At 34.2% G+C, this 71,365-nt stretch overlaps 8 protein-coding genes and 1 pseudogene across 10 annotated transcripts; 6 read left to right on the forward strand and 3 right to left on the reverse strand.

The window, feature by feature from the left end:
- Positions 1-11,895: 11,895 nt before the first annotated feature.
- Positions 11,896-14,091, forward strand: LOC18609738 (Auxin efflux carrier family protein). 2 transcript variants are annotated; one of them, XM_007045008.3, is made up of 2 exons: positions 11,896-12,165; positions 12,458-14,091. In XM_007045008.3, the coding sequence occupies exon 2, from the start codon at positions 12,517-12,519 to the stop codon at positions 13,867-13,869; it is 1,353 nt and encodes a 450-aa protein (XP_007045070.1). In that variant the 5' UTR covers positions 11,896-12,165; positions 12,458-12,516; the 3' UTR covers positions 13,870-14,091. The 2 variants fall into 2 exon arrangements, with proteins under 2 accessions (XP_007045070.1, XP_088660134.1); XM_088804008.1 differs by having other exon boundaries at positions 11,908-12,165; positions 12,467-14,091.
- A 1,141-nt stretch (positions 14,092-15,232) lies between these two features.
- Positions 15,233-15,867, reverse strand: LOC18609739 (uncharacterized). Its single transcript, XM_007045009.3, has one exon. The coding sequence runs from the start codon at positions 15,759-15,761 to the stop codon at positions 15,306-15,308; it is 456 nt and encodes a 151-aa protein (XP_007045071.1). The 5' UTR covers positions 15,762-15,867; the 3' UTR covers positions 15,233-15,305.
- A 2,511-nt stretch (positions 15,868-18,378) lies between these two features.
- Positions 18,379-18,998, reverse strand: LOC18609740 (uncharacterized). Its single transcript, XM_007045010.3, has one exon. It carries the CDS (start codon positions 18,957-18,959, stop codon positions 18,513-18,515), a length of 447 nt encoding a protein of 148 aa, XP_007045072.2. The 5' UTR covers positions 18,960-18,998; the 3' UTR covers positions 18,379-18,512.
- A 2,835-nt stretch (positions 18,999-21,833) lies between these two features.
- Positions 21,834-29,676, reverse strand: ABCG7 (ABC-2 type transporter family protein). Of its 2 annotated transcripts, XM_007045011.3 has the most exons (12): positions 29,291-29,675; positions 28,913-29,103; positions 28,671-28,821; positions 28,228-28,360; positions 26,681-26,882; positions 25,588-25,864; positions 24,970-25,101; positions 24,205-24,425; positions 23,283-23,495; positions 23,087-23,171; positions 22,180-22,456; positions 21,834-22,108 (listed from the first exon to the last, which is right to left on the reverse strand). In XM_007045011.3, exons 1-12 carry the CDS (start codon positions 29,564-29,566, stop codon positions 22,098-22,100), a joined length of 2,169 nt encoding a protein of 722 aa, XP_007045073.2. In that variant the 5' UTR covers positions 29,567-29,675; the 3' UTR covers positions 21,834-22,097. The 2 variants fall into 2 exon arrangements, with proteins under 2 accessions (XP_007045073.2, XP_088659772.1); XM_088803646.1 differs by lacking the exon at positions 21,834-22,108 and having other exon boundaries at positions 22,172-22,456; positions 29,291-29,676.
- An 823-nt stretch (positions 29,677-30,499) lies between these two features.
- On the forward strand, positions 30,500-31,216 carry LOC18609742 (single-stranded DNA-binding protein, mitochondrial pseudogene; annotated as a pseudogene).
- Positions 31,217-35,026: 3,810 nt separating this feature from the next.
- On the forward strand, positions 35,027-39,771 carry LOC18609743 (Core-2/I-branching beta-1,6-N-acetylglucosaminyltransferase family protein). Its single transcript, XM_018116240.2, has 4 exons — positions 35,027-36,017; positions 38,458-38,533; positions 38,623-38,738; positions 38,851-39,771. The coding sequence occupies exons 1-4, from the start codon at positions 35,534-35,536 to the stop codon at positions 39,363-39,365; spliced, it is 1,191 nt and encodes a 396-aa protein (XP_017971729.1). The 5' UTR covers positions 35,027-35,533; the 3' UTR covers positions 39,366-39,771.
- Positions 39,772-40,234: 463 nt separating this feature from the next.
- Positions 40,235-42,404, forward strand: LOC18609744 (Tetratricopeptide repeat (TPR)-like superfamily protein). Its single transcript, XM_007045017.3, has one exon. It carries the CDS (start codon positions 40,472-40,474, stop codon positions 42,107-42,109), a length of 1,638 nt encoding a protein of 545 aa, XP_007045079.2. The 5' UTR covers positions 40,235-40,471; the 3' UTR covers positions 42,110-42,404.
- Positions 42,405-42,503: 99 nt separating this feature from the next.
- Positions 42,504-44,950, forward strand: LOC18609745 (putative fasciclin-like arabinogalactan protein 20). The gene is made up of 2 exons (XM_007045018.3): positions 42,504-42,610; positions 43,185-44,950. The coding sequence occupies exon 2, from the start codon at positions 43,732-43,734 to the stop codon at positions 44,794-44,796; it is 1,065 nt and encodes a 354-aa protein (XP_007045080.2). The 5' UTR covers positions 42,504-42,610; positions 43,185-43,731; the 3' UTR covers positions 44,797-44,950.
- A 7,780-nt stretch (positions 44,951-52,730) lies between these two features.
- Positions 52,731-54,668, forward strand: HIPP20 (Heavy metal transport/detoxification superfamily protein). The gene is made up of 3 exons (XM_007045019.3): positions 52,731-52,924; positions 53,121-53,196; positions 54,176-54,668. The coding sequence occupies exons 1-3, from the start codon at positions 52,841-52,843 to the stop codon at positions 54,466-54,468; spliced, it is 453 nt and encodes a 150-aa protein (XP_007045081.2). The 5' UTR covers positions 52,731-52,840; the 3' UTR covers positions 54,469-54,668.
- The last annotated feature ends 16,697 nt before the right edge of the window (positions 54,669-71,365 follow it).

The following is a 71,365-nucleotide window of genomic DNA, read 5'->3' on the forward strand; positions in this document are numbered from 1 at the left end:
GTCTGATTTGGCTCCAAATTGCTCCATTTCATTTCTAATACCTCAATTCACCAAACATTATTCAAAAAATACCAATTTCAGCATAAAAACCTTCCCATTTCTTGATAGAAAAATTTGACCATTACAATGCACTAACACCGTGATTTTTCCTACTCAATTTTCTCACCATTATTCATCATTTTCTAAGCCATTTCTCTTGAAATAATAACAATCCATCACCCACACACATCAAGGAAGATTCAGCCAATGAAGATTCATGGGGAAAATGGATTCTTTTCTTGTGATTTTGCTTCTAAATATGCTAAACTAACTAAAAACACTAACATATCTTAAAATCAATTCAATCCAATATCTTTCTCTCTCCTTATCCATTTTGACTAGCCATGAATTCATCATGAAAACATGTAATTTAACCATGGAAATTAAGGGAAAATGCATGGGTTAGGTAAATCACTAGCAAAATCAAAGAAATTTTACCTTTACTTGATCAAATCCTTGAATTCCAACACTTTCTCTTTGATTTTTCCCACCTAGGGTTTGTTCTTCCTTGGTTTCTCTTCTCTTCTGATTTGGCTGATCACTATGGGAGATATGGGTTGATTTTTTGCCTTTTTATAAAGAAATAATAAAATAATAAAGCATGACACATGGTATTTCCTTATTGGTTCAAATTTTAAATATTTGACTTTTAATTCTTTAATTCTCCACCACACATTTCTCATGTTTATCCATTTCCATGATGAATAAAATCCCTTAGTCTTGACAAGTGTCGGGGGTGAAAATTTACCGATTTACCCATGAGGTGGCAAAATTACCATTTCGCCCCTATATTCCAAATTATATCGAAAAATAAAATTTTTCACTTATAAACCTCAAATCATACTCCAATACTCAAATTATACTCCAATAAGTCAAATGGGGCCAAAAAAATATTTTCTAAAAATTTTCATTTTGTCCCCAGATAGAAAATGACCATTTTACCCCTAAATAGTAAAAATATTAGTTTAACTCCTAATTGATCCTTGAACTTTAAATCAAAATTTTAAATCATTCATGGACTGTGAAACTCTTAATTTTACCTTAAAATTCCTATTTGAACTAGTTCAAGACTTAATCGACTTAATGGTACCATTAGGGGCAATATCGTCTTTTAACGATTTTTTGAATTTCCTAAATATGCAAACATTCTATTGAACATGTAAATGACGTCGTAATTATTTTATAGAACAGGGTTTGATACAAATATCTTAATGTGCTATATCAACTTGGTCATGATTAAAATTATCACAAGATGTTTAATTTTCAATGATGCTTGATAAAATTTAAGACATACAACAGGTACGTGACCAATGATCTTTCATGCCACATTAACAATAATACGTTTTCTATATCCCTTTTATTCTTTTCATTATTTATCCACTTCTGGTGGGTTACAAGTATTCATCCACTTCTTGATGGATTATCCACTTCTAGTGGGTTAGTGGGTCAAGGTATCCATCTACATTTTGTGGTAAAATTATCCATCCATTTCTAATGGCAAAATTATCCTTAGATTCTGATGGTAAAATTATCCATCAACTTCTAGTAGTAAAACTATTTCAGAATTAAAATAGTGATAGTGTAAATTATTATAACGACCTCTTCCATATTCATAATCATAATTATTAAATGATGTGACATTCATTTCAGGAAATGAATGGATTTTTTATTATGACCATAATTATTAAATGATGTCGTATTCACTTCAAGGAATAGACAGATTTATAATTTTTTATTAGTATCTCGTTTGTCACATTTACTTTAGGGAATGGACATTCATGGTTTTTCATTAATAGCTATATAATAACAAATTCACTTTCCAATCAAGAGACAAAATATAATATATACAGTATGACAGTAAAATTCATATTAAGGTTGATTTTAAGATAATGGAAATGCTAAAGAAATATCAAGTCACTTACCTGATTTTCTAAAATAAAAAATCAAAACCCAATCATTGAAATCCTTTTGAAGCTTGAAGATAATGAAAACATAATAATTCTAAAACTTGAGAGATCAGAGAATCGTACTGATAACGTGTTATGAAAGAAATCTTAAAAGAATAACTGTAGAAAAATATAAATGAAAATATTTAGAGGGAAAGAAAGTAATTAGCGAGAGTAAGAAAATCTTATTCAAATATATATTTACAAATGAAGTGAAAGGGTCTATTTATAAGCTAATAATCCCTTATCTAAATTGAATTTACAAGATGAAAATAACACTTAAGGATTAGATGAATTAAATCTTAATTCAATCTAATTTATATCAAATCTAGATATAGATAACATAAATGGATATTCACAAAAATATTCATAACAATTTTAACATTGTTGATTTTTAGAAAGAAAATGTTCTATGTGCTTTACTTGACCAAAGCTTTTGTTATTGAAAAGAAAAATGTTTTCGAGGTCTAACATATTTTTATGGAAATCAAATTTGACAAAAATATTTTCAAGATGGAGTTGGAAAGAAAGTCCAAGTAAATTTAAAAGTAAAAATATTTGTTTTGAACTTAGAAAAAGTCCTAAGTGCAACTTTTGAAGACGTTGAAGAGAGAATCGATCCCTCATTGTAGAATCAATCGCCCATTAAGCAGGACCTCTTGGAAACTCAGTCAAGCTCCAAAGGATTGATTCCCCCATTTAAGGGATCAATCCCCTGAAGGGTTTTCAACAATAATAAAAAATTTTCATCTTCTAACCATTAGTTTCTATCTCCGCTCAACTCCAATGGTTCCAAAAGCTATTTCAGTTATAAAAATAGCATTCCAACACATTTAGAAAGTGAGAGGTCAGGCTTAACAGATGATACACTCAATACTCTCAAGAATTCAAGAGAAGCTAGAAAATTTAGTGCTTCAAACTCCAACTTGTATTTAATTTTGGAAAATTTTCTTTGTACTTATTAGGCAAACATCCAACATTTAAGAGGTATTTTAGTTTGCAAGATCATTTGTAAAAACCTTATAGCGTAAGGTAAGACATCCTCTTGAAAATTTTTAGGAGGTTTTTGTAAAAACCCATTTTGAGATTTACAGGTTATACCTTAACTTTAAAAATTAGTAAAAAAAAAAAAAAGGGGGTTATATTAAACTTTGAAAAGATATTTGTAAAGCTTAACAAAATTAGCAGACTGAACTCCCTGGCAAGGAAAGCTTAGGGAGGAGGATGCAGGTGAATTGAGGAAGGACTAAATCCTTTCTTTCTCTATTTAGTTTTGAGTTCATTTGTGCTTAAATTTTTGTATATGTTTCTTATATTATCATTTTTCTCCTTAATATTTATTCAACTTTAAATTTGAAAAAAATTAATGTCAATTCATTTCACCTCACTTTTGGATTGTTATTTACATTCAAGTTAACAATTGATATCAAAAGTTTGAACTCTATTTTGTAAGTGTAAAAACTTAATTTTTTTGAATTGAAGAAAAGAGATTCAAACTTTACTTTTTAAGCAAAGAGATCATGTACCAACCAATAAACTAAATGTTCAAGTGCTATAAGTGTAACAACTTTGAAATTATACTATGCTTCTAATTTTTATACTACTTTTGGTGAAGGGCAATCCATCACAATAGCCTCCTATATATGTTTGATAGTTCAAATTGAACTCACGGGAGGATAAGAATGAAAACTTTTATTATGGTTCAAGACATAAAAACATGGTAGATTCTTACTAAAGGACTCGATGTTCTATCAAATGACAAAGAATGGGATAACAAGAACTTGAAGCTCATTGAAGCAAAATTTGCAAGGCCGGCCTTTAATAAGGGTATGTGGGATAAGTTAGAAAACTTGTACGGGGAAACAAGCAAAGTCACTTGGTTGAACAAAATCCTTGCGGAAGTCACTGTCACAGGCGTATAGAGATGATGAATCATGTAAAGGGCAATCCTCAAACCAACGTGAATCATTGCTTGTAGCTATTGAGGAACCCAAGGTAACATCTTCTCAAGCCCAATTTAGTATGTATACATTATAATGTGCATTTGAAAAATTAGCAATTGAGTTTGAAAATATGAATTTGAAATACAAGAAAATTAACTTAGTAACAAGAAATTGAGGGGAAAAAAGGATTGTACTAGCAAGGAGAATTATACCTCAAAGAGAGTCTAGACCATAAAACATATAGAAAAACTGAAACAAAGTACTTAGTCCTAAAATTAACTTAAATATAAAGTTGTCACCATTGCTCTGTCCGGTTAAATTGTGAGTAAATCATTTATTTAGTCATTTAAGTTTTCTAAACTTTAATTCTTTTTAACTATTTAAATTTAAAAAATAAATTTTTGATCACCAATGTGATATAAGTAGTACATTCTTGATCACTCTGTTGTTAAATACTAGTAACTTTCCATTTTCAAATTCCATATCATCTTCTTTTCTACGGATGGCCAAATGCAATAATCACTTGTGCTGTGATGTTTATGTGTCACAAATTGATGATGTGATGTGGTGCAAAATGATGACATGCAATGTCATAATGGAAATTTGTTAGTATTTAACTACAAGCAATAAAAAATTATATAATTTATAATTTTATATTAAAGAAAATGTCGATGAGGTTTTTAGACAATGTCTCGAGGACACGTCAACAAGAAAGTATTGCAGGTAAAAAAAAGTAATCAAGTTTTTCTCGTGGAATCATCAAAGAAGAGCTATTATGGGATTTGGCCTTAGACAGACTGCATCATCAATAGCTTGTATGGGTGGTGGGCCACCATTGATAAGATTTGTCAAATTAAATTTTAGTTTATATAATATTAAGGATCAAAACACTATATTTTAAAATAAGGGAATCAAAACAAAAGATGTTGAGAATTCAGAAAACTGTACAAGTAATTTACTTTCAAAATTTTGACACAAATAATTCATCAACTTTATTTGACATTATATATCAAGTTCATATATCTATATTTTACGTGCAAATGCTCAATAATTCTTCTTTCACAATAGTATCTTCTTTTAACAATTAATTTTTAGATTAGCTTACAAGATTACGGCAAAAAAAGCACTTACAAAGTTTACTAATCATCATTCATCTAACTTTTTGTAATCAACTTAAATTGAAAAATTATCTAGCTCGTAATTATAACCAAGTGTCCAAGAGCCTAGCTACCTATTTAAGCTTAAAGCTACAGCCCAATTCAACCCAACATGATTAGTTTATGTTATTAGCTTATATAAATACTTTATTTTTACTTAATCTTAATCTTAATATATATTTTAAAAACTAAAAAATTAATAAAAAAAATATTTTATTTCTAATAATAAACGGATTCGACCTAGTTCGGATCTTATAAAAAGGCAACCCAGTAGACCGTCCTGGGTTCTGCCCGTGGACTTCTCTGGTTATAATACTGGAAAATGTTGATAACTTGTTTAACAAATAAAAAGCAAGAGAAGAAAGATCCTTCATGGTTAAAAGAGGCAAAGGCAACTGTATATAAAAAGTGAAATGAGAAATGACTAGACAGGGTACTAGGGTTTACAGGAGAGATTCCTGATTTATAAATTCTGTCACGTATAGTCCTAGCGATTGTAAGCTGTAACTGTGAGTGAGAGAGATTACAAGTCTTCAGTACAATCAATGGCTCCAAAAAACAAGCTACAGGCGTACAGAGTCTGCCAATTTTTTTTTTAAATCAGGAGAGAACTTCCATTAATCAATGAGGAATTAAACGGTTCCTCAAGCAAGAACAAAAGCAACGTCCAGAAGGCTGAAAAAGGATGATGTGCCCTTAAACAAAAACCAGCATATCTTCCAATAACACCATGAAGGCATCAAAAAGAGACCCATCAGAGTCTGCCAAATTAAGGTACACTTCTGCATAACATCGATTTAACATAGCATGCCTCCCAATTTTCAAATAGAGAAATCTTACTGCTTTTTTTTTAACTCGGTTTACTGTGACTTTGAACAGGGAACAATATTGTTAGTAAGAGACTTGGTTTGGTTGGGTAAAATTCTAACCGTCCAACCGACTTTTGATACAGTTTGCCAATTATAGTTGGAAGCCAACAAGCTTGGTTCTCTTAAGAGCCAACTCCTTCGAGCAATATTCTTTTGCAATCGTTCACTTATTAGACGTACATACATGCTTCATATATCTTCTTCAATCAAAAAAATTTAAATAAAATAAATAAAAAGACAAGCTTCTTAAGTCTTAACATAAGCATGTTATACATGTTATATGTCATATTTGCATTTTTTTTTAATAATTGGAGAAAGAATGATTTAAAGTTTTTTTTAAGTAAAAGATCGTGTACTAAATAATTAATCAAATGTTCGAATGCATGTTTCATATTTGCATTTCCTTTTTGGATATTTCAAGACATTTAATGCACTTTTTTCTAATAAGAAACACTTGACATTGTCTTACATATATTCAAAAGAAAGTTTTGATTATATCATACGGGTGTCAACTAATTAAGCTAACAAAACACTTTAAAGATCATACCAAACCAGCTGGAGTTCTTTTTTTTAATCAAAGAGATAAGCTAGTAATTGAGGGAAGAGAAGATATATAACCTCTAAGCTATGAGAAAGATCCACTTAGCATGAACATATTATGGCTTAATGTGTGCTCAAAAGGAGCTAATCCAATAGTTTGATGCCCCCGAGTAATATGTTATACTTTTTTTTGTTCAAAATTAATGTCCACACTCACTTTCTTTTTATCTTATTACAATATTATGAGTAATTAAGATTTTAAAAACTAAGTTTTTAAAAATCTTAATCCCAAAATTTTTAATTTTACGTGATATCAATATAATTATAATAAAATAATGTAAAATAAACATTTTAAGGGAAAAAAATAATATGATACTAGGCCTTAGTTGGACTGTAATTCCTGTTTATTCAACTCCAACTAATTATTCCATGGATTACAGAAAAAAAAAAAAGAAAAAGATCAGCATGCATGATGTGTTGATGTATAAAGTCGGTGATGGCCTTAAATTTGATCCGTGCATGGTTATGAGTTCAAAATGCAATGAAATCAATCCGCTGTAATAATGAGATTCTTGGCCTCCTAAAGTAGATCGGGACGATAGAAAGGAAGACAAAGGTAGATGGAAGAGGTGGCTGTCTAGGACAAATGGGATTGGGATGGAGTGAGCGGAAAAGCTTTGCATCTACAGTAGTTGCCATTAGATGCATACAGCTGTATGACAAGATATTCAGCAGAGTACGACAATTTTTGGGTTGTCTACATCGAGCAGAAAGGCTTAAAAATACTAGGATAATATTCAAACCACACATTATATGATAATATGCATGACCCTGCCCTCAATCTACCTCTCAGCCTGCCCTTAGATTTCGATGTCGAGACACCCCATCCGTCCATTCATTTCTACTTTTTAATCTGCTTTCCTCTCCCATCCTCGTACCTACCATTTACTCTATGTCTAAGCAAGTCACATGTGATTCAGCAGGGGGCTTTTCAGCTTACTTTGGGAAATGGTACAGAAGATTGTTTCTGTTGTTGCATGAACAGAGTTCTCTACTTCTCTTTTTTCTCTCCTATATAAGAGTTGCTTAGTCCCTCTTTTTTGCATCAAAAAATTGAGTTGTGGAGTGTTCCTAATTGCAAGCTTGTCTTTGCGTGATGGTCAAATAATTGAAGCCCTAGCTAGGCAGCCCTTTGCCTCTCCTATCAAAGCTTTCGAAAACCCTATGAGCTCCCTTTGCACCAATAAAGTCAATAACCTTAATCAGTCCATTTTTGGCTCACTCTGCTTTCTCTCTCTCACAAGATTCTTAGATATATAGGAGAGGGGGAGGCCGGCACCTGATGGATAAATGTCCATATATTATATATCTATCTATATTAATATACTATGAATGTTGAGTGTCTGTGATATAGTATATTCTTGTGAGGGTTATGGATGAAGGAGCTCTCTTCAGTCCAGTCCGAGGCAGTTGAGGGCTGGTACTTGGCTGCTGACTCGTTGGTTCAAAAGCTCATCAAAGAATGCGCAGGAAAATATGATGTGTTTCTGATCCAACGATGCAGGAGCTGCGTTCAGTTCTAGCTGTCACGTCTTGGACTGAAGGGAGCTCCCTCTTATTAATTCCACATAATTATTTTAATTCTGATCTGATTAAGCTATGTTAACCCTAGCTACTATTCTTGCATTTTGCTGTAGGTTGTTGCAGAAAAGGCTTACATAAAAATCCGGGGAAGATCAGTCACGTATAGCACACTTCCATGCCTGTTGGAGGCAGCTTACTTTTCTGGGTTTGATCTGTTGCCCTTGGTACAGATCACGAAACCTTAAAGCTAAATGGCGCGTGGAATTTCGCCAAGTCTTTTGTATGAAATTATGAAAGTCTCTCCAAGGTTCTTTTCAAACTTTTTGCCTTTAATAATAATTTGTTGTCTTTTTTATGTGAGAATTTTAATTTTTAATCTAATAATTAATTAAGATAAAAATTAAAGATCTATAAAAAAAAACTATCTTACTAACGATTTAAGTGTCTTGCTTTTAATTGGATTCACACTTTTTTTTTTCAGATTTTAAAACTGTTTGTAACAGGGGTGGCTCTTAGGTAAAGCCATGTAAGGGTTTTTAGACAATAGTGGAGTTAAGATTTTAGGTTTGAGAGGACGAAAATAAAAAATTTAATATTTGAAAGATGAAATTATAAAATTTTTAAAAAATAAAAATAAAATTTTAAAATAAAATAAAAAATATATAATTTTTTAAAATTTTGGGATGAGGCCCTTAGTCCTTTCCTTTAAGGGCTTTAGACTTCAAATTTGAAAAGATTCTATAATTTTATAATAATAATATAATTAATTATATTAAAATACATATAAAAATTAAGATAATTAATAAATATGTATTTAAAGATTTTCAATAGTTATTTTTTATATATATATAATATTAATTTTTTTTTAATTTATAATATGAACTTTTGAATTTCTCTTTCCTCATGAATATACGGGAAGTTTGTTACGTTATTATCTTCGTAAAGTTGTGAGTTTCATTTAGAATTTATTACTTCTTATATATATTAGATCAAGCAATTTTTTCAATCTAAAGTATATTTGAATAATTTAAGATATATGAAAGTATTTTTAGTTTTTTATTTAGTGGTAAAAAGTTGAAGTCATTAGACGATAATAGTTTGAAAAAATATTACTTTAATCTTGAATATTCTTTAAAATATAACAACTATTCTAATATTAATAGTTTATATTTATTTTTAAAGTCAAAAATTTTAAAAGAAATTATACAAATAAAAGATAAGAGTTCAATCGACAGACTTAATTGTATAAGAAAAGTTGATTCTTTTCCAAATGCATATATTGCTTTTAAAATATGTTAACAGTTTTAGTAAATATTATTTCAGAAGAAATAAGTTTTTCAAACTAAATTAGTAAAATCTTATTTAAAATTAACGATGTCTTAAGAAATATTAAATGAATTGATTATATTATTAATTGAAAAAGAAATATTAGAATAACTTGATTATAAAAATTTAATTAAAAATTTTTCATCATAAAAGACTAGAACAATAAAATTTTAATATTTTTTTTAAATTTCAATAAAAAAGAACTCATTTAAATATTTCATTATAAGTCTTTAAAATTATTAAGTAGCCCTTGGTTTCAAGAGAAATAAGTTTTTGAAAACTAAAATTAATAGAATCTTATTTAAAATTAACGATGTCTTAAAAAAGATTAAATGAATTAGTTATATTATCAATTAAAAAATAAATATTAAAAGAACTTGATTATAAAAATTTAATTAAAACTTTTATATCTCAAAAGACTAAAACAATAAACTTTTTTAAATTTTAATAAAAAATACCTTATTAAAATATTTCGTTTTAAGTTTTTAAAATTATTGAGTCGTCCTTGGTTTTTAAATAATTGTTATGAGCAACTATGTAGTAATCTTTACCTAAAATAAGATGTACAAATTCTAAAACCTATTCATATAAGATATATAATAGTTATAAAAAAATATGAGTGCAATTATTAGAAATTTCTCCATAACTATAAGTCCAAATTTATTTCATCTCATTATTAATATTTTTACTTAGACATTTTTAATCTAAGATTTATTTGAAATTCTTATATTAATTAACAAACTTTATTTACTTATTAATTATGATAACATTTATCAACACATTGCAATTGAATTTTGTAAGGAAGAGAAGTATAAGCAAAAGTTTTTTATTATTATAATATTTATTAATTAGTTCTTTTACCATACCTTATTCGTCATGAATTTTATAAATAAATAATTTTCACTCTCAAGTCTAAACCATATACTACTAATTTTTTAATCTTATCGAGCTTTGAAAAACATTTTTCTTTACAATAGTTATTTATCTAGTATTATATAAATAATATAATTCTAAAATATATTGAGTCCATTTCTCATTTCATTGTCCTTGTATTAATGAGCAACATCTTTATCATTTACAACCTCTTCATCAGTAAAAGATCATATTCTGAAATTACTGACTTCATTTGATAAATATCATATTAACAAAGTCATTTAATCGAAAGTTTAATTGTCCTTACACTATGCATCGAGATTCTTCTGACAGTACAAGTTCAGTGAGAGTCACAATAATTTTTTTTTTGAAAAGCAAAGAGTCACGGTAATTTTCACCCACTTTAAATAGTTGGTGGAGAAATTTACTTTTTAAAAATTATTTTGGTTCTACTAATATCTTAAAAAAGTTAAAATACTCTTTTAGAAATATCATTTCTGCTTGCAAAAACATTTTATTCACTAGAATTATAGAAGTAATTAAAACCCATTTTTAAGTATCTAAGGAATAAGCATCTATCAAATTTTAAATGCTGTATATTAAGAACTTTTCTTGTTATGATTTATATATATGGGGTTTTAAATTGATTTTTTGGGATTTTAAACCTTGATTCTAACGAACCAACCAGACAACAGATCTGAAATCCAATTGATTCTTTTAGAATAATCAATCCAAATGGTCTCATCACACTATCAGCGAACGGTACAAAATTGGTTAGCAATATATATATATATATAATATTTATGAATAATGACTACTAGTATCTCATGTTGAATATTCATTTTATTTTTCAAACATGGCTATCAAAATTTTTTGATTTGTGCTTAAAAAGGTAAGAATATGAGTATATTCTAAAAAAAATTATTTTTATTTGATAAACGGAAAAAATCCAACTTGAATTCAACATTAAAAAGTTAAGTACTGAATTTTTAATTTTAAGTATTGAATTTATGATATAAAAATTGTTGGTATGTTATTGAAAACTAAATGTTAAATAGATTAAGTATTTTATATTGATAAAAGTTAATAAGGAAAAAATAAATTGTTAAAAAGAAAGAATTTAGAATTAATGCAATTAAATAATAATTTTTTCTTACAATAATACATTACCTAGCTAAAAATTATTTAAGATTATCAATACTTTTTTATGGAAAATCTTCTATATATTAAGTGACTTCTAAAATAAATTCTTGTACCTGTTGAAAAATAAATAAATCATTAAAAATTTTAATAGCAAAGATTTATCGAAAATATTCATCAATGTCATAAAAATTGTTTGCTAATATGAAAATACATAAAACAAAATTTGCCATGAACTTGTTCTTTTAATTTGATTAGAGGGAGGGTTCTAATAGAATTTATGAAGTAAAAAAATATACGCAATATATTAATTATTAAATTAAATATGGGAATACCAAAAAAAAAAAAACTACAAACAATAACGGGAATGTCTTGCGACAAAAAAAAAACAATACTATTAAACTTAGGAACAGATACGGGAACGTTTTGAAGTCTGTTGTCGATATTGATAGCCTGGAATGGCCGAATTGGAAATGGACAGTAGAAATGCTGAAAATGAAGGGTACTAAAGGGAAAAAAAGAGTCCCAAAATTTTCCACCATAAAAAGAGAGTCCTATTAATTTGTTTGAATTAACAAAAAAAAGTTGGGTGGTTTCTTGCTTTTTTTAAATTGATCCACTTATCAGGCGATATCTGATTCATGCTTCTACATCTCTAAACTCGAAAGTTCTTCCGTGAATCTTTGGTTCTCTCTTGTATTTTCTTCTCTTCAGCTGTTACTTCTTTCTCGACGTATTTTCCTGATTCGTAAGTTTTCGCTCTAACCCGCTCTTTGTCTTTGATACCCTTTTCTGCGTTCTCATTGATTTAGCTGGAGCAGGAATTTTTGTTTAATCTTTTCAGCTTTTTATCCATTTTCTTTGATTTCATTTAATTTCTTGCTGCTGGGTATTTTTGAAGTTATGGTTATTGATAAGTTTGTGAGATTCTGTGGTACTATAATGAATCCATGTTTTACAATTGACAACTTTATCCAATGGGTTTTGGAGAATGTGTCGGATTTCACTATTTTTGTTGTGTAATTCTTGTTCTTTTGTAGGGTTTGCAGGAAGAAATTGAAAATTTGGTGTTTAATATTCTAAGGACTTGGAAAGAAAGATGATTCGTTATTTAGCTGAAATTGCTAAAAATAATATGAAGTCTAGCGGTGAAGATTTGTTGAGTGCAGTGCCTTTGATGAAACTTCTGTCTCTTACAGTCATAGGATTGGTTCTTGCACATCCCAAAACGCAAATCATTCCGAGAGCTACATTTAAGCTCCTAAGCAAGCTTGTTTTCGCCCTATTCTTGCCCTGCCTAATATTTACCCAACTGGGTGAAAGCATTACGCTTGATAGCATTGCTCAGTGGTGGTTCATTCCGGTCAATGTATTAATCAGTACTTTTATTGGTTGCTTGCTTGGGTTCTTGGTGGTTATTATATGTCGCCCGCCACCTCAGTTCAAGAGATTTACCATTATCATGACTGCCTTTGGCAATACTGGAAACCTTCTTATTGCTATTGTTGGATCTGTATGTCACACTTCTAATTCCCCTTTTGGACGCCATTGCCACTCGAGAGGTGTGTCCTATGTCTCTTTTGCACAGTGGGTTGCTGTAATTCTTGTCTACACCCTTGTTTATCACATGATGGAGCCACCGTTGGAGTTCTATGAGGTCGTCGAAGAAGGGACTGAAATTGAGGAACAGAGGCCGCTTAATGATATCAGCAGGCCTCTTCTTGTAGAAGCTGAATGGCCAGGCATTGAAGAAACAGAGACCGAACATTCTAAGACACCATTCATTGCCAGGGTTTTTAACAGCATCTCAAGTCGTTCACTAACCACTTTTCCCGACCTTGATACCAATGTAGAGACTAGTGGTAGCAGTCCTATGTCCATTCGGTGCTTGGCTGAACCTAGAGTAGTGAGGAAGATCAGAATTGTTGCTGAACAAACTCCAATACAGCACATACTTCAGCCCCCTACAATTGCATCTCTGTTAGCTATCATTGTTGGTATGGTGCCTCAATTAAAAGCCTTTGTCTTTGGAAATGATGCTCCCCTATCTTTCCTCACAGACAGCTTGGAGATTTTAGCTGGTGCAATGGTGCCTTCTGTGATGCTCATTCTTGGGGGTATGTTAGCTGAGGGTCCAAATGAGTCCAAGCTTGGACTCCGAACCACTGTTGGCATAATGGTGGCAAGGCTATTGGTGCTACCTTTGCTGGGAATAGGGGTCGTGACACTTGCTAGTAAAATGAACTTTCTTGTCCCTGGTGATGCAATGTACAGATTTGTGCTTTTGTTGCAATACACTACACCAAGTGCCATTTTGTTGGGAGCTATTGCTAGCTTGAGGAATTATGCAGTTAGTGAGGCTTCAGCACTTCTCTTCTGGCAGCATGTGTTTGCCCTATTTTCTTTGTCTCTGTATATTGTTGTTTACTTTAAATTGCTGCCAAATATGTAGCTTGAGAGATTTGCCTAATGCCTTTGGCACATTAGAATCTTGCTGTGTGATTGTTTAGCAAGCGGGTGCCATCACAATGCAGCAGTCGCCATCCCATTAAATAAGATGGACTCGTTTGTTTGTTAGATGCGCGTTACTGGATACTGGCGATGTGATGAATGCAGTTGATTTTCCTTGTATTCTTCGTAATACCAGAGCAAACTATTTGTTGTTTTCTGTCAATGGTTGGATGGTTTAACCATATCTCCCAAATTTTTTGTAATCTGTTTTGGAACAATAGCATTTAGAGAATGATTGCTATGACCATCATTAAAAAGGTTGAAAGGGCTTCAAGGACACTTCTTTTCACCCTGTTATTTTATATTGATCTATATAAAAATTCATATTGAGAATTTAATAATTATTTATAGAAAATAGCAAAAATTTAAAAAAAGCATAAATATTAATTAGGTATAATGTATTAAAAAGTCTTTAAATTATTTTAAAAAATTTAAATAAATTTTTATTCTAATTTTAAATTTGAAAATAACAATCCCCCTACATAATAAATAAACAAAAACAATCACCAATATGAAAAAGTAAATTTGCATAATAAGAAATCATAATATAAGAATTTCAAAAAAAAAGAGAAATCATAACATAAAAATTGCTAATAGATACAATATTTCAAAGTTTTGGGTGAAGGGCCTATCTATTAAAATGACGTTAAGGATTCAATTTTTTAAGAATCTGTAAAATTGGGAATTATTATTTAGATAATTAAATTAGATTAGATTAATATTTTTTTAATATAAATAGTATTTTAAAATTTAAGTATTTGACTCATTAATTAATGTATATTCTTACTTAAAAAATAAAATTTAAATTCTCGTTCTTTCAATTTAAAAATAAATAAATAGTATTTCATTGGAAGTCACCAAATATTCATTTTCATTAGTCAAAAATTTAATTGGCATTCGTGTTTTTATATAATAACCTGCGCAGTCATCCATTAAATTTTGTCAAACATGTCTCACCTTTTTTTACAACACTTTCTAACCGCCTGCCATTTGTTACACACGCGGCGCACGCAATACTTCTATCCTCCCTCGGTTACTAATTAAAGGCAATTATCTCATACAATCATTGGGACCAAAAATTAGTTCCATCAAATAATGGAGAAGTCACATAAGCAACTTAAATATAAAATTGAATTAATTTGGTTTAACTCTAACAAGCTCAATATCAAAAGCATAAGCACAGTTTTTGGGCAAATATATATATATAATAAATTTATATACTCAAAATATAATTAACCAAAATTTATGAATTACTGGCATACTTTAAAAATCAGATCCCAAAACTAAAAATAAGTCAAAAAAAATAAAAACCCAAATAGTTTATTGTTCTGTATGAATTTTCTATGTATTTACAAACGAGATAGATCATCACTTTTCTTACATCATATGGATCCCAGCTACAAGAACCCCCTTAGTTATTTCCATGACATGGAAAAACATCACAGCCGCAGATGTTGGCACACTTAACACTATCAAAGCCAGCATCCCCAGAGCCAAGCTTGGCCTCGTATTCATCAACTGGGTTTGCAAAACACCCATAGCATCACATATTATCGAATCATAACTCGTGTAATAACGTTTCTCCCACTCCATCCAATTCGCCGGCGGCTCGTAGTTCCGCTCGATCATCTTCAGCTCGTGTAACCTTTTCCGGAGAACAATCATGTTTTCATCAACAAGACGTCCGCTACAATTTTGGTCGTGCGCCTCTCTTCTCATGGCGAATGTCTTCATCGAGATCGCCTTTCTCTGACGATGATTTCGAAGGCAGGTTCTTGAGCTGCGAAAAGGGTTGAAGGAAAGAGAGGATGAACATAGAGACGTTGATTCCATTGCTTTCTGAAGCAAAGAAAATTTTGAAGGATAATATTTGAATGCTGCGTCGATGGAAATGGGGTAGTACTGAGTCTGGCACTATATTTATAGTTTGATAGGCTGAATAAAATATGGTTGTGGCCTTGTAGGACATGTGACTCAGGCGATACCTTAGACGACAAGGGGTGGAGAAACCGTGTCTGTTAACAGCACATCTACAGTTTTTTAGCGCGTTATTTCAGAGTGGATCCCAATACGACAACACCTGTCACATCGTGATAGCGACATGTGGTTAATTTCCATTTTTTTGAAAATCCCTTAATTTATAACTGCATGATTAAGTTATCCTTTTAATATCCTTAATCATGCTTATTAATTTATTCTCCTAACAGTAATTATTGCTAAAGTCATCAATTATTGATTTCAATTAAGTTTAGGAGTAATTTAAGCTATTCTTTTTTCTAACACACAGTATTGGGCAGGTAAATTTACCGTCACATCACTGCTTGACTTACGATCGTCGAGTGACGGTGTTCGTTACGGAGAACCGGCTCGAATTTAATGAGGACGACGGTTAGGTTCTCTGTATCATCATACAACCACAAAGAGAAAAAAAAAAGACAAAATGGAGAGACGTACCAGAATAAATTACATAGGACCAGTTCGCCTATGAATTTATATATAACAAAAACAAAATTATCTGACAAATTAAGAAAAAAGAGGAGTTGACAGAAGTAACTTTGCTAGTTGGATTTTGGTAATATTTTATATGTATTGGAGAGCACCTGACGAGGGAAAAAACATGGAATAAGCAAACGCTTTATGAATTAAAAAGCATTTGAAATTGGATTCTGAAGGTATAAAGAATAATTTGACTAATTTAAAATGAATTATTCAAGTGTTAATATATATATATATATATAAAGGCCGTCCATAAGGATAACAAATAGATGGGAGCATGGGCAGCACCACCACCACCGGCCGTGGCCAGGTATCGTTGACCAAAGACAAGGTCACATTTGAAGCAAGTGGCGAAGGTGAAGGCATCATCCCATTTGCAACTGTGTAACTGACTCCTTAAACCATCTTCAACTAACTATTCACGCGTTTTTTTTTTTCTTAATTCCGTAACCATCTTGTGTTTGTTTAACAGAATGTTTGATAGGAAGATATCAAATCAGTGAGTAAATTAAAGAAAAAGTTATTTCTTAAATTTTGTTTAGTATAAAATATAAAGAAAAAAATAAAAAATTATTAATTTAAATAAAGTCTTAGGTCAGCGAATGTTATATGCAATTAATTAAGAAATCTCAAATTTATTACTACTTAATTTAATTGTTGGCTTATGCTTTGTATCACAAGTCAGAACTTAAAGTTTAATTTTGTGTGGCCAAATTCTAAATCATGAGTCTATATTTCTAACTCAAAAAACATGCTTAATATGTGGTAGAAGATCTATATTTATATACTCAAGAGTCCAAGACTAACTCCATCTTTTATTGATATAAGATTCATGACATTCTACCCTACTTAATTGTGTAACACCCTCGTTACTCTAGCTCTTTTCTCGTAAAAGAAAGAGACTCTTACCCTAATCCAATTCTATCTTGACCCTTATATCTCTCATGAGAGCCTTACATTAGTAAAAATTTGAGTTTGCTTTGATACCAAATGTAACAGACTGAAAGTTAAATCCAATCTCGTTTTAAATTTTAAAAATAGAACTTAAGTAAGTCTATAAATCATGGGTTCACGTTTCCAATCTAAAAGACATGCTTGAAAGGTGATGGACGATCCATGTTTAGGAGCTTGATTGTCTTTATCTTATTTGTTTATAAATGTTGTAATTAAAGAGTAAAGGTTGGTGTTTAGGAGTAGAGATAAGAAAAACTATCTAACAAACCATTATTGGAGTTAAAGAGTTATTACATGCCTCATTAAGGTATATGTAAAAAGCATAGTAAATTAAAAAATGTGTGACAATATTCTAACTCTGTTTGTAGAATTTAAAAACCTTATTGATTGTGCATAAAATAATAGTCCGTAAAATAAATACGTATATGATTTGTTGATTAACTTTAATTTCAAGTAGTTATTAAAAAGAAAGGAAGTCGATGTAAATTACAATTCTTTGCCATTACATAAACCTTATTATTTATTGTATTAAAGACAGAATTATTTCAGGTGAAATTTAAGAAAAATTATCAAAAGAAAAAAAAAAGAAAGGAAGTCTATGAAAATTAGAATTCGTTTCTAACAAATAAAACTTATTAATTATTTAAATAAAAATTGATTTGATCAAATGAATATATACAAAAATATAACTTAAAAAAAAAAAGAGGGAAGTCAGTGCAAATTGAATTCTTTTACATTAAATAAACCTTATTGCTTTATCTTAATATGTTTTAATGATGAAAATATGTAATACTAATTTACTTTTTATTGTAGCAAGCGACAGACGTGACGAAAAGTTACTTTTGCTTACAAGCAAAGTACATATGACGACCTTGGCGTGGCAGCGTGAGGAAGACAATAATAGCTTCGACACTACGAACAAAAAAAAAAAAAAATCATATTTAACAATTTATGTTTTTAGAATAATTTGTATAAATATGGTAAAAATATGATTTTCACAGCATAAGAATGTTATGTTGCAAATTACCTTTTACAATAAAATTAGATTATGAATACGATGACAATGAATATAGTTAAAAAAAAAAGCTCCTAAAGTTTGCTATCAAAGTAGTAACAAAGTGAACCCTAATTATATTATAACCCTTTTAACACAGCCATAACATGAAAGAGAAGTACGGCCGTTGAAGTTGATACGCTAAAAAGAAGAGCAGCTCCCATTCCCAAAGCCACGCTGGGCCTGGTTTCCATTAGTTTTGATTGCAAATATCCTACTGCTTCACAAACATCAGAGTCATAGTCTGCTTTCTTGTATTGCTTCTCCCACTCCATCCAGTGCTCGGGAGGCTCGTGATTCTTCTCCAACATGCTCATCTCGTGAATTCTCTTTCTTAACACGATCATGCTCTCATCAACAAGCTTCCCATCAAAGTCGCGACCATGTGCGTCCCTTTTCGACGCCGATATTTTGATAACTGCTCTCTTTTCTCCTCCGAGACCCTTTCTACGGCATAATGGATCGCCGGAGAATGGACGTGGCGAGAGAGCTGAAGTTGTGGAACAAAGAGAAGAAGTCGCTTCCATGGTTTTGGACGCTAAACAAAGTTGCTAAAGTTGTGGAAAGATATATGAACGGGGCAATGTTAATGACAAAACGGAGTATTTATAGACAAAGTGGGTTAGGACACGTGGCAGGAATTTACATGTTTGATTTCGCAGAAAGTTAAGGTTGGCCCAACGGAAGGGTGACGTGTGGGACAATCTCTTTTAACAGGAAGTCGAAGCTTCTGCAACGAGAAGTGGGAAATTGTATTCTACTGTAGGGGGGCGGCGATTCTACCGCGTAACTAATAATAATTTGACAAGGACTTTTTAGTATCTTACTTATCTCGGAAATTTAGTTACTTTTAGATGAATATGGTATCTAAAAAAGGTCTCTAAATTATTTAAAAAAATTTTTATATTTTTATTTTGATATAAATAAATTTTTATATTTGTATTTCGAGTCAAATAAATTCTTATAACTAATAATTAATTTAATCAAAATATCATTTATCATTTTATATCGTATAAGATTAACTTAGCGTATTAATATATCATAATTAAAAGTGAACAAATGGGTAAATTAAGTGATTTGATCTATCATACTTAAGAATTAAATGGAATAAATATTTTTAAAAAATTGACTAAAATTGATTAAATATAAAAGAAGATTAAACCGACCAAATACAGAATTGGTTTGATTGATTTGATTTTTAACCAATAGATCAATATTTTATCATTTTTTTTATAAATTGTAATATTAAAATTTATAAACTTTATCTATAATTGTAAAACATACAAATTATGTATAAATTAAATATATGTATATATAAAATATTATTTTATTATTATATATATGAAATTAATGATGCAGTTTATATGTTATAATATTTTAATTTTAATACTAAAGTTTGTATAAACAATAACTAATTATAAACAATATGTTATAAAAACTAAGATGAGAACTAATAAAATTATTAAGTATAATCATATAAATAAAATCTATTATAAGTTACAATAATACTTATGTATAAATTAAATATATGTATATATATATATTATATATTACTTTATTATATATATATATGAAATTAATGATACAACTTATATGTTATTATGTTTTATATCAAAGTTTGTATAAATAATAAGTAATTATAAACAATATGTTATAAAAACTAAGGTAATAATTAATAAAATTATTAAGTGTAATCATATAAATAAAATTTATTATAAGTTATAGTAATACTTATGTATAAATTAAATATATATATATATAATATTTATATAATTATATATATTCATAACATTTTATATTACCAAATATTACTGCGGTGTAATAATTATAATTTATTAATATATTTATTATCATATATTATAATATTAACATATAAGTTATATTATTTAAAATATATAACTTGTAATTCATATTAAGACACATTTATAAATAAATATATATAATTAAAATTAAATTGCTATAATTATAATTTGTATACGTACATATAATAAACTAATATTTTAAGTTTATCATTAATTAAGTTTACTATCAATTCTTCTTAATATATATAAAAACTTAGTTTAGTTTTTTGAGTGGATTGGTTTAAAAAATTTCAAATCGAGAATCGATCAAAAACCAATTGGATCAAATATTTTGGACCAATTGATCCAATAAATCAATTAGACCGAATCGTTTTATCCAAATCATATTTAGTTTGGATGGATAATTAGTCTGATTTGATTTTGCTCATCCTTAATCAGAATTGATAATGATGTGATATGATGACATTATAATTGATGATGAAGTAATATGTTATTAGATATGATAATATAATCATGTGACATTTTCATCTTTTACATCAACGTTATTTCAATGTCATGTAGATATAAAATGATATTTTCATTAATAACCATTAATCGATCATTAATCATAAAAGCTTATTTGATCATTAGTTATAAATTTAAGAATTATTTGAACATTATACCTTTTTTATATATTCCAGCACATCTATAACCTCTCTATAGTATTCTCTTTTTGTTTCAAATTATCAATTTTTTGTTTGATTTCTTTTATCATATAAACTCAACTTTATTCAGTAATTTTTAAAATATTACATAAAATTAATTTTTTAAAAAAATTTAATAATTTTCAAAAATAATGATAAAAAATTAAATTCGTTTGAAATAAAAGATGGGACACAAAGAATAACATAATTTAAACTTTAACTTTCGTTTTCTTCGGTTGACACGAAGGGAATTAAGAGCATAACGAAGGATTTGTTGATAGGGAAATTTGGAGAATGAGAGAGAGAAGGTATGCGAGGGGAAGAAAGAGAGGGCGTCGCTGCCTGCTGCGCCCTCCATTAGGCAGAGTTACTCAATCTAAGCGAACCCAACAACCATAATTTCCAATTAATCTAAAAAATAATTAAAATTGACGATCAAATTATTAGCGACCATGAGCTAGCAGTCCCCTGTGATCCTAGAAAGTTTCAGGTCCTATTATGAACTGTTCTTTGGAATCCCGGTCTGATTAGGTCAAGTCTGAGTCTGGGCCACACCTGACCCTAGCGAGACAAATTGCAATCCTTGCTCAGCTGCCTCAAAAGTAGATGGAACACATACATACTTCAGGGGCAAATTATTATGGTTGAATCCATCCACTGAAAATGACGAGGGAAGTGCTCAGTCAATAGCAAAGAGATGTGGTCCTAAAATCTAGAGTTGAGACTATTCTCGCATGCCAAAAACAACTGGTAATGCTGGACCACAACGTCCTCCATCGGAAATATCAAGACTCATGCCCATGTCCAAGTGAAAGCAAGGTCTCAGCATTTTGCAGCTGCAATTCATGAAGAAATCTGAAGGACCTCTTTCCTTCTCTTGCTTAGTGGCATACGGAACAGCATAACTACATAAAAATTTCTCAAAACAATATGATATATCATGATAGCAGTATGTATTAGGAAGACTAGATTTTCCTCTATTTTAGCTAATTATTAGACAACAGATGTCAAAGATATGGTTCATTTGGATGCCATAAAGATCCATTACAGACAAGATTTTACATGGGAAAGTATACTTCCCGCTACACAGTAATCACTGATGTAAATGTGATGTACTATAGAACCATCTCATTAGCTCAGAAAATGCATGAGACCCTCCTTTATTGCAAAGACATCTCCTTTACTTTGCACCTGTATGACATAAATCAATAAATAGTAGTACTTCTATTAACAACTTCATTAATGCCTAAATGATTACAAACCTTCTAGGATGAATGGTCGGATTTGGTCAACTGAAGGTGACTCAACCTGCTGATTTTGTTCAACTTGTTTCAGCGAAGGAGGGTGGTCAGTTTCTAAAGGCTCAAGCTTTAGCCGTGGTTCCATCTGCCCAATAGCAGGTGCCTCAAGCTGCTGGTATTTGGGTCTCTTTTTCTCAAGGAGGAAGTAAGTGGTACAATACCAAAACAACAAAATTCTACTTTGAGCTACAATTGTATCTCTGATGTGACTTCCTCCAAAGGAGAGTCGCTCAAGTGCCTGTAATTATTTAAGAAAAAGAGAATCTTAGCATACACTAAAATTAACTAAAACAAAAGTCTCATGAAAACGGTTAACAAGAAAAAGAGAATCTCAGCATAGATTGCGTTTGACTAAAAGTAAAATCTCATGAGAATGCTTAACCCTATTAATGTTATCTATGTTGGCCCTCCTGACGATTTCCTGTAACTATCCATACAAAGTGAGTTAGTCCTCGTACTAAATGGTAAATGCACTGTTGAGAAAACTATTTCCGCACATTAAATTTGAGTAAAGCATGTAGCTTTTTTGCATTCTCTGCAGATCAATCTGTTCTCACCAATCTATGAACTGGGAGGTCTGTTCTAATTAGAATGTTCAGCCATCCTTTAATACAAGTTGCTATAATTAACGAACCTGACTACTCATAGTTACTTGGCTTTGAGAAACTGAACAATTGTACAATTTTGAGTTCTTTTATGTACACTGGAACAAGGACATTCCAATATGCTATAGTAATATATTAATAACCCAGAAGTTGATTTTCTCTTAGTCTTAAACAGAACATTCCAGTTGATAGCTCTGTCTTGTCAAAGCGGGACAGTCTTCTTCATTCAAAGTCAAACAGAGGGAATTATGATCTCTTCATACCTGTTCTCCAGTCTGAATGTCAAACGAATGCTGATGATCAAATTTAAGACCAGAAAATTCATTGATGCAAAGCCCTTGAAAAGCCCTGAAGGCAGGTAAAGAAAGATGTGACTTATCATAAGGAAAGGACAAATAACACAGCTCCTGGTTTATCACCAAATAATGCACTACCAGAGCTTAGTATTAATTTATGTACCATCTTATGAGAGAAGCACGGGGAATCCAACGGAAGATAATCGGTGTATTATCTGCATTTACATAATATCCTCCAAAGACGATGAAGACTGTCATAAGAGAGGGTCCCAAGGCCATTGCTGCTTCTGTAGTTGGAACCATGGCCCCAACTGTCAGACCCATTGCAGATGCAGCAAAAGACTCCACAGTCACAATTCCACAGAACTTTCCAAATCTATGAAGTAAAAGTTCTAGGTCAGTTCATTTAATCACTATGAAAGAACTTACAAATCATCTAATGATTGATGCTTAATGTCGTGATTTTTTTCAAATATTTCAATATTGACAACTATAAACCACAATTTTGTGTTTACAATAGACATTTTAGAGAAAAAGAGGCAGTTAATCATATGTAAATTATAGTTTAAATAACTACACCATTCTTTAGACAAGGCACACTTCGGAACCAATTGCAATTGCTTGCTTTTGTCACAGAAATGGTCTTCATAAGCATTCTACCAAAATAACAACAGGATTGACTTGATAACAAGCGTTTTTGAAAAACTCCAACAAGATCCTTTTCTTTGCTAGTATCAATGAAATAATTGCCATTACTCTACAAAAATTCATGCTTACTCATTCGCACATCTAGGAGCACAACTGCAATCTCCTAAAAAAGCCATGAACAAAAAGCTACTACTTAAGGGGTTCTCTCCCATGGGAGATGTATCAAGGCATTCTTAAATTTTTCTTATGTATCATTGACAACAATGTCAATAAAAATTGTTTCTTCTTTTTTTTTGCTATCTTCTTCCACAAAGGTTACATGTGTGGTGATCAATCAATTCAATAAAAAATGATATTTGCAGATTTGGTGCAACAAATTTACCTCTACTGTAAAGAATATAAAGAGCTTGATTATAAGGGTAGATTACGAAAAAGACCTAGACACGGTAGGATGAAGACGAGTCATGGGGTACAACACAGCACCAAACATTAGAGGAAATGCTGCTCCCACAGGTATCTCAGCTATCAATTTGGAAAGTAGATAGGGTCCCAGTGTGTAAGATCCCTTTGCACGCTCCCTGTCTACAATTGCACGTTCCTTGGGAAATACACCTACAGTCTTTGTGAGAGCAGCCATTGCTGTGTTTATTGCAGTAACCTGACACAGGGCACATGATTACAAAGAGTGCTAAGGAACTTTAAAACGCCAACACTTATGCCACTTAAGAATCACATGTACAATATATGAAATTTCATGATGTTTAAAAATCTAAAACTTATTGGTTCTCCCTCTAAATAGTTCACTGAGACAGGAAAAAAACATATATACCCATTGGTAAATCATTTGTGACAAGAAAAGAGGTATATTCAAAAACAAGGTCAAAGCCTTTCATTAAATTATTCAAAAAGGTAGTTAGTAAGCAGTAAGATATGTAAATGGTTTATACTTTCACGAGACAACCTTCCTGAAGATGTCCTAACAAATACAAAGAACATACCCAAATTCAGTACAATCAATCCTCATTCTTTCAACCAAGTTGCTCTATAGATAAAAAATTAGTTCAGTGTGGTCCACAGTCTTACCAAAAGCAAAATCAGAGCGTAAAGTAGGATAAAAGGAACTTCATATACTGCAAAAATGCATGGTCGCAGTTTTAAAATGAAAGAAAGCAAGAATTTCAAGGAAACAGAAGGGTTCATACCTGAAGCAATCCCATTCTATCTTGTATGGACGTCTGAGATCTTGCCATTCTCCAGAAAACTGACCCAAATATTAAAGCTGATGCAATTGACATTCTAGCTCGAACTTTATTTGTTGGTCCATCACGAAAAGCCTGGTCAACCATTTTGTCAATTGGATAAAGAAAGGTACAGAAGTTATGTGCATTCAATAAAAAACTTTTAAAAGCCTGTGCATACACACACAGGCACAGGTACATGGACATAACACACAATACAAAAGAAAGAAAGAAGAAAGCAAAATAATTAGCAAGACTTTTTTAAAAAACCTCACGAGAGAGCCTAACATGTTATACAATTGACTTTATTGATTTTAGGCATTTTCCTCCTTGTGGCTCTAGTCCCCAGGAGTGGATGAAACATAGAAAGTTGGTTAAAGAAACATTAATTATGTCATTAAAATTATCTGCCAGCCTGGGTAAAATAAAGCAGTAAAAAAATCAGAGAAATGGATTACCACAATATCTCAATCAACCAAAGATTGGACAGGAAGCATTATCCCTAAATCCTATTATGTCCTTAAAGATTGCAATAAAAAATTATATAGACATAAAAGTTATAGTAAAATTTGAAAAACGAACTTGCATCCATGCACGTTTTAGAAGCAACCAAAATTGTCTCCACCAACCCCCTTTCCTCTTAGCAACACTTTTCTTGCTGAACTTAATGCCATGCCTTAGACCAGTCTGTCTGGTAAATGGAGTGGCATAAAGAACTGCTGATGACTGTGTTGAGAATGCCTCAACAAGAGCATCAATTCTTTTCTGAGAAGAGTGGACACTGTCAGCAGAACTGTAGTCAATAGATATAAGATCGGCCAAAAATTCTGCAGGATTTGCATGATCTGGACACTGGTACCTGTTGATTAACCGATATTCAAGCATAAGTCTCACTGGTATATTTCGATTAATTATTTTAATCTAAATGCACAGTTTGAAACACAGTCCTTGTTTTATGGAAGAAAGCAAATGCAGAAGGAAAAAACCAAGTTTGCGGTTATCAAAGGTTTTGTAATATGATATCAAGGAGAGAGAGATGAAGAAGAAGAAGGCTTCTAGATTGAAGGTAAATGGCATTTGTCCATGAAACTGTAAATTGCTTGTGAACTTGACAATGTATAGATCATCCACACTCATACAAACTGAAACAGAACCATGCCTAGTCAAAATATATAAAAAGCAATGCATCAGTATATAGGTTGCTATTATTCTTATTTACAAGGAATATTGGTTTGATAAGGCTACAGCAATAACACAATGTTTTCCTGCACTGCTAAGCTTTGATGCTGACAGATGTGTAAACATGCAGCTAGATTTCAAGCACTATACAAGAACGCTAGTGTTACATTATAATCAAACATACCAGAATATTGATGCTAATCAATATATCAGAATAATGATGTTAATCAGGATGGTGTACACTTTATGGAGTTTCTTGGTCCTGAATCCAACTATGCACCCTTTTAATGGTCAACTAACATATTTTTAAATAAATAAGATACTACTTGTCCCAGGTTTTCGCATGTCTCTTCCAATTGCAAGTTGCTTACAGAGAATAAAAATCAGTCAATCAGTATTTAAATAATTTTGACAAAAAGTAAACATGAGAAAGAACCATAGTACACAGGCAAACAATACATTGGCACAATTAAAAGAAGAAAAGTTTGATTACAACCCAAATCTTAAGAAGTATTCCAGTGGTTCATCATGTGCAGGGCCAGCATAAACAAGTTCACCCTCTGTTAGCAACACAATGTCATCAAATTTACCATACACAGAACCTCTAGGCTGATGTATGGAGCAAATTACAGTATGACCATCTTGTACAAGTTGGCGGAGAGTTTCCATTACTTTCTCCGCTTGGAAAGCATCAAGTCCTGAATGCACCACAAGAAATTGGAAAATCAAAGTCAGCCCTGGAAAAAATTTCTATGACCAGTGGATAATTCCAATGGGGATAAGGAAAAAATATACACGGCTTAACCCAATCAACAGTTAACAAAACCCTATCGGGGTGGGCAGTTCTGGCTAAACCTAGGCAGGTGAAGCAGAATAATTAAGCCTAGCAAGAGGAAACTTTGATTTCAAATGGTCTTATATATTTAACATTGATTTCCATCAAATAACTGGGGACAAATGAACTTAATATGTGATAGTAAAGACACCTACATGCCAAATATTTTCAGGTGCCAGCTAAAATCTTCTCATCATCAATTTTTGGTATCCATTACAGCTATTGTTGGTTTGAAACAGTCCAATATGTAAATTACTACTTTTTCAATACAAAACATAACATAGGAATACTGCATGACAACACTCATTATGGGCACTGGTTTCTGCATAACTTATGCTCTTAACAGTAATCTATCCAGTGGGCACTAGAAGGCTACAATTCAAATCTGCAGGCAACACTCATTGTGGAGGTTGTCTATATTTGTCACTTGCATCTGAACACTGCCTCATGTCCCAAAATATGGCTAATTAAGGATTATGCAGCCTTAATTTGTCAAAATGTACAACTAGAGAGTGTATAAGCACCAGCCAACCTTGTTCAGTACATAGCTAATCTCCAATTACGCATGCATACAAATCAAATATTCAGCAAGTTATTCATTTCTACTGTGTTGAAAAATGTTATTTAGCTACTCTTAAGCTGTAGTTTTAATATTCTTTTTGAAATCCATACCTGGCATACTTGATTGCTAGTTTTTAACAAACAGGATCTGACAGTTCAAAAGCACTTCATTATTTTTTTGAAGATGATTAATTAATCTCACAGGAAAAACCTGAATACCTTCTCCAACCAACAAGACATTCTATTTGTATTGATGTTCTACAAGAAAGGTTATAACTGATTGCTATGGACATGATATGATATGTCAAATTGAATTTTGACTTGTTCGTGCACATTCCTATAAATGGCAGATATTCTATGAAGAACTTCCAAACGATAACACTCTTAGCTCCATTTCATTCTTTGCACCCCATATGCTCTATCAAGATTTCTTAGGAAAAATTGCTGACATATAATACCAGAGAACTGGAGTTCATCAACCATTAAGGAGGCAATTGGTTGACACTAAATATAGCATGACAGATAGGCTTTTGTCAAGCATACTAAACCTACCTTCAAAGAGTGAGATCAAAGTCTAAATAGGAAAAACTTTGAGTTATCAAGAGCTATCTTATAAGAAGAATTACATTACATTTAATCATGCATACCAGTTGTGGGTTCATCAGCAAATATTACAGACGGGCTTGCAATCAGTTCACAAGCTAACGATAAACGTTTCTTTTCACCGCCACTGATCCCACGAACTTTGGCATCACCAACATTTGAATCAGCACAGCTGACCTTTTGAAGAAAGAATAAAAGGAACACAGAATGAAAAACTGAATCAGGATAATAATGTTTATGATAATTGACTATGAGGGGATCAAATCCCTTTACAGCACAACTTTGTATTAACCTAAAAACAAAGGTCATATTATCAGTAATATACGCTGTAGGAGTGTAATTAGTAGATTCCAGTGAACCACCTAATTTACAAAACACTCAATTATTATGAAAAGCAAATAACAGCTAATTAACATTACGAAAATAATTTGTTCCACAAGCCTCACAATATCATACCTCCAACATAGAGAAATCAAGTTACCCTTACCAGGCCTAGTTTAAATAAGAGATTGTTCACATATTCATCTCTCTCTTCAACAGAAGATATCTCTGGAAGCTGAAGCTCTGCAGCCAGAGATAATGTTTCTCGCACTGTCAACTGCGAGAAGAAAAGATCCTCCTGTCTCACATAAGCAAATCTACAACAACCAACAACCACTCTTAGAAAAGCCAATCACACCCACATATAAACTACACTATAAGTAGTTTCAAATTTAATAATGTCATTACTTGTAAGCTTTATTTGAACTAGGCTTCCCATTGACCTCCAAAAGACCTGACAACTGTAGTCGCGGCGATGCTGAAATTTGACCTGCCAGAACGTTTAACAGCGTGGTTTTTCCCGATCCTGATGGCCCCATTATGGCGAGTAATCTTCCAGGTTTTGCCTCTCCACTCACATTTTTAAGCAGAAACCGAACCTATCATAAAATAAATATCTTTTATCCTATTTAAAAGACGATAATAGTCGTATGGTTTTGATTTTCAATTTTAACTCAAAAAGCTCAATATAGTTTTTTCCTTTTCGCAATTTGTTGGCAACCAGGCAGAAATGCAACAGTAAATGAAATAATTTAAAAAAAAAACCGAAAATTTTCATTTTCTTACTGATTTTGAGTGTTTATCGGAGAGGGAACAGGTGATGTTCCTCCATGTTATGGTAACGGGAAAAACTTTGCCAGCGGCTGGAGGAGCATCATCATCGGTATCAGAGAAGTCGTCGTTTTCTTCACCGGTTTCATTTTCAGGCGAGAGAGCAGGGCCGGGCCCGGACAACGCGCGTAGCAAGATAGTGGCGGCCAAGGCGGCCAAAATCTGGCCCACTCCATTCCCGCCAATACTGGACACCACATGGGCGACCTTCTTGGCGCCAAACACCACCATTATTTGTATGAATTATAAAGTTATTTATATTTTCTTTCTTCTTCTCCTTGGTCTCGCTCTGCTGAAGCAAAGAAAGCAAGCAGGAGCTTAGCTATGAGCTATGAGCTACGGTTTTTTTTTTTTTTTTCCTATTATGGCAATTCGTGTGCTTTTCTTCCACCTTTGGCCTTTCCCCCAAAGACTCATTGATGGAAGTCTCATGTCGTTTTATTTACTTTATTATGTCGTTCTAAGGGGTAATCTTTGTAATTGCACTTTTGCCTTTAACCTTTCACTGCATGGTTGCCGTGATTGGCAGTTGGACGAAATCGCTGCGGGCGGAGGACACGTGTCCATTTGAGGATAAGGCAAAAAAGAATATGTTACAATAGATTCCCAGGTCCAAACTCACTTTCAATTGGGTTTTACATGACCGTGGCCGTCTCTATTATTGGTTTAGAGTCAAGCTAAAGCCACAAGGCTCATTGGCTCAATCCATCATTCAAGTCTCCGGTCGTTGCAGGCCTATACCATTCAGCTATTTCTGTCCTCCAATCTTTTTAATTAACTAGGTATTCGAATTTTATTAAAATTCAAATAAAATTATAAAATATTATTCAAAATCAAACTCTAATAATATAACACTATCTACTAATTAATTGAATCCGTTAAATACATAAAAATCATATAAAATATTAATTTATATTTATTAATTTACAAAAAAAGAATTTAATTAAAGTGATAAATATTATATATATATATATATATATATATACATACATACATAAATATAATTAGATTCGAGTATAAAGTATCTCAAGGGTAATATTTGAACTCGAGTCAAATATTAAAAATATTATCCAAATTCATTCTATAACTGAATAGAGATTACTCAAACTCTATATTATTAGATACCACAGGAAACAATTCATTTACATATGAAGATTTGGTAACTCTTCTGGTTCATCCCCTGGAATCACCAGTTTTGAGTTAACTCACTGAATAAAGTATGATTTCACTCGCCAGCAGATGTGCAAAGCTCCTTAGAATCTCTGTTCCTACAGCACCCAACTCTTCTCTAGGTGTGCAACGTACCTCCAAGTTGTGGTGTTCGACTGGTTCGGTTGGTAGCGATAATGACGAAGGGAAAGGCGATGAAATGGAAGAAGAGATTGATGATTTTCTTGGCAATAAGTCTGACAAGCGTGAGCCAATGCTTCAAGGTGTCAATCCTGCAAGTGGTTGGAATTACCGTGGTGTACACAGGGCAATTATTTGTGGAAAAGTTGGGCAAGCCCCTATACAGAAGATATTGAGGAATGGACGAACAGTGACTATGTTTACAGTTGGGACAGGTGGCATGTATGATCAGAAAATCATAAGGGACCAAAACACACCACAACCTGCCCAATGGCATCGAATTGCTGTGTATAATGATACACTTGGGGCTTATGCGGTTCAACAAATCACTAAAAACTTTTCAGTCTATGTTGAGGGTGACATTGAAACTAGAGTTTACAATGACAGCATAAATGGTGAAGTTAAATACATACCAGAAATATGTATCCGTCGTGATGGAAGAATTCGCCTTATAAAGACTGGTGAAGGTGTTAGCAATATATCATTCGATGACCTGCGAGAGGGATTACTGTAGTTTGATGTCTAAGGGCACATTCCGGGTACTTCTTCACAGAAAATGGGAGCAACTGAAGCTTCTAACTTTGTATTAAAAGAAGAGGAAAAGGTCAACTATTTTAGCCTTTTGCTAATTGGGCCTAAGATGGAATTAATGCTTAGTTGTCATAGTTTCTATGTGTCACTTGGTCATTATTCTGCTTTGTTTTTTAAAACTTCTGATTGTCAGATAAATATCCCCATTTAGCCTGTCCTTGCTGCCCCACCTTCTTCTTCCTCTCCACCATGGGACAGATGGGAAGGTACGCACTTGAAGAATCAAGAATGTTAATTGATTTATGATATTATTAATGACTTAATATTCAATTACATTTCAAAAAAAATGAAGATTTGGTCTTTAAAAGGAAATGCGACCTTCATTAATTGATTCCAAGGGCAAATTCAAGCCGAAGTGGAGTGGATCGTATATCGTCAAGACCACTCAATCTGTAGGAGGCACTCGATTGATGGACTTGGTTGGACTCTTATTTGTACAGACTGAAGAAATATTATGCGTAAGATTTAGTTCTAATTTTCCTTGGGCTGAAACAGTTGTGTTCTCATATTAATAGCAATAAGTGCAGTTTACTAGAGTCGGGAGTATTTCTAGCCTGAAGAAAAGTCAAGTTGTAGATTCCGCTCTTAAGATAAGGTCCAAGCTAAAGCAAATACAAGAAGTCTTTAAAGAGTGCAGATCTAAGGCCATAGCAGTTCAAGATCCAAGCCGCCTCGATCATGTGACTACAATTTAAACCTATTTTCTTAAATGGCATGATAACATAGGACTCCATGAGTCCATACGATAATTATTAAGGTAAAATACTCTTATTCTCTTAAATTTTGATCAAAATTATATGAAATTTCATTAATTTTTAAAATAAATATTTTACCTTAAAAAAAAAATTTTATTCGACACTTAGATCTAACCGTTAGTTAACTGTTAATTTAATAACATGACAAGAGCAAAAAAATAAATTTATCTTTAATTCATTTTTAAAATTATTATTATATAATTTATTAATTTTTTATTAATTAAAAAAAATGCTCCCCATGAGAGCACCAATCTAGTGCTCTTTTTTTAATTTTTTTAAAAAAATATGATAATAATTTGTAAAATTAATAAAAAAAAACCATTTTAGTTTTTTTTAATCTCTGTTAACGGTGTTTACATTTTTTAGACGAAATATTTATTTTGAAAACTAATAAACTTGTTTAAAATTTCAATTAAAACTTAAAAGAGTGGGTTTTTTTTTCCCTAACTATTATGTGAATGCATTAGTATATATCTAATCCAATAGCAGTTCAAGTTCCAAGCGGCCTTGTCTTACTACAAGTTAAACCTATTTTCTTAAATGGCTTGATAACATAGAACTCAACAAGTCCGTATGATAACTATTATGTAAGTGCATTAGTATATACATGATGACCCAATATATAGAAATATGATAGCATTAAGACTATCATAATATTGAAGTATGGCATGTACATCTTAGAGGCATTTTTGTCATTTTACATATCATGTAGAATCCAATTTGCTACTAGGACTTTTGCATCACATATTCACATGTCATATAGGTTAAAGAGGTTGTATTTTCCTTGTTTTTCATTGCATCATATATAATTTTTAATTAAGATAATATATATAGCATTTTATTGTAAACATGTTTTCGATGTTATAAATAAGTTTATTTTTGCATTATTAAATTTGTTTGTCTTAATGATCGATAAATCATCCAAATCTGTCAACTCACCTATATCTCTTCACAATGCATGCGTGACTGTACAATACAATACATACAATTATTTATAACTACATGAATCCTTAAGTAAAAGAAAAATGCACTTTCTTAACTACTTATCCTAATCTAGTTATTTCATAATATGACAGTAAAAGCTAGGTTTATCTTAGACAAAATAAAAAGTTTTAATTCTACCTTTATTTCGTACCTAAATCTCTTAACCAAGTACTTTGATAATGATAAGACTTGTAGCTTTAATGTTTACTAGTGACAGAGTCAAGGGAATGGCGAGTGGTGATGGTCGTCACCTTTTAATTTTTAATTTTTTTATTATATGTATAAAACTTAATATACATCTATTATCTTTATAGTTATATTTTAATCACTCTTCATACAAAATTTTAAATTCATCCATAGTTTACATATTCTATTCTTAATTTTTGATCATAAAAATTTGATAGAGCCTTAATTAAGTAACATTATTCTCGATTTGAAAATTTAAACTTGCAAGAGTTAGAAGTGATACATACTCGTATCACTTGCAACGATTGTTTTGTCAATAGTAATTAAGTTTCAATAGTGAGAACCAAGGAAGAGTTACCAATATTTAGGAATTATCTTGCTATTGGACTAGGGAGGAATTACTAATGTAAGAGTTTGGCAAAAAATAAATCTCCGAGCATGAAAATATATGAGAAAACGATTGCCAAGAAAGATAGATTGATAGGATTTGATTGTCAAGGTTCCAAAAGTCTTCGTTACCAAAGGGAATGAGGAGCCGATAACTAGAATAAACTTTTTTAACAATGTTGAAATTAAGTTAAGGGTGGCTCGAGCTTTCTGCTGGTCTCCTAGGTTGGTGGCTTAGACTCTAAGAGGACTAGCTTGGTTTTTTGAAAACCTCTTGGATTTATTTATACCCTTGAGTATACTAATAATGAAGATCTTTGCTTTTATGTTATGTTTATAAACATAGATAATAACTATAACTATCGAACTTGTACGATGAAAGCTATGTCTTGTATATAATATTTACCTTTTTTCTTGGTTCCAATAAAAAATAACGAAGATCTTTGCTCTATGCCAACGCCAATGCCAATCGAGTAAAAACTTTGTTTTCCTCGACAAGCATTTATGAGACTTGGGAGGCTAAACCAATGAAGAAATTGGGAGCACTTCAAGAAAACGTTGTCTCTTTAAGTAACAAAATCTTGTGATGAAGAGGCACATATACCTAGTCAAAAGAGCCACCCCATCGCCTACAAAAATGCCTCGTTAAAAGTCACATGATTTATTATCAAATAGTAACTTGGCGAATTTGCGGATGCAATTCAACTACTCAACAACCCACATTAACTTATACTGGCGAGAAGGACAATTACTACGGAATATAAGGCTGATCCATCCCCTCTCTCTCTATCATTATCGAGTCCAAAATCCAGCCTAACCTCCTTTATTAGTGACAAATACATACTTGGCCTTCAAAACTTTTGACATTTGAAAAACTATGGGAATAATTTCAAATAAAAACGCGAATCCCATCTATCTACCTTCCAATAAGTGTGACATTAATCTGTTTTGGTCTTCGTATTAATATTTATTTCCTTATTTAAATCTATACTTTGAAACAACTAAAAAAATGTGTGTAACAGATTAGGAGGCCAATTCCATCACATCACGACACGTCTCTGCTTAACACATGCATGATGACTTTGCCATGGTACAACTCTTTGGTTTTTTTGTCAATTTTAAAATGATGAATGAAAGGAGAAAATCTCTATTTTCCAGCTTTGACCCTTGCTCCTAGAAATAGCAAATTTTAATTTTTTTTTTTTTTTACATGTGAAAACAACAGCACCCAAGCCCTTGAGATCAAATCTTTCCCCCCACCTTCGCTCCTCAGCGCGTGATAACCACTCGTGGAACTCATTTGAATTTCGAGGTGTTTTCTTTGACGGTAGCGAGTTATTCGACGCGCGAGTGGAGCCCGTGAATATTCAGTTGGCCGAACTATTTTGAGTTTTGCCACACGCAAAGCGAAAGTGGGTTAACTTAATCCTTAACTTTTGTTGGATCAAATTATGAAAAAGCAAATCAGATCGTATTTGCAGAGAGCGAAGAAAATCCAAGAAATATTGAAACTTGAATATCCGCTCCACCAAAGCCAATCTAACCGAAAGAAAAAAAAGAATAAAAAACCCTAACCCTAGTAAACTCTTCAACTCCAAACATTTCATCACCGAAGAAACAGAGCCTTTTACACATACAACCCAAAAAAAAAAAAAAGAGAAATGCTTTAATCATTTGCATTGGCATTACACAGAGAGAGAGAGAATTCGGCAAAAACAAAAAAATGCTTTACTGTGCTGATCTAGATTTTATCACCAATGTTGTTCAGCCTTCTGAAACTGAAGATCCCCAAATACCGAGTTCCTGAAACATCTCCAAATTCCAAATTCAACCCAAATGTCCTCCTCTGATCATCTATAACCCCATATGCTCAAAATTCAATCTTCGAATAAAAAAAACCCCCCAAAAAAGCTACAATTATTGAAGAGTTTAAAACACTATTGTTATGGGAGCTGAAAAGAAATGGCTTTTCACTCTTTTTTCCACTACATTTCTCTCCATTCTCCTCCTCTTACTTTACTCAATCTCAGCTTTCAGCTCCCCTAGACCTTTCCCTTCCCTAGTCCAACATGGCCTTCATTATCCACCAGCTTTTGGGTACTATATATTTGGTGGGAGAGGTGATAAAGATCGGATCTTTAGGCTACTGCTTGCTGTCTATCATCCCAGGAATCGGTATCTGTTGCAACTTGGAGCTGATGCTTCTGATGAGGAAAGGTATAGGTTGGCTTTGGCTTTGAAATCTGTGCCTGCTATTAGGAGCTTTGGAAATGTGGATGTTATTGGGAAGCCTGATCGGTTTTCTTATATGGGTTCCACGCATATTGCTGCCACGTTACATGCTGCTGCTGTTTTGATGAAGCTTGATCGTGGCTGGGATTGGTTTATTGCTTTGAGCGCTTTGGATTATCCCTTGGTTACTCAAGACGGTAAGCGGTTTCGATTGTTGATTTTTTGTTTTGGATTTATGTTGTTTTCTTTTGTATGGAGTTGCTAGGAGAATTGAGGTTTTGATTTGGAGAAAAGTTTTACTTTGGATACACAACTTCTTGATATAGTTGGAATTACTGGAAATTCGAATGAATTAGCATTGGGCATATAGTGTGCGGTTGAATAAGAAATGGGAATTTGAGATTTTTTGATTAAGGTGTTTTTTTATGATCAATTGGATTTGTTAAAGGTTCTGTATTGGGGTCAGGTTGCTGTTTGCTGAATAATCAGTGTAGTCAGTATAAATAGTTCACCTCAACAGAAACTTTTCTTTTAGTTGCTTTCTTATTTAGATTCATTCTGCCAGATTTAGTGCAACATTCCAATCTTAAATTCTTTCCATACAGTCTAAAACTCTGGATTGAATTTGTGAATGTTGTACATGATTCAAGGAAAATTCTTGATTTTGATAATGTTTCTGACTAGTTTCCAGTTCCAGTTATGGTATCATGATTCTAAGAATTTTCTTGCTATTACTTCTTATCAAGATATTTTGCTTCATAATAGTGTCAAGATATTAATTTACTTAAAATGTCGGTTTTAGTGCTGACTAAATAAAGATTTCTGCATGGAAGCATGGATTAGCTTTAACTAGCAATCTTTATTTTGGAGCAGTTTTAACAATCTAGAAATGAAACTTGCAATGATTTTGGTGATACATCTATCCATCAGATGAGAACTGTTGTTAGCATAGTTTATTTTAAAACATAATCTGGTCCTGGGAGTAGATTAGATTGGAAAACATCTAGCAAACACCCTGCATCGATGAAATGGAGATTCTCTTGAAGCTGTTATCTGTTGTAAACGAATGCACTTGTGCATGATCATATGTATATGGTAGTGGGGGTATCAGATTGACATACTGGATAGTGGAAAGTACATAATGGAGGATGACTGACATTTATTTTTTCTTAATGAGTGTACTTGAGCAGATTCGTATTGATGATTCAGGAGGTTTCAATCCTACAATTTCCTTTTTGGGTCCAGATCTGCAGAGTTTTGCTCAAATGTTAGTTTAGTGAAGGGAAGCAACTTTTGGACCGAATTTCTGCCTGTTAAATTATTTGTTACATCGATAGAACTGTGGTTTGCTTATTTTATGGCTGGTCCAGCACTCTCAGTTTCACTTTCTAAGTCTGTTTTTGAGATAGCCAGACATAGTTGTTGGTACATCAGTTCCGTGATTATTGGTTGTTGTAGATATGAAGCTAGATCCTTCAAGTTAATACACTTTGGCATTAGACCCAGGGCCATTTTCCTCATACCATTACAACCAGGGGCCACAGAAAACTAAATCAGTTCCTTTTCTCGCTGGAAATGAGCGATGTCTTTTCTTCTACTGAAATCTTTCTAGCTATAGATGGTAGTATCTGTTTTGGTTAATGGCCTACTTAAGGGTAAAAAATGCTAACATTATGCTATAGTAAACTCTATGATCTTGAAAAAAAGATATTAAAAAAGGGCAGGATAATAATAATGATTTTACTGTGAGGTGATATGGATCTGAAGCTTCAGCAGCTGTCTGAAGTGTGACCAATTATGAAAATATTGGTTGGTCAGTAACTATTACAAGGTTTAGTATGTTAGAGGGAAAGAAAGAGGCTTAGTATCCTTTGTTACTTTGGGTGAGAAGAATTCCCGTGATGAAGATGCATTAACTTGTGGAGTGAAGTGCTTTGAATTTCTGATGTTCTTTATTTATTTTATTGTGGTTGTTGTAGAGTCTGGCAAACTAACACTTTTGCAACTAGGCAACTCAGGTCTATGAATATAGTGGTTGCTGGGTAATAAATAAAACGAAGCATAATATTTTTATGATACCACTTTTGACTTAAAGATTAATTTTTTCAAATACTCGATAATCATGTTGGAACCATTATTTGATTATTGATTTAAACTTCTGTAATAATTTTTGTTTTCCACTTCATTGTTGATAGGATATATCGAAAAATCTGATTTAATTTCTGCTGAAGAGAAGCTTTAGACAGAATAAAATTGAAATCCTAAAATTAGTTCCCAATGCTACTAGGCCAGAAAGCCCTCTGTCCCATATCCTCCCAATTGTTTGTTTCTCTCAACCTCAATACTTTGAATGTGCCAACCAACCCACGGTTCATAGGTGCCAAACTTGGATGTTACATTGGACAAAATCTCAGATTCCAGTATTACTTTTCTTCTATAATAGCCTTGAATTCACCTGTGCCTTTTTTTTGCATTTCTCCTTTGCGATTTCGATGATGGGAATTCCTCATGCTGGCCCTATGCCTCTTTTCCCTCAATATGTTACTCTGTAATTTTTTACTATTCTTCCGCTGTCAGACCATGCTGTGTTGTTCTTAATTGTACTAACCTTTTTGTTTGTTTTATTTCACATCTCAGATTTGTCCCATGTGTTCTCTTCTGTTAGGAGGGACCTCAATTTCATTGATCATACTAGTGACCTTGGGTGGAAAGAGTAGGCAAACCCTTTTCATGAAATGTATAGATGCTTCTGCTGCACAGTTGCAATTAAATCTAAATCATATTGGTTCATTTTTTATGCAGAGGTCAACGGATCCAGCCTATTGTAGTTGACCCAGGGCTTTACCTAGCTAGGAGGACCCAAATTTTTCATGCTACAGAGAAACGACAAATGCCTGATGCTTTCAAAGTATTCACAGGCAAAGTCAATCCATACCATTGCAGTCCATTACTGTTCATGAAATAAAAATTTACTTGACTGTTTTTTTCTATGGAGATGCTACAATCATTCAGTTTGGTATTGAATTGCAGGTTCCCAATGGGTTGTCTTAAGCAGATCCTTTCTGGAATTTTGCCTTTTTGGGTGGGATAATCTACCCCGGACCCTTCTGATGTATTTCAACAATGTTATGTTGGCTGAAGAAAGCTATTTTCATTCTGTTATTTGCAATTCACCGGAGTTCAAGAATACTACTGTTAACGGTGATTTAAGATATATGATTTGGGACAGTCCTCCAAAGATGGAACCCCACTTTCTCAACATTACTGATTATGATCAAATGGCCCAAAGTGGAGCAGCTTTTGCGAGACAGTTTCAAAAAGATGATCCTGTGTTGGACATGGTTGATGAAAAGATCCTCAATCGTGGGCGAAACCGTGCTGCCCCAGGGGCATGGTGCACTGGCCGAAAGAGCTGGTGGATGGATCCTTGCTCCCAATGGGGTGATGTAAATGTCTTGAAGCCTGGACCTCAGGCAAAGAAGTTTGAGGAAACTATAATAAACCTTCTTGATGACTGGAATTCACAGTCAAATCAGTGCACATGAAGAGGTGTGAACTGTGAACTAAAAGGTGAATGTTTCAGGGACTCAGCGCATTATCCTTGCATCTGAATCTCATGAAAGGTTCAAAAGAACACCATCAGATGAGATACATTCTTTGGTCTGTATGCCTATTTTTTGGGGGTTCCTCTTATCACACAGGCTACGATATTTTTTATATGAGATGCCAGAATTAAGGGGAGAACAAGTGAATTCACTTGAGGTTTTGCTCTGTGTTGTTGGCTTCAGGGTTAGTATTTAATGGTCAAGCCACCCAGAAGTGTACGTTGATTAAGAAGACCTCCCTCTTGCGTTGCCATTTGCACGCTCTTGTATGTTCTACCCACCTTTCATTTGGCACGTTGATGTTGGAAGACAAATTCATTGATTAAAATATCCTGTTGTATTGTCATTCTCTCTCTCTCTCTCTCTTTCTCTCTTGCGCAATCTATCTATCTATCTATCCCCGCAATAGGAATATTTTGTGGCAAGGAAAACAGGCTGGGAAAGGTCTGTTATTTTGCTCAGCTATGCTCATCCCGTCACCATTTCCAAGCATCATGAATCCTGAGAGAACTTGATTTCTTTTCTGATAGGCTCATTAAAGAAGTCGCTGGCGATGGTCATTACATAGTCCCACAAACTTTTGATTTGTTTATCTGATGTTTTAACCAACATCAGCAAATAAAGTAGCTATAGGAAATGAAGAGATAAAGAAATCAACAAGTGACAACTTTATCTAGTCAGAGTGACTGAGGGAGTTGTATGTTTTGTCGAATGACATGGATACTGATCTGATTATAAAGAGTAGAAAGGGTCTTTTTTTCTTCTTTTCCACAATAACTTGATTAATATAGTTAATCAGATACTCGTGTATGTAGAATACTGTATTTGAGGACGTAATGTTTGAATTCAATTGGCAACAGCAGCAAGGCCGCTAAACAGAGCTGGAAAATCCCTCTAAATAAAAATATTGCTCTCTCATCTCACCGCTTCTTTGTTGTTACTGGCCACACCTCTTCCCGCCAAAATTAAATCCCCTCAAAAATGGAAAATTCCAATTTTGGATTTTTCATCTCACAGTCATAATCATAGTATCACAAAGAATCAAAATGGGTCTCTCTCGATTTCTGAATTTATTTTCAAAAACCCACACAAAACCCAAATTTCTAACTCCTTGCACAAGATCATCACTCGCCACTTACTCACAGAAATCCATCAAACATCAAAATTTCAATCTCAACTCGCTTCCAGACCACAAAGACTCATTTGGGTATCCATCAAATCTTCATCTTATGATCTACAGATCGATCCACGAGGATTTGATGCCCAAAAAATTGCCTTTTGAGCCCTATGAAAAGAAACCTGCCGAACCCAAACTCGAAGAAGACGCAGCCAAAATCTGCAAACTCCTCTCAAGCCGCTCTGATATTCACGTAGATAAATTGCTCGAAAACGCTTCAATTGAAGTGTCCCCTTCACTTGTTGCAGAGGTTTTGAAGAGGCTAAGTAATGCGGGTGTCATTGCAATGTCATTTTTTACATGGGCAGAGAAGCAAAAAGGGTTTAAATACAATACAGAAAGCTACAATGCTTTGATTGAAGCTTTGGGTAAGATTAAGCAATTCAAATTGATATGGAATTTGGTGAATGACATGAAGAGTAGCAAATTGTTAAGCAAAGATACTTTTGCATTGATTTCGCGGCGGTACGCAAGGGGCCGGAAGGTTGAAGAGGCTATAGAGGCTTTTGAGAGGATGGAGGAGTTTGGGTTCAAGCTTGATACGTCGGATTTTAATAGATTGATTGATACTTTGAGTAAATCTAGACATGTTGAGAAAGCAAACAAAGTGTTTGATAAAATGAAAAAGAGAAGGTTTGTTCCTGATATCAAGTCTTATACAATTTTGTTGGAAGGATGGGGAAAAGAACACAACTTGTTGAGGTTAGACGAGGTTTACCGAGAGATGAAAGATGAGGGTTTCGAGCCAGATGTTGTGACTTATGGTATTTTGATCAATGCGTATTGTAAGGCAAAGAAGTATAATAGGGCGGTTGAGTTGTTTCATGAGATGGAGGCAAAGAATTGTAAGCCTAGTCCTCATATTTTTTGTACTTTGATTAATGGATTGGGTTCCGAGAAGAGGTTAAGTGAAGCTCTTGAGTTTTTTGAACGTTCCAAGAGTTGTGGTTTTGCACCTGAGGCACCTACTTATAATTCTCTTGTAGGGGCTTATTGTTGGTCAATGCAAATGGATGATGCATTTCGGGTGATTGGTGAGATGAGAAGAAATTTGGTCGGTCCAAATTCAAGAACATACGATATAATTCTCCATCACCTGATAAAGGCTCGAAGGATGAAAGAGGCTTATTTGGTTTTCCAGAAAATGACCAGTGAGCCGGGCTGTGAGCCAACTGTGAGTACTTATGAAATTATAGTGAGGATGTTTTGCAATGAGGAGCAAGTGGATATGGCAATGCTGGTTTGGGCTCAGATGAAGGCCGAGGGAGTGCTTCCAGGAATGCATATGTTCTCTGATTTGATTAACAGCTTGTGTCACAACAGTAAGTTAGATGATGCTTGCAAGTATTTTCAGGAAATGTTGGATGCAGGTATTCGACCTCCAGCCAAGATGTTTAGTAATCTGAAACAGGCTTTACTTGATGAGGGGAAGAAGGATACAGCTTTAAATTTGGCTAGGAAGATTGATAAGCTGAGGAAAATGCCATTAGTTGGTGGAGGCCAGTAGTGAGAGAGACTTTGGGCTTATGATGGTGCCCTTCAGGTTCATACGAGATCCCACTATTGTCATCATCTTTTCCTAGTAAATGGATCTGGGCCACATATTTGGTATCTGATAGACGTGATATGAACCAAAGGTGTGACTTTGTGGCAATTTCTTTTATCTTCATCCTGGCTATTTACCGGTTGAAGATTTTGCAGTTTCAAAACTGTAGATTTGGAGTCAGTTGGATAGGGGACAGTTGTAACTGGGAAGACATGATCTTTTTAAGGATGAAAAATATTGCTATCATTTAATCTTATTCATCATTGAACTAATTACTCTGGAATCTAATATCACTTTAGTACTTAATGTGAAAGATTACAAGAATGTATATTTGCCTCTTTATTTGGCTTTGTGAATTACAGATGAATCCAATATCTTACTGCCTCTCAGCTGGTTCAGAGTGGACAAAGGGGAGAAAGGGGGTTGTGTTGCTTTCAGCTCATCATTCCCTTTCTCAATCAAGTGAGTTACTTTCTCATCCTTTCAATTATCTTCTTTGTCGTTTGAACAACATAAATTGCCAAATTCTATAGGTTATGTCAATAGTCATCACCTTGTCTTCAATGGGCAGTGTCAGGATTTTGGTCAGCTATGCATATTGGGTGTTAGTGCAATATACAGATATGAGAGCTTTCTGCAAATAATTAAGTTGTTAAACCTTGTTTGCTTGCCAAATAACTGGTTCATTTGTGGTGAGATGTGAGATGTGAGATGTAAGCAGCAGCAGCAAGACTGGAGTTCCATTGTATGGCATGTTTCTAGGAAGGGCTATATCTGAGCAGATTGGCTGGCCAATCAACGATTTTTATTTTGAATTAACTACCTTTTGATCTCCTTCATCGATGGTTTATTTGATCCAAGAAGATGTATTTAGGGTTTGCCAAGCCTCATCTATTTGGCGTGTAGTGCGTTTGCCCACCCTTAGTTCTCTTGTATACTTTCTAGATCAAATTAGAATGAGAATAAGTATGTTGGCATTGATGTTATTAGCTTCAGAAGTAACTTCATTGTTTCTTTCTTTTACTTGGATTTTCAGATTCTCAAAAACATGACGTCTTAGAGCCTACGCTTATAGATATATGTAATGCTCTTCCTTCCGCAAATCTGAGAGGACCATGCTTATCTATATAGTTGGAGGGCAATCCTGGATTGTTAGAGGTAAAACTCCTGGACTTCCTAGCGCACTTCTTTGCTCATTGTGCAGTTTTCAAGACTAACCAATTCCGCCACGTGAATATATATCATTCTTGGAGTAAACAAACTCCACGTTAAGCACTAAAACTTCTCCGTAGTAGTTGCGTGTCACTCTTAAAGTAAGTAAATTGTTAATTAAGTATTCGAGTATATGTACTTGATTCAATAATAAATGCATATATCTCTACAAATGTCCCTCACAAATAACTCCCAGGCTATTATCGTCACTCCGACAAACCATTCCTTAACAAACTTTTCCCGCCAAATGCCTTCCAAGCCAGGCTACAAAATCAACCTTAATCACATACAGTTACAAAACCCTCCCTTCACCATAATAAGCAAGAGCCAAAAACCCTGGAAAAACCCCCCACCTAATTGGAAGCTCCACCATGGCAGTCCAACTTCTCCTTTCTCTCGTATTCTTCTTTCTACCCTCTCTCTCCTTCTCTGCCTCCTCCAATATCATCTCCAACGCCGCTCAAGTCCTCTCCGATATCGGCATGGTATCCATGTCTCTAACCCTCCAGTACGGTCCCCAAACTCTGATCCCACAAACTCAAAACCTCACCATTTTCTCTCCATCTGATACTGTCTTCGCTAAGTCCGGCCAACCCTCTCTTTCTCTTCTCCGTTTCCACTTCTCTCCTCAATCTCTTCCTCTCTCATTCCTCAATGCCCTCCCCTTTGGTTCCAAACTCACCACTTTGTCTCCTAGCCACTCCCTGATCGTAACCTCTTCACCGTCTGATGATCAGCTTTCATTAAATGGAGTCAAGATTGGCAAGACACCCGCGTACGATGATGGGACTTTGGTAGTCTATAAACTTGACAAGTTTTTTGATCCAAGCTTCAAGGTTTCCAAGCATGGATGTGTAGGAGCGGATACGTTTCGAAGTTTTAATTCATTTGATAAAGCCAGCGAAGCTTTAAGGTCAAAAGGGTACTTTGCCATGGCATCTTTTCTTGACTCGCAGTTGGAGAGCCCAAGAGCCAATGTGAAGCTCACAATCTTTGCTCCTTCTGATGAAATGATAAAGCCATTTATGGGTAATTGGAGCGTGTATCCGTCAATCTTTTTAAGCCTCATCGTGCCTTGTAAAATTCCAGGGAGGGATCTGGTTAATTGGGATGAGGGGGTAGTGCTAGAGACTTATTTGGGAGGGTTCAATATCACTGTTGCAAAATCTGATGCCAATGTAACGATCAACGGGGCCAAGGTTATGGTCCGCGACCTGTTTCAAAGTGATTGGCTCGTTGTTCATGGCCTCAGTGACAGCGGGGGACTTGCTAGAGTGGCTGCAAGAAGTGGGGCGGCTGAGAACTCCAAGTTGGACAAGATTTTATTAGCCACTTGTTGCCTGTTTCTCTCAAAGTTTCTGCTGAGTCGTAATTACCCAAGTCTTGTGATTTGCCCATCTGGCCTTTTTTGGGTTCGAGTAGGTTCAGGCTTCTAGATGGTTAGGGTGATAGATTCTGCCTGTTTTTCTTTTCATAGTCAAAGCGCCCTATGATGAGAATATTTGAAAACAACCAGGAATTGATTCTTTGTCTACAAATCTTTTGGATGCAATTATTGTTGTAAGGAAAATATGGTTTGGGCTTTTGGTATCGACTTTGACAGAGTTTTTCGGCTTTTTAATAATGCCATTAATTTGAGCCTACGCTGAATAGTTGACATTAGTTTACATTTTACAATCTGCTACTAAATTGAGTATGATGGTAAGGACGAGTAATTGTCTTCTAACTCCTATTGTTTTGTGAAAGACTGTTCAACTAGCAACATTTTGCGTTATGATTACAAATTTGAGTAATCAGAAGAGACTCAGATTAGACTTTGACGATGCTGGAATGGACTTTTAGAGAAGGGAGAAAGAAAATTAAAAAAAAAAAAGAAAAAGGAAGGGGAGATGTTTCAGAATTTTGATGTCCTGGCTCGCAAGCCTGACTTGGACATATTTGGGCTAGGGCCTCTTAAAGGAGCTGGGATCAAGCGTTGGACAATATGCTCTTGGTGCTTCGCAATATAGCTTATAAAAGGGGAACTCCTGCTTACTTTCCTCCCATTGAAGTTCCTGACTTAACTCTTCTTCACGATGTACATGTCTAATTCATTAAATATATGTTAATCATAAACATCGTAGGCGTATCTCACACTTAGTGATGCCAGGTCATCAAGGCTTGCCAGTCGTGGCATGCTTAATCAACCACTAATTAACCAACAACTGTTTATCATTAAAAGACGATGTAACATTTATATTTTCTTATATTTAATACCTCACACAGAAGATGTAAAAATTATCATATATATATATTTAATGTTGCGGTCATATGTTTCATCTAGAAAAATCTATGTGATATTTTTTTTATAACAATATAATAAAGAAGAGATCATTTTCTTATGAATTATGATTGTGAAACTTGCACTTGATATTGGGCAACCTTGATGAATCTGCTTATGTTCAAATCATATTGTTTATTATATATAATATTGAGAGAGAGAAAGAGAGAGTTGATAGTTGCATTCACAAAACCTTGGGCTTTGTTGAGTCAACTGATGAACACATTAAGTCACTCCCGATCCTGGGCTGTTATATCATCATTTAAAGCAAATCGACATCATATCAGTGCAGTTTTCTTGTGTAATTAACTAAACTTGATATTTTGATTAAGCCCTGAAATCGAGAACCACTATTTATTCTATTATAATTATTATTTTTTGCACATTTACTTGTGAGCATCGTATAAAATCGATTGAAGCACAGTGTGACATGAACAAAGACGTTTACCAATACTTCATCTAACTCCGCCTACCTGGCGTTAAATAATCTTCTTCTCTATCATCTGATTATTTAAATAATCTTTTCAAATTTGCGTGGCTCCCATTTTTCAATTTAAATCTTAGTAGCACTATAATTTTCCTTCAACTCTTTCCCAAGTTTTTGACTTTGGATAGTCAAGTGTACATCTCTCCAAGATATCCAATATTATATATATATATATATATAATATATAAGGATTGAAGGATCCACTTAAATCGTGTAAAATTGATTAAATTTTACACCATTTCATATATGTTTATATGATTTACTTTATATATCTCCACATGCAAATTGAATTTTAATTTAATTAAATAATTGATTATAATAAAATTTTAATCGTTATATGTATAAAGAGAAGAGATATATTTCAATCAATGTAATCCATATTAAATTGATTCGAAACTTTATATACTTGACAAGAACAAATAAATTATTAAATTAAATGATTGATTTATTAAAATAAAAATTGTTTTGAAATTTATAGAATAGTGTAACAATTAGTGATTGTTATATGCTAGTGTAACTTAACATCCCTCTTTTGTAAATTTATATACACATATATTTTTTAAAGTATGTATATTTGTATATATCCTCGTTTTAATCTATCATGCTATGTAAAAATAACAATCACATCTTTCACACTTAAAGTATCATCAGCAAACATCACTGGTGTAGTTATGACATCACATTTCTCAACAGTGAATTAATCAAAATGATTGTCCTATATTCCTCTTCTTTAATTATCTCTTCTATACTTGACAACCGAGTAAAAAATCTATCGAGCTCGTTTAAGCATACCTTTAAACTTTTTCCTTCCTTTATCTTCAACCTATACAATTCCTTCTTCAAAAATAACTTAGTTCTGATGGATTTTGACATATAAATTCCTTCTAATTCATTTATCAACTCTTTCAAAAAAATTCTTATTCAATACATCATATTTAATTTTAGGAGTAAAAGGCAAATGAATTGTATTTACCGTTCTTTATTGAATCTCTTCCCACTTGTAGTCGTTATAGTTTCTTTATTTCAAATACATCTCTCAGTCCTTGTTGTACTACACATCAAGCACATTACTTGCCACAAAATAAAATTATTTGTTCCATCATAAGGCTTTATCCCATACTTCGAAACCCATCCACCGATATCTTTCATTAGGATAACTTTGATGCCATTTGTTATGACTAATACCCAATCAAGTAAGCCAAAACAAATAACCAAATACAAAGAACACATTTTTTTAATGAAACAATCAACTTTCACTAACCAACTTTCATTAAACAATCATCAATTCTTTTTAATCCCACATACCCAAAACCCATTACACTCAAGAGCTCTCTCTCTCTTATACTCTTTTAAAGAGTCTTTCAACTCTCAAAATAAACCAAACTTGACCCTAAGTTTAAGCACATATTTATAAGCACCAAAAAAAACCTTAAACTTATTTAACAAGTAAAAAAAAGGTAATCACCAAATAACTATTTAAACAAAGTAATTCTAAACAAACATAAACTAGAATTTGAGTAAAAAATCTCAGCAGAAAGAAGATAAAATCATGGATGATAATCCTTAGGTAAAATATGTAAAATGGGGTTTTGAGACTGAACCTTGAAATGCTAATACTTCTTGACTCTCTAGTGACTTTCTCTTAGGTACCTCATGGGTTCCTTCCCTTTAGAATGAATGTAAATTCAATGTGGATAGATCGGTTAGAAGTAAACTTTGATCTACAGAATGAAGAGCATTTGAGGATTTTTTTGACTCTGTCATTGGATTATTCTTCGACACCCTTAGGATTCAAGACTCCAATAATTATGTGAAACTGATGGCTATTAAGCATGCACTCCAACTATTTGCATCCTCATCTTGTGTTGGTACAAATTAAGAGGTTGATTATTGAATCTAATTCTAAAGTGGTAATTTCATCGACAAGCTTGGCTCATGGAATTATTGGTATATTTTTAGTGAAATTGATCACAACTTATGTAAAGTGATCGGGGACATTGTCTTTGTGTAAACCTTTCAGAAAGTCAATGCTTTTGTGGGTTAAATTTGGGGTGGATAGAGCTAAGATGTTTTTTGCATCATACTAAAATGAGGTGAACTTGGGTGAGGTTTTGCACTTTCCTCTCTTTAGGAAATTGTTACAATTTATCTTTGACGTTTACTTGTTAGTTTGCATCTGATCTTCTTAACAAGAATTAGGATTATGTATCAATTTTTATATTTAATAAATTTTATTTGAACGAGCAAAAAAAATGCTAAAACTCACGAATAACATGAGATAATTCAACCTTATAGCTAAAATGCATGACACTTAACGATAAATGTATGAACAGAAGCATAAGAATCATAAAAGAGTAAAACAACCGAATTGGGTATCAAGGATATCAAAAACATGATGAGAATGAAGTTTAAAGAGGAAACAAATGCGTATATTCATGTAAGGAGCAGCACGAGTTTCACTCAGTTTTTACTAGTTTAGATGTTAACCAAATTTAAATTAGCACACCACTTAAAGCAATATTAGAGTCATCAGTCTGGTTTTTTGTTTGTTGTTATCAGATTACACTAGGCTTGGCTAAGCATTTGATCTATCCAAATTGATTTATGATTAGGAAGACTCGTCAACTAAGATTGATGATATCAGAATGTAAAGAGTTAGCACTATATAAGTCTAAATCTTGGTTAGGCTTTTGAGGTGATTCTTCAACATTTTCTTCATTCCTTCACTTCAGCTAAGATAGTGCCCCCAGGAGAGCCAGAGGGCGAGAAAGGGGCCCAACACACATCAGGTTCACTCTTCACCGCTGACTTAATCACAGTATCCACAAAATTACGAGCTGCCACAAACGAGAGAAGAAGACACTAACTAAAAATTTTTCCTAGCTTCCGCTTGTTTATTTTGCTGCTCACGATGATCTAAATAGGTATGTCATTTGTTTTCTATAACTTGATGTTCTAAATAATACATTGGAGATTTTACATTTATATTACAGGTACTACAAACTTCCCTAATTCCTTCCCTTTTTTATTCTCTCAATCCAAGCAAAATGTCCCTAAGAGGCCAATTTAGCAGAGCAGCACGCATGTGAACGTTATGGTCCACAATCATCTTCTACAATAACTTGAATTATAAGCTGTGCATAACTTTGAATAAGATACTTTTTGAATTGGACAATCATCCTGATAAAATGCGAGGTGTAGGAAAGAAGGGAGCATAGCAGCTTTCAGCTATGAGCCATGCATATGCTAGCTGCTTAGAAATGTCCATACTCGTGTTTTAAAGTTATCAAGTAGGGGGTGCTTGAGGCTTAGATGCACGTCCTTTTCACGTGGAAGAGTTGTAACAAGATATAGGGTGGTTTATATATAAATATATATGGTTCATTGTTTCTCTTTACAACTTTTCTCTCATTATTAATTTCTTCATTTTTCTTTTCAGACACTTTAATTAGTATTTCCTTTATTTATTTTGAGTCAACTAATTCCTAGAGTTAGAGTGAACGGGTAGAGTTCCATTTTTTTGGGTTTGAACAGTTATATACTCAACCAATCTGCATAAATAGAAAATGACATGGCGTAATTATGGAGGCGGAAGCACTATAAACCATGGAAATCGTCCTCGAGTGGATGGCTGGATGTTTGCCTTGTATGTAGGGAAGAAGACTTTACATAAGGTAGACCCCATTTCATTTAATGCGTTTCCCCTGTCAAAATTAGGCCAAATGACAGAAATCTTAGATTTTTTTTGCAGGACATTATTGCTAACAAAGTGCTTATTGGTTTTTAGGCTTCATTTTGAAAAAGGATAAGGATGTTGATACTTGATAGGAATGAAACTCAAGACCCACTTCTCGGAAACAACTTCCTCCGATCAAGCATGATAAGATTGAGCATGCATCATTCCTACTAATTAGTTTGTCTGCATTTGGTTCTGACAATACTGAATACCCTTGGGGGATTACTCTCCTAATCAGTTACCTAATGACAAGCATTTGGTGATAGTTCTCAACAATCCTTCATATGATTTCCAATTGCTGACATATGAGCCTAGTATAACATAAACATTTTAGACAGTCTTCCCTAATTTTCCCAAAACATCTTGAGACACTTTGTTTTGGTACATGTAGAGCCATACTCATTGAACCTAGGACAACACAACAAAAGACATAACAATCTTCTCCCATCCATAAATTTCATCCTTTCTATAAATTTTAGGATTGGAATCGACACTTCTAAGTTGAAGTTTTAAGGTAACCATTAGGGATCCACTTATACCGATATAAAAATAATTAAGTTTACATCTTTGGATTTTTTTATATAATTTATATTTTGTTAATCCAACCATTTGATTTTATGTTCTATTCATGTAACAATAATATATATTGAAAAAAATAATGTTCTCGATTGATATGATATAAAAATTGAATTGACTTGAAACTTTATATGAATAATGAGTATGAATAAGTTGTTAAATACAACAATTAGTTTGTTAAAATATTAATTGTACATGAAGTTATAGAATATGTAAATTAATTTTATATATCCCTCCTCTTGTACACACATATATAATTATATATATACTAAGAAATGATATAATTGACATAATTAACAGATTTGATATATAGCTAAACAAAATTATTAATATAATTTAAAATGTGTGATGCAATTAATTATTCTAGAGCAAATTTATAAATATTTCCTGAAATTAAATCGAAATTAGGCTCTTTGCTTTTCAACTAAAAGAATTCTGTAAGAATGTTGAAAGCTGACGACAAGGAGGGGACGCCATAAAATTGTGGCAGGAATGGATACCAAAAAGTTGTGTGAGGATGAACGCTTGCATTACTTCTCAAATCCATCAACATTTCGGCTAACCTCTAGCTAATTGTAGAATGAGGAAATTTGCATTTACAGGTACTTTGCATGTCCATAATTCAGAAATACTTGAAGATTCCGCATATAGAAAAACCACCCAAGTGTTCTTTGATTTCTATATATTTAATTTTTGGACAAGAAATTAGATAGGCTCCTCCTTGATATTGGCAAATTATTAACGTGGCAATTGACAAAAGGGTGTCTTTTTTTTTTTTTTTTGATTTTTAGCGTGACAAATTTGTTTGGAGATTTCGATGTCAAATCATTGAGTACTTCTGCTTCTAGAGAAGAAAAAATAATCATTGAGTTTTGAGAAAAAAAACTCATAGTGATATGATCATTTGATGTCTACCATTCAATACATTTCCAACAAGTAATTGAAATCTAAATGTTGCATATCTAATTTGTTACTTACTCATTTGGTTGTTTTCTATTTCTGAATAATTATTTATTTTGGTGTTATTGTGGGCTTGGATGTGGGAATTTTATTGGCTAACTTAAAAGTTTGTAAGCCTGGCAGTCATGATGTTGACATCGCTAGTTACAAATTACAAACGATTATGCAGTGGTAACTAGTAGGCGCGGCGTTGAGTGGGACAAGAGGGTATAATATGAGGAGAAAAGGGCTATGCATGGCAGGAATAGTCCAAGAGAGGCAGGCAGCTACCCAGACCCTTTCACCCTCCCAATGATGCAAGACAGACGGGCTCCAGATCATTAAATAATTGATCCCCCTTTTATATGTGAAAATTATATATCTCCATCAGAACGATGGGAGTTATTCCTCCAAATAAATAAATAATTTAAACAGAAAAAGAAAACAATAATTCAAACATTTTGTTTGGAAGATTATTGACCTTTTGCCGCTCACAATCAAGTGATCCGTCACATTTAGGGCTTCATAAAAAGAGACTCAATGATTGTAAGGTTGTTAACGGTGGAAAAAATAACCCCTCTTATATGTTTCAAAATGTTATTTCTTTTGTTACGATTACAAATAATTTTAAAATTTAATTAAAATTAATTTTATTTTTTATCGATATTGCAAACACGTTCTGTTTCACGTCATTTTGATACATTTAGTATTAATCTGTATAAATTACTGAACCAAGTTAATATGTAATTTTTTTTAAACCATGGCAATCAATTATATTCCATTCAAAAAGTAATAGGTTTTTTTATTAATTCCATAAAACTAGATCAATATAGAAAGGGAAAATATAGGTTAAAAAAAATAGAACAAACGGTGGGCATAGGCAATCAATTACTTGCATTACAAATGAGAAAACACCTGTTTGTAGGCCACTGAACAGGTAATCAACGCGGACATTGAACCGCTTTACAACAGTTTCCCTTTCTTTGGACCAACGAAAACAGCCAGACAACAGCTCGCCATTAATTTAACCTGTAAAATAAGCAAGCTACTACTGAAAGGACCCTAAGACCCTTTCAATATGTAATTCTTTTCCCATTAAAAGGTGTTGCGGCCAAAGCAAAACAAAGCAGAACCCCAAATGCCCAGTTGTCCTGCATGATATTTTGGGAGAAATTGGCATGATTAAGGGGCACAAGTCATCATCTTAATTTATTATATTAAAATTCTAAGCACAACTTGTTCCACAATAATCAATTATTCTCTCTTATTTCCCCCCATCGTATCATTTACCCTGCTATAAATACAACCCCGATGTCCCATGTTTTTCCATGCCCAAACCTCTGACCCATTTCTCTCCTTCAAAACTCTTTCAAACTCTCCCAAACTCCTCTTGCTTTTGCATAACTAGTTGAAAAGAAAAAAATGGGTGCTTTGGACTCTCTTTCTGACTACATTTCTGATTTAATTACTGTTCATACCAAAAGGAAGAAGCGAAAAGTAATGCAGGTACTCGTCAACTCCAATAATCTCTTTTATCCTTTTCTCGCCTTTTGGTTACAGTAATAGTCTTTGCTCTCTCAACTGTCAACTGCTTCCTTCCTTTTACTCTTTTGATTTGCTAGTGATGATCTTTTCTTCAGTGGCTCCCTTAATTTGATGTTAAAAACCGAGTTTCGTGTTCTTTGTTTTTTTTTTTTGGCAGACTGTTGAGATCAAGGTTAAAATGGACTGTGATGGCTGTGAAAGGAGAGTCAAAAACGCTGTGTCCTCCATGAAAGGTTCAATAGAATGCTCTCTCCTTCCCTCAATCTTCAGTCTTTCTTTACTTTTTGTTTAAATTTTTCGTGTTAATCATGCATGTCCTGATTCATGGTGGAAGGAAGGAAGCCCTTAAGCCAACCAGGCTAAAAGGGGTCTTGCCTTCTAAAAAGAATTAACCAAAGCCTGTTAGCTATAGTAATCCGTCACAGCCTACTGAATCATGAGAGTTCATGAAAAAAGGTTAATAACAAGTTTCATTGCAGCCCTTTGCACTTCTTCTCTTTGACTATCACTTTAGCCACCTTATTTTCCGAGCCTGGTTTCCATGGCTATACCGTATCAGAATTCAGCACAGACAATAAAGAGTATTTAATTTCTCTTCCAAAAGGAGGACAGGGAAAGGAAAAAACAAACCAAGTCAAAAGAAAAGGAGAATCGCTAGAGCTTCCTCGTTTTACAAACCGCAAAAAACAGAAGCTATATTTATGCTTGTTTCTCTCCGTACTGCAAAGTCCTCGAAGTTAAAACCATAAATTTTCTACAGAGAACCAGAGATTGCTATTTCCAGTTCCCTTATTTTGTTTTTTCTTTCACTTGCATGGTAAATACACAGTTTATTCTGCTTCGGCGTAGCAAGGGAAACATGTATATATGCATATCACTTGAAAAGGATAAGAACAAACAAGTTTTTCTGGAAACAACAAAACTGTAGTTGGAAATATCTTTTATTTTCTGTTTGGAGACATTAAAGACCCTCAGGGCTTGGACTGCCACAATAAATGCATTACTAATTCCCACAAACCAAACAGACCCTTAACGTCAAGTGATTTAATCAAAACCAGCCACGTCATCTACCGCTTTCACGTCGTAATTATTCTGTCCTCGTCATGACATATTTTAAAACTTTACCCCAATTTGCTTCTTTCCATTTTTTTAATTTGTTTTCTCGGTAAATGCCATGAAGTCATATTTTTTATTCCTTATAATCTTGTTTAGGTGCGAAATCAGTTGACGTGAACAGAAAGCAAAGCCGAGTAACCGTGACCGGATACGTTGAGCCAAACAAGGTGTTAAAGAAAGTGAAGAGCACAGGAAAGAGAGCTGAGTTTTGGCCCTACGTCCCTTATAACTTAGTGGCTTACCCTTACGTTGCTCAAGCTTATGACAAGAAGGCACCGTCAGGCTATGTTAAAAACGCTGTGCAAGCTTTGCCTAGTCCAAATGCAGCAGATGAGAAGTTCATTACTCTCTTTAGTGACGAAAATCCAAATGCATGTTCGGTCATGTAGGCGCGGTTTTGATGGAAGAACTTTAAAAGCCATGGCTGTTTAGGACATGTTAATTTTGCTCTTGTGACGACAGGTTGAGTTAGGTGTTTTCAGTTTTTGTGAAGGGAGGTTTTGAATGCTTCTAGAGTAGGGTTTTTCATGTAGTTACACTTGAGTTCCATATGGCTATTTATATACTTCTACAGAATATGCTTATATATGCATATAGCCCTGCTTAGCACGTACTTTATTCCCATCCCTTCTTTAAAGAGGAGTTGAAAATTCAAGTCATCTTTAATTTTTTATACTGATCACCTGCAATTAGACGTGCTTTTGTTCTATGCGGGAACTGCTAAACTAATTGCCAATTTAAAACGCAATAATTTGGGCTGATCAAAGTCCCATCATATTGAATTTGATTTAATTTTATATTATTTTGATTGATTGGATTAATGGTTTTTGTCATAAATAGGTTATCAAATATATATTCGAAAGTTATTTAATTGTTATTATTTTTTTTCCTTTTTCAAATTTATTATTGTAATTTCTATTTAAAAATATTACCTCCTAAAAATGGAAAACCATGCATTGCCCGATAGTTTGGGGGCAGAAAAGAACAGTACGGTTTCGTGTTTTACAATTAAAAAATTGCTACATATATTCCGTGTAACCAGTCAGGTTATATTTTTTAATTTCAAATTGAATATTTACTTTTCTTTTTTAATCTGTTTTATAATCATGTCTACTTTTTTTATTTAGAAAGCATTTACAAGTCATAATTTTCTATATTTCGTATTACCTTTTAATAATTTTTTTTATTTTTGACATCAAAAAGTATAACTAACAATGTTATGAAATTTGTTTAAAAAATATTAAAAACTTTAAAAGTCAAATCATTTTCCTTAATCTCCATTTCCAATCCAAAGTGGAAAATGGAAAAGAGTATATGTAAATAGATATTTATATTTATTTTATTAAAATCATCATAAATTATAAATATTTTTTAAAAAAAACTATAATAACTATAAAAATATAGAATAGATAAAAAAGAAAGATTAGAATGTCAAAAAAATTTATGGAGCATCCAAGCATTAAAAAATCAACCTCCATTAATTAATTTATCAGCATCCGAGCATTTGGCTCATTGATTGGTGTATAATCCTTTATCTAGAGACCAAGGTTCGAATCCTCCTTTCTCGAATTAAAAAAAAAAAAAAGAAAACCTCCATTAATTTGTCATCCAATTCATAATCCTAAGTTTAGTAACAATTTATAGATGTATCCCAATTCTTATGTGCTTATCCTTTTCTTATGACATAAATGATTGCCATTTATATTTGAAGTTGTAAAAAACTACATAAATTATGTCAAGTGAGGATCTCTTCAAATTCAAGATTATCTAATTAGATGATAAGGTAAAATATAAGGTAAAATATACTAACACTCTCAACCTTTGATCATAATTGCATGTAATTCATTAATTTTAAAATAAATTATCCATTTTAAACGTGTAAACGGCATTAATATCTAAAAGTAAAATGTTTAAAATACTTTTTTTTTTATTATTTTCTTTTCTTTTCAGGTCGATCGACGACACTCCTTTACATCGATCAACCACCTTACGATCAAATCTGACAGTAGAATACCAGATCTGACGAGATCTCCCCAAGGGAGTGTGAGATCTGGCCGTGCACCCCAGATCTTGGACTTCCCCATGGAGCACCAGATCTAGTGCTTTCTTGATAGTGGAGCACCAAATTAATACACTCCCTAAGGTAGTGCCGCTGGCCACGGGGTGACTGGGTTGAGAGTTCTTTTTTTTTTAAAGAGAGAAAAAATTAAAATAAAAAATAGTTTATATAATAGTAATTTTTAAAATTAGTAAAGAGTAAAATTATTTTAAAAATACTACCACATTATCAATCTAATAAAAACATTGAAGGTTGATTAATGACAGAACTTATGTGTTTCGTGAAAATATTTTTCTGAAACGGATTGTTCATTTTGAAAATTACTAGACCCGTATATAATCATAATCAAAAATTAAAAAAAGTCAATGTATTTGACTCTAGATGATATCCTTAACAATTAAAACACTCTCAAAAGGTCGGTTGCTTGCCAAATCAATCTTCTAAGTTTGGTGAAGATAAAATCAGGTCTTGCAATGATGATTAAAAACACAATTTTTCAGTTGAATAAGCAAGCATATATGATTGGAATTATCCCAGGTTTTCATCAAATAATTAACATCCCAGGCTTTCAAGCGTTTCGGGCATTTGCCGCGTGTTGTTGGCCCAAAACTTTGAACTTGCTGATTTGCCAGGGCACTCGGACTGATATTTTCTCTGCAAATAACTGCTAAGGGTAAATCTTATTACTAAATAATTAAAGTCTGATTAAGGAGTACCTTGTTAAGATTAATTAAAATATTATGAAATTATTGATTTGGTACTTGGAAAAAATAATTTCACAATAAATACTCCAAATTCCATTCTATTAAGCCTATACACCTTGATAACCCTACTCATCAAATGGATAACGTGATAAAAAAACAGGCAATAAACATCAGAGATCAGACATGTAACTTGTTCTTGTTGACTATTCTTTAACATGTTACCAATTTGATGACTAATTAAACTACTCTTGTAGAAATTATTTAACAAAAAGTAAATTTTGAATACTGAATTCTGAATTTTTAAATCGAATATATAATTATAATTTGAGTACTAAATACATAATTAACTTTTTAATGTATTATTCTCATTAAATTTTAAAAAAAAACACATTAATTATAAATTCCTTTTTATAAATATGATCTTAGCAAACACCTATAAGCACTCAATAACATTTTCGTATTTAAATAACATTAAATGTGTGGAGATAAGCCTCCTGTGACTGTCAGTAGTTCATTTTCAGTCTGTAAATAAATATAAAAGTGTGCTATACATGTTCACTAAAGCAAGCCATACAGAAAATGTCGCCTACAGGGAAAAGGCACTAGCTAGATTTTTGTCACAAATATACAGCAAATACTTTAATGGAATTAGAGTGCAAACAAAACGTCTTACACCAATCAAGTTGCGATATACAAAAAGTATTAATGTCTTTAAACCTTATGCTTATCAGGATTTAGATGCAAATCCTAATCTTGTTAGGTGAGATTGTATTAGTATTTTAATGCTCAATCATCTAGGGCTCAAAGAACAGCTTTAAGGATATAGACATGCCTGTCAATGTACGTAGCACGTTTCTTTTTCCTTGATAAAAACAGAAAACAAAAGTAATTTATGCACTGAATCTGCTACGTATCTTGCATGATTTCACCCTAAAAAAATTATTTGGTTGAGGATTTACCTTTACATCTCTTGAAAAGGAAAGAAAAATGCTTAGAGACAAAATGTAGATTGGCGTATCTTATCTCATTGTTTATCTGTTTGATTTAAAATGATTATCACTTAGTAATCAATTCATTGAAGTAACCATGAGCACAATGCCCTTTTATATTTTTTTGACAATTAATTAGTTAGGAGAAAACCTCTCTTTCATTCCTTATATATAAATATACTATCTTGTGATCTTACCGTGCCTAAAACAGTTTTAATTACTTATTTAAATATTTTTAAACAAACGAAAAGTAATTAATATTTTATGCACATTTTAATCTTCAAAATTTATAACATGTTTAAAATTTAAACATCAAATCAACATATAATTAACAAATTAAGAATTTTCAAAATAATATTAAAATTATAAAATTTAGAACGTAATCTGACTCTAGTTGGTTAGTTGATTATAATTGTTTTTTTTTATTTAAAGTCAAATTGGTAAGTAATATCATTACTTTTTCAAAAAGATAACGTGTATTTTCAACCAAATCTTAGAAAAGATAAGAGTGTATTTTTCAAACTAATAGGGATACATATATTTTCAATCAAACCTCACAAAAGTGTTTCTATTATACCCAATAATAAAACAAAACAAAAAGCCTTGTCTTTGCAAATCTTCTTAGAAAGGCTCATGCAGGCCCAGGAGCCACTCGAGCCATTCATTATAATGTAAAAGCCCTGCAGTCCAATACATACTTGGATTTGGGTTTAAGAATTTGCTGACTATGGGCCGAACCTTACTAGCATGTTCATTCCCGAAAACCATAAACCATCCTCCTTTATATAAAATTTATTGTATGTCTGGTTCACGAAATAAAATAAAATAAAATAATTATTATATTGTTTGATTCATGAAATATAATAGAGTATGAATTGTTATTATAATTCATTATAATGTTTGCTTAGTAAGAATAATTTTAGAATAGTTAAAGAATAAATGATAAAATGATAAAATTATTCTTTATTATAATTTAATAAACCAGACAATTATTCATTATTATAATTTAACAATATTTTTTTTAATCTTTTAATTTTATTTTCATTAAAATTTAAAATATTAACAATTTATTATTAAACTATTAATATGATATTTTATTGCAATTTCTTTTTATTTTGTCTCTATTTGTATTTTCATTTTTTAATCTTTTAATTTCTATTTTCATTAAAAATTTAAAAATTAATAATTTATAATTAAATTATTAATATATTTTTTATTTTAATTTTTTTGTCTTTTTCTTTATTTTTATTTTCTATTTATAGATTGTAATTATTTTCAATAAATAGAGACATTTTTGTCCAATAAATTTTTGACTCTTCCATAGTCATGGAATAGCCATTAACATGAGGAGGTGGGGAATAGCTAAACCAAGATTTTGGAGAATAGCCATTACTTGGAATGGCTATTCCCCACCTCAAAAACCAACCAAACAAAAGAATAAAAATGAGAAAGGAAAAAGGGAGGAATGGCTTAAGCTATTCCCTTGTACCAAACGTGTCATTAGAGTGTGTTTGTTTCGTAAAATAGATAAAAATGAAATAAAATATTTATTTGGTAAAAATAGAACAATGTAAGAATAAAATAAAATAATTATTATGTAATTTGGTACAATGAAGGGAATAGGACATGAATTGTTATTATGACTTATTATAATATTTGGTTAGTAAAAATATATTTAGAATAAAAAAATATGTGATAAAAAGATAAAAATATCATTTATTATATTGACAATTATTTTTATCAAAATAATATATTGTATATATTATTTTGAAAATTACTAAACCCGTATATAATCATAATCAAAAATTAAAAAAAGTCGATGTATTTGACTCTAGATGATATCTGTAGACACATAAATTAAAAAATAAAAAAATAATAAAAATAAATATAAATTAAATTAAATAAATAAATAAATAAAATAAAAAAAAATCGTGATGGCTGGGCGTACGCCCAGCCATCCCTTCGCCGTCCCATCCCCCACCCACTACGCGGGATGGGGGTTCTGGCCACCAACTCCAGGGGTGCCAGAACCCCCCCTCGCCGGGTTGTCCAAAAAATTGGACAACCCGGCTCTTTAAAACCCTGCAAAAAGGAAAAAACAGCAGTTAGACACACAACAAAAAAAAAAAACACAAAAGAAAGGAACAAAAACAAAAACAACAAAAAATGAGGGGATCTGAGAAGAGGAAGCCGGCGGACGGAAGAGAGGGAATGGATCCGTAGATGTTCAACCGGCGCTGAGAGAGAAGAGAGAGAGGCCGACGAAAGAGAGGGTTCGGCCGACAGAAGGCGAAGTGATTCGCCGGCTAAGAGAGAGAAATCCGAGAAGAGAGGGGAAGACGCCGGCGCCGGAAGAGAGAAGAGATTTTTAGAGAGAAGGGAGAGGGCGCCGCTGCTAGAGAGAGAAAGTGAGGAATGAAAGTGAAGAGAGAAAGAGAGAAAAGGGGATTAAATACCTAGGGTTCGTGGTCAAAACGGCGTCGTTTCAGAGAGGCAAGCAGAAGCTGGAAAGACCAGGCCAAACGGCGTCGTTTTGAGCGGCTTCGCAGGCATCAAAACGGTGCGTTTTGGACTTCACCTTGCGGGCTTCCAGAAACAGGCCGGGGTGCTGGATTTGGGCTCCCACGGGCCGCCGAGTTGGGCCAATCGCAGCCCAACAAGGTATAACCCTTTTTGTTTGTTTTGTTTGGGTCTAGCCCATTTTAATTTAAATGCATTTATCATTTTTTTTAGGAATAAATATTTATATAATATAGGCACTTATATTTAATATAAAAAAGAATAAAAATAAATAATAATAATAGTAATTCATGATGCAAATATATATATATATATTATATTATATTAAGATGAAAAGATAAAAAAAATATAAAAAAATAAAAATAAAAAATAATAAAAAATCATGATAATAATAAAATGAAAAATGAATGAATAATAATAATAAATAATATAATTGAAAGAAAATATTTGAGTATTACAGCCAAAAAAGGGCAAAGAGTTGCCTCTTTCGGGCGGATGTTTCTCGGGTGCGAAGTTCGAGACGGATTTTCACCGAAGCGTCGGGATAAATCTGAACTCTAAATTTCAAAACCCATTAAGTCAATTAGTCATTGATTAGAAAACAATATATGTAGAAAAATTTTGTTAATTCAAATAAATATTACTAAATAAAGTTAATCTAATCATTTTAAAAAATAATTAATTATTTAGGCAAGCTTTGTAATCAAGTAGAAATTGACCAACAACAAACATGGATTTAAATAACCAAAAAATAAAGTATATAAATAATAATAATAATAATAATAAATAACAAATAATCAAAATTTTTAAATAATCAATAAACGCGTGCATGTAGATATCATCATTTTATACTGTCATTGCATGCCACTCTTATTTTGCAAATGGCGCGGGAATCCCGATGATGGGATTTCCCCGAGGAGCTCGTAGAGACGAGTTCTTCCGGGGATATCTCTAGGTGAGGAGAATTTCGAGACTTCACCAAAGCGTTGGGATGGTCTTCGAATAATTTTCCAATAAAAGATTACCGACTCCATCATTTAAAATAAACAAGTCACGACATCATTCTACGCTTGCATCACATGCATACGTAAAATCAAATGAAAAACTCAGTCTGACAATTCAATAATATTTAATTAATAAAATAGGGATTAAACTAAGAAAAGGCTATATTAAGATAACTTAAGATTAAATGGTACCGTTCGTAGAACGGGCGTCACGGAGGTGCTAACCCTTCTCCGTGCGTAACCGCACTCCCGAACCCATCTCTAAAAAATGTGGACCAGTTCTCGTTCTTTCGACGGACCTAAAATTAATTTAGGACTTCGTCGATTAAGAATCGGGTTAATAGGTGACCAATCACACCTAGATAAAAAAGATTGGTGGCGACTCCCACACCCACGCGATTTTAATTTTCGCCCGTGTCTGGCGGACGGGTTCTCGGACCCGCACGTCACTACAGATGGCGACTCCACTGGGGATACCGAGAGTCAAGCCATTAATTAATCATAAGTTATCTTAAGCCTTAAATAATTTGTTGTTTTCCCTAGCATTAATTTTGCATATTTTTGTTTAGTGCATTTATTTATTTGTTTGTTTGTTATTATTACTTCACTATTTTAATAATTGCGGGAAATTTAGGATAAGGGGAATGTGAAATTATTGATCCAAGGTCGGTATATTCCTTCTCACACACTACACATCTTGCATTCATGCATAAGCCTTCCACCCGGGCTTTATCCTTAATTAGGAGGGAGTTAAGTAGCTACGCTCTCGTGAGGTGATAACCTCCGCATGGGCTAGTGAAGACTCCCACTCAAATCGAACCTAGTCCGTTTGAAGCCTGTAATGGGTGAGGACCGGGGTGCCTTACTAGTCCGTGTGGACGACAGTGAGGAGCGATTTGGGAACCTTTAGCTCCATTTTCAACCCAAACTCAGCATGTAGAATACCGAGAGTCGCCTTTGCTTAGGTAGAGCTTCACCCGTGAGAATATACCTTTTGATTAGGTACACATGAAGGAATTTTCATAATCCCCTTGTTCTAAATTCTTCTCCGCGAATAATAAAGGTATCAGGTTACTAATTACTTTCATTCATCTTTTGGAATTTTTGTTTGTAGTGCTAACTTGAATTTTTTGTCATATGCATATTTGCATCATAATAGGAAAAGTATTTGTCACCTGACAACCATTAACAGAGTAGATCCAATTGCATACATGGAGTCGTCATGGCCATCCTCCAGTTACGATGGAATTTATCAAGTGACTCAATATATGGCGAGTACCCAACAAAGTGAAGGAGATTGCTTGTCAAAGGATCACTTCTCATCACTACCTGATAGGGTCCACCTTGATCTCAAACAGAACGACTTCACCGATTTGCTCAACATATGGGATAAGTGGGGGGCTACCACTCGGGCAAATTTCGATAGGAAATATGGTCACATTGCTCGACTCCTTAAGGTCCAGGTAGATGAACAGTTGTTGAAGGCCATTGTGCAATTTTGGGATCCGTCGTATAGATGCTTCGTGTTCAATAAGGTGGATATGGTCCCCACGATCGAAGAATACTCGGCTCTCCTGCAAATCGATCTCGATAATCCGGACAAGATATATTGGAGAGGACAGAAGACTGGACACAGGCGAAAGTTAGCCAAGATGATGGGTATTACTTCGGCGGAAGTTGATCAGAACCTAAGGAAAAAAGGGGACAATGAATGTATCCCGTGGAGTTTTCTACGTGGTTATATCATGAAGCAACGGGACACCGAGCAAGGACAACTTGTGATGGCCTTGGCAATTTATGGGCTAGTGATCTTCCCCAAAGTTTTGAGATATATAGAAGTCGGAATTATAGACTTCTTCGAGCAAGTCGTCAACAAGGGCAATCCTTCGCCTTCTATTCTAGCGGAAACTCTCAGATCACTGAATTACTGTCGAAGAAAAGGTGAGGGACGATTTGTGGGATGCGCACAGCTTCTTTCCATCTGGATAGTGAGTCACTTCGAATGCAAGGTCGATAAGTTCAGAAAGCCATTTCATCCGCAAACCGCCTCTATCAGAGAATTTTGTGAGAGTGAATGGCCAGAAAATAGGACTAAGGAGCAATGGATCTCTAGATTTCGGGAACTCATGAGTGTGGAAGTGACATGGAGAGCTCCGTGGATGCCGCATCACCCAGTCTTGTACAAATGTGGAAACGAACCTTGGGTACCGTTAATGGGGCCATGGGGAGCCATCAGTTATGCCCCAATTATGGTGAGAAGACAATTTAGGTCAGAACAGTTTGTACCGATGACACACCGACTTAATACTTTAGAGTTTGCTTATGGAGAGCCGGGTTTTCTGAAAAGGATCGAGGAAATTGCGCAAGCTTGGAAGAAAACTAGCCGAGTTGATCAAGGGAGGTACACCGATGAAGTGACTACCGGATATCAGATATGGCATGACCAACGAGTTAAGGATGTGGTATATCCGAAAGAAGATGCACTACGTGGCCCAGTTGATCCAGAACCACGAGACGCTTTGCTCGAAAGTGAGTTGGCTCGAAAGAAGTCCGAAGCTGAAAATGCCAGTTGGAAGCAACGGTATGAAAACCTCCAAAAAGAGTGTGAGAAAATGAAAAGAGAAGTAAGTGAGCAAAGAAAGAAAGTCCGAAAAATGGAAGGGAAGTATGAGAGCCTGAATGATAAGTTTTCTGCCACAACCAGTGAACTTCAAAGGGAAATACAGGTGAGAGAAAATCAGGGCAATGAACTTCAAACGCACAATGATGGGTTAAGAAGACAAGTGCGATTTCAACAAGAGTCCATCCAATTACTAAGACAGGAGTATGAAGAGCTCGAAGGGGTCATGACGACTTATCAACAGGAATATGAGCGCCTCAAGCAACAGAGCACCAGAATCCAAGAATGGGGTGAGTCTTACAGACAAGCTTATACAGAGAAGTACAACCAGATGGATTACTTGGTTTGGCAAATGAGGGAGGTGGCTTACAAGGCGAGAAGCATGGCTTGGAAGACGGACATATTAAGAAGCCAGATCTTTCCAGTTGGAAAACAAGAGCAACAGTTGATCAAGTATTTAGATGAGGTTCCAAAATAGCTCGACCACCTAAGCCAAGTGATCAACGTGTTCATAATACGCGTCAACGAGCAAAGATCATGGAAGAAGAACAAAGAGAGCGAATGGACAGAATGGAAAGAGCTCAGGAAGAAATGAGAGAACAGTTAGCAAAGATGATGGAATTGATGATGAGTCTCAGTAAAGGAAAAAGAGCGATCGAAGAGCCAGCTCCGTCAGAAAACCCATCAGCACAAGACAGTGGAAACCAAAGGGAAGATCCACCCTATCCCCCAGGGTTCACTCCACCACATGCCCAAACCTCTCAAAGGGTCCACCCTCAAGTGATCCCACCCGTCTATTACAATGCACCACCCCCGCTAGGTCATCAACCGATCCATGGGCAATTTGTGCCATATTCTGGGATAAATCCTGCTGAACCAATAAATGTCCCAGATTTAAACGATCCAAAAGAGCAAGAAAAACTAAGAAAGGACTCGTCACAAACAGGAGAAAATGAAAAAGACCAGAAAAAGTATGATCTATTGGAAGAGCGTCTTCGTGCTATCGAAGGAGTTGATAGGTTTGGTACCATGGACGCAACTGAGCTATGCTTAGTGCCGGATGTATTAATCCCTGCCAAGTTCAAGGTTCCGGAATTTGAAAAATATGACGGAACAAAATGTCCCATGGCACATATCACCATGTACTGTCGGAAGATGGCTGCACAGTCTCACGATGATAAGTTACTGATCCATTTTTTCCAAGACAACTTGACTGGGTCAGCTGCTCGGTGGTACGTACAGCTAGATCGAAACCGTATTAAGACTTGGAAAGACTTAGCAAGAGCCTTCATAGCCCAATACAAGCATGTGGCTGAATTAGCCCCTGATCGTTTGTCATTACAAACTATGGAGAAGAAGCAAAGCGAGAACTTCAAGGAATATGCCCAAAGGTGGAGAGATACAGCAGCGCAAGTTCAGCCACCTCTCACTGATAAGGAGATGACTGTTTTGTTCATAAATACCCTCCGAGCTCCATTCTATGAGCGCTTGATCGGCAATGCCACGAAAAACTTTACAGATTTGGTCTTATCGGGAGAAATAATAGAAGGAGCTATCAAAAGCGGAAAAATTGAAGGGCATGAAGTTGCCAGCTCAAAGAAAGGGAGTACGCCCAAGAAGAAAGAAGGGGATGTGCAAGCAGTCGCTCATGACAGCCAACAAGCCCACAACTTTAACCCATATTACCCGTACCCTCCATACCAACCCTTCTATCCGCACATAGGCAACGTCACACAAAACCCATATGTGTACCGACCCGTCCCGCAACCAACATTTCAAACCAATGTTCTTCCACAAACTCCACCACCAAGGCCGATAGCCTCAACCAATAATCCTGGCCATGGTCAAAGAGGATCTAAAACTACCCCAGAAAGACCAAAATTTGATCATATTCCAGTCCCTTACACTACATTGCTGCCACAACTCATAGAAAATAGACTCCTTGCTCGAACCCCTTTAGAACCACTTCGACCACCTTTCCCGAAATGGTATGATCCGAATGCGCATTGTGATTACCATTTTGGAATTCAAGGGCACTCCACCGAGAATTGCACTGCTTTAAAACACAAGGTCCAAGCGCTCGTTAAGGCAGGGCTTTTAAATTTTGCCAAAAAAGACAGCTCGAGTGTTGATGGGAACCCGTTACCTAATCATGGAAGACCGACTGTGAATGCCATACATGAAGGGATGATTCGAAGGGTGAAAAAGGGTATTGATGAGATTCAAACGCCGATGGATAAAGTGTTTGAGGCGTTGTCCAAGATAAATGTCATCACTCCAGAACCCATCGACACAAAGGAATTGGGGCATGATCTCGCTTATTCTTGCAAATTTCGTATGGGGGCAATTGGGCATTCCATTCAAAATTGTGATAGCTTTCGCCGTAAGTTGCAAGAATTGATGGACTCATCGGTAATTGAGTTTTATGAAGGAGCTGAAGAGAATTTGGTCGGAACCATAAATGGAGACACCCCAGCTGAAGTGGCATCAAGTTCATTCGGGGCAAACAAACCTAAACCTCTCACCATCTTCTATGAAGAAAACAGAAGCCCGATGAATGATACGTCCCCAACTATGATCCGAAATGGTATCACCATCGAAGTCCCCAGCCCATTCCCTTACAAGAGCGATAAGGCTGTCCCATGGAATTATGAGTGCAATATTTTGGGCACAGCTTCATCCGCCCCCCAAGCATCTTTTGAAGACCTAACTGGTGTGGGGGGTATAACGCGAAGCGGGCGATGTTATTCCCCTGAGGTAGCAGAAAGAGTTGGAAAAGGGAAACCATCACAGGGAGAGGGAGGCCTAAAGAAAGCAGATACCTTTGCCAAGGACCAAGTTGACGAATCCGTAGTTGCCCCGAACAATGAGGTCAAAAATCCTGTCACCGAGAAAGAAGCGGGAGAATTTCTCAAGTTTATCAAACACAGTGAATACAGTGTGGTAGAACAATTAACCAAGATGCCCGCTCGCATCTCGTTGTTGTCTTTACTGTTGAATTCGGAAGCACACAGGAACGCACTGCTCAAAGTCTTGAACCAAGCTTATGTGGCACAAGATATATCAGTGGAAAAGTTAGACCACATCGTGGGGAACATTACAGTGGGAAACTTCATTGCCTTTAATGATGAAGAAATACCATCGGGTGGTCGAGGAGGTAACAAAGCGCTGCACATCACCATCAAATGCAAGGACCATGCCGTACCTAGGGTTTTGGTCGATAATGGTTCCGCTTTAAATGTCATGCCTCGCTCTACTTTAACCAAGTTGCCAGTAGATGTGTCGTATATGAGAACCAGTCGAATGGTTGTAAGGGCTTTCGACGGGACCACAAGGGAGGTGGTAGGAGACATTGAACTACCAATAAAAATTGGCCCTTGCATTTTTGAGGTCCAATTTCAAGTCATGGACATTGCCCCGTCATACAATTGCTTGTTAGGGCGTCCATGGATTCATATGGCTGGAGCCATACCATCTTCCCTTCATCAAAAGGTTAAATTCATAGCTGAAGGCCAACTGATAAGTGTATGTGCGGAGGAAGACATACTGGCTATTCAACCATCATCTGCTCCCTATGTAGAGGCAACAGAAGAAGTCCCAGAATGCTCTTTCAGATCTTTTGAATTTGTTAATGCTACTTATGTGGGGGAAAGAAAAGTGATACCAACCCCTTGTTTATCAGTAGCCACTAAAATGGGAGTTAAGCAGACTGTGGGTAAAGGATGCCGTGCTGGTTTGGGGTTAGGAAAGAATTTACAAGGAATTAACCGTCCTCTGGCTCCAATGAAGAACGAAGAAAGGTTTGGTTTGGGGTACAAGCCTACCAAAAAAGAGAGAAGGAAACTGACAGCTCAGAAGAAGATTAAAAGGATGGCTCAACTTGAGGGAAAAGAAGAAGAATTCGGGGAACGGACAATCCCACACCTATACGAGACTTTTCGCTCTGCAGGTTTCATTCATCCCGAAGCGCCACCAAAGGTCAATCAGGTTCTACGGATATTTGATGAGCTATCAATCCATATGATCAGAGATGAAGAACCTGATGGGAAGATCCCTGTGGTGTATCCAGTACTGCCAGGAGAGGAGCTAAGCAATTGGACAGCCACGGAACTGCCCATCATCTTTAAGTCTTCCAAAATGTAATGAACAATTTTATCTAAATGCCTATGCCCAAGGGTGTTAAGATTAATTTCCTGTTTAAGTAGGGCTTTCTGTTACCTTCATCATTTGAATAAATGACAATGCATAATGTGTTTCATAATTCATCAATCTTTTTGCATATTTCTTTTCATCTATTTCTTTTAGCCAATAAATACTTGCCCAAACACCCGTCCAACTTTACCTGTTTGCAGGTCTTTAAATAATGAACACGAAGACAATCTAGACAACGATTTGAATATCGATTTTGAGATAATTCCGAACATTGATGAATTGAAAAATGAAGAGGAGGTGGATGACTACAGCTTACCCCCTGATTTGTCGAGAATGTTGGAACAGGAAGAAAAGGAGATTTTACCTCATCAGGAACTCACGGAAATGATTAACCTCGGAAATGGGGAAGAGAAGAAAGAGGTTAAGGTTGGCACCTCGCTGTCATCCGATGAACGGCAAAAGCTGAAAGAATTGCTCCGTGAATATATGGACGTGTTTGCTTGGTCATATCAGGACATGCCAGGTCTTAATACTGACATGGTTGTTCACAAGTTACCTTTGGAACCAGATTGCAAGCCTATTAAACAGAAGTTGAGAAGGATGAAGCCAGAGATGTTGCTGAAGATCAAAGAGGAAGTAAAAAGGTAATTCGATGCTGGATTTTTAGAGGTGGCTAAGTACCCTGAATGGGTAGCTAATATAGTTCCAGTTCCTAAGAAGGATGGAAAAGTTCGAATGTGCGTCGATTATAGGGATTTGAACAGAGCAAGTCCGAAGGATAACTTCCCTTTGCCACATATTGATACTTTTGTGGACAACACGACAAAACATGCTTTGTTCTCATTCATGGATGGCTTTTCTGGTTACAATCAGATTAAGATGGCACCCGAAGATATGGAAAAAACAACGTTCGTGACCATGTGGGGAACGTTTTGTTACAAAGTAATGCCATTTGGATTGAAGAATGCAAGCGCCACTTACCAAAGGGCAATGGTAGCTTTGTTCCACGATATGATGCATAAAGAGATAGAGGTATACGTGGATGACATGATTGCAAAATCTCATACAGAAAGGGATCATACTGTCAATCTCAAGAAACTGTTCAAGAGATTGCGGAAGTTCCAGCTCAAGTTGAATCCGGCAAAATGCACTTTCGGTGTAACCTCTGGGAAATTGTTGGGGTTCATAGTCAGTGAAAAAGGAATCGAAGTGGACCCGGATAAAATACGAGCTATTCAAGAGCTACCACCTCCCAAAACGCAAAAAGAAGTGAGAGGATTTTTAGGGAGGTTGAATTACATTGCTCGATTCATATCCCAGCTCACCTGCAAATGTGATCCAATCTTCAAGCTGCTTCGGAAACGAGACCCAGGAGAGTGGAATGAAGAATGTCAAATAGCCTTTGATAAAATCAAAGAATACCTCACAAATCCACCGGTGTTGATGCCACCGACGGTCGGAAAACCTCTCATTCTGTATTTGACTGTGAACAAGAATTCTATGGGATGTGTATTGGGACAACATGATGAAACTAGGAAGAAAGAACGAGCCGTTTATTACTTGAGCAAGAAATTCATGGAGTATGAGTCCAAATATTCTGCGCTCGAAAAGATGTGTTGTGCACTAGCATGGACCGCTCAGAGGCTCCGACAGTATATGTTGTATCACACAACATGGTTGGTGGCGAAATTAGATCCCATCAAGTATATTTTTGAAAAACCTTGTCTGTCCGGAAGAATAGCTCGATGGCAAGTGCTATTGTCTGAGTATGACATTGTGTATGTGTCCCAAAAATCAATCAAAGGGAGCGCCATCGCCGATTTCCTTGCAGATCGAGCTAATGAAGATTATGAATCTGTAAGTTTCGATTTTCCAGATGAAGATTTGATGGTCGTCTTGCATATAGAAGAGGTTGGTCCCAATGAACTTAATCCATGGAAGGTGTATTTTGATGGGGCATCCAATGCTTTGGGGCACGGAATTGGGGCAGTCTTGATTTCTCCAAATGGGAAGTACTATCCAGCCACGACGAGATTAAATTTCAATTGTACCAACAATATGGCGGAGTATGAGGCGTTGGTAATGAGATTACAAGCAGCAATTGAGATGAAGGCTGACGCGATAGATGTTTACTGAGATTCGGCTTTAGTGATATGCCAGATGAAAGGTGAATGGGAAACTAGAGATCCTAAACTAGTTCCATATAAAAAGCTGGTTACAGAATTAAGTAAACAATTCAAAGAAATCAGCTTCAACCATTTGCCTCGAGAAGAGAATCAGATTGCTGATGCTTTGGCCACCCTCGCAGCGATGTTCAAAATAAAAGAGGTGGCCGATGTACGCCCCTTTGATTTAGAAGTTCGTGAAGTCTCCGCACACTGCCTGAATGTTGAAGAAGAGGTTGATGGTAGGCCGTGGTATCATGATATCAGGCAATACATCAAGCACCAGGCATATCCTGAGAATGTCACCGATAATGACAAGCGAACTCTTCGAAGATTAGCAATGGGTTTCTTCCTTAGCGGAGAAGTGCTCTACAAAAGGAGTCGAGATCAAGTACTCTTGAGATGTGTGGATGTTGCGGAAGCCAACAAAATAATTAAAGAAGTCCACGAAGGAACTTGTGGAGCTCATGCTAATGGACATATGTTGGCTAGACAAATTATGAGAGCTGGTTATTATTGGTTGACGTTGGAATCAGACTGCATAAACTTTGCTCGAAAATGCCACAAGTGTCAAGTATACGCTGATAGGATCCATGCTCCACCAGCCCCATTGCACGTTTTCACGGCACCTTTGCCATTTTCAATGTGGGGAATGGACGTGATTGGACTTATTACGCCAAAAGCCTCTAATGGACATCGATTCATATTGGTGGCCATTGATTATTTCACGAAATGGGTAGAAGCAGCTTCCTATGCCAATGTGACACAAAAGGTGGTGTGCAGGTTCATCCAAAAGGAGATCATATGTCGATATGGGCTTCCAGAAAGGATCATTACGGATAACGCAAGCAATTTGAATGGTGCGATGGTGAAGGATGTTTGCGTTAAATTCAAGATCAAGCATCATAACTCGACAACTTACCGTCCGAAGATGAACGGAGCGGTAGAGGCAGCCAACAAAAACATCAAGAAGATTGTCGAAAAGATGACTGAAGTTTATAAAGACTGGCATGAGAAACTTTCGTTTGCCCTACATGCATATCGAACTTCTGTGCGTACCTCCACCGGGGCAA

Source organism: Theobroma cacao, chromosome 2 (assembly GCF_053813885.1).
Source record: "Theobroma cacao isolate CCN51 chromosome 2, ASM5381388v1, whole genome shotgun sequence".
Taxonomy (NCBI): Eukaryota; Viridiplantae; Streptophyta; class Magnoliopsida; order Malvales; family Malvaceae; genus Theobroma; species Theobroma cacao.

Excerpts from the sequence above, each read along its gene's own strand:
- LOC18609738 (XM_007045008.3), top strand. The coding sequence starts at position 12,517 with ATGATTCGTTATTTAGCTGAAATTGCTAAAAATAATATGAAGTCTAGC.
- LOC18609739 (XM_007045009.3), bottom strand. The coding sequence starts at position 15,761 with ATGGAATCAACGTCTCTATGTTCATCCTCTCTTTCCTTCAACCCTTTT.
- LOC18609740 (XM_007045010.3), bottom strand. The coding sequence starts at position 18,959 with ATGGAAGCGACTTCTTCTCTTTGTTCCACAACTTCAGCTCTCTCGCCA.
- ABCG7 (XM_007045011.3), bottom strand. The coding sequence starts at position 29,566 with ATGGTGGTGTTTGGCGCCAAGAAGGTCGCCCATGTGGTGTCCAGTATT. Across the intron at positions 29,104-29,290 it reads CCGATAAACACTCAAAATCA|GTTCGGTTTCTGCTTAAAAA; the intron begins GTAAGAAAATGA and ends ATTTTATGATAG. Across the intron at positions 22,457-23,086 it reads ACATTCAGACTGGAGAACAG|GCACTTGAGCGACTCTCCTT; the intron begins GTATGAAGAGAT and ends AAATAATTACAG.
- LOC18609743 (XM_018116240.2), top strand. The coding sequence starts at position 35,534 with ATGGGAGCTGAAAAGAAATGGCTTTTCACTCTTTTTTCCACTACATTT. Across the intron at positions 36,018-38,457 it reads TCCCTTGGTTACTCAAGACG|ATTTGTCCCATGTGTTCTCT; the intron begins GTAAGCGGTTTC and ends TTCACATCTCAG. Across the intron at positions 38,534-38,622 it reads AGTGACCTTGGGTGGAAAGA|AGGTCAACGGATCCAGCCTA; the intron begins GTAGGCAAACCC and ends TTTTTTATGCAG.
- LOC18609744 (XM_007045017.3), top strand. The coding sequence starts at position 40,472 with ATGGGTCTCTCTCGATTTCTGAATTTATTTTCAAAAACCCACACAAAA.
- LOC18609745 (XM_007045018.3), top strand. The coding sequence starts at position 43,732 with ATGGCAGTCCAACTTCTCCTTTCTCTCGTATTCTTCTTTCTACCCTCT.
- HIPP20 (XM_007045019.3), top strand. The coding sequence starts at position 52,841 with ATGGGTGCTTTGGACTCTCTTTCTGACTACATTTCTGATTTAATTACT. Across the intron at positions 52,925-53,120 it reads AGAAGCGAAAAGTAATGCAG|ACTGTTGAGATCAAGGTTAA; the intron begins GTACTCGTCAAC and ends TTTTTTTGGCAG. Across the intron at positions 53,197-54,175 it reads CGCTGTGTCCTCCATGAAAG|GTGCGAAATCAGTTGACGTG; the intron begins GTTCAATAGAAT and ends AATCTTGTTTAG.